Source organism: Panthera onca, chromosome A3 (assembly GCF_046562875.1).
Source record: "Panthera onca isolate mPanOnc1 chromosome A3, mPanOnc1 haplotype 2, whole genome shotgun sequence".
Taxonomy (NCBI): domain Eukaryota; kingdom Metazoa; phylum Chordata; class Mammalia; order Carnivora; family Felidae; genus Panthera; species Panthera onca.
The window spans coordinates 89,610,995-89,683,083 of NC_138341.1; the positions used below are offsets into that span (position 1 = coordinate 89,610,995).

Genomic DNA, 72,089 nt, shown 5'->3' on the forward strand with positions numbered 1-72,089 from the left:
CAAAGAACTTATCAAACTCAACACCCAAAAAAAACCAAAGAATCCAGTGAAGAAATGGGCAAAATACATGAATAGACACTTCTCCAAAGAAGACATCCAGATGGCCAACCGACACATGAAAAAATGCTCAACATCACTCATAATCAGGGAAATACAAATCAAAACCACAGTGAGATACCACGTTAAACCTGTCAGAATGGCTAACATTAACAACTCAGGCAACAACAGATGTTGGCGAGGATGTGGAGAAAGAGGTTCTCTTTTGCATTGTTGGTGGGAATGCAAGCTGGTGCAGCCACTCTGGAAAACAGTATGAAGGTTCCTCAAAAAACTAAAAATGGAACTACCCTATGACCCAGCAATTGCACTACTAGGCATTTATCCAAGGGATACAGGTGTGCTGCTTCAAAGGGACACATGCACCCCCATGTTTATAGCAACACTATCAACAATAGCCAAAGTATGGAAAGAGCCCAGATGTCCATTGAAGGATGAATGGATAAAGAAGATGTGGTATATATATATATATGTATTAATTACGCGACAATCAAAAAGAATGAAATCTTGACATTTGCAACTACGTGGATGGAACTGGAGGGTATTATGCTAAGTGAAATTAGTCAGAGAAAGACAAAAATCATATGACTTCACTCATATGAGGACTTTAAGAGACAAAACAGATGAACATAAGGGAAGGGAAACAAAAATAATATATAAACAGGGAGGGGGAAAAACAGAAGAGACTCATAAATATGGAGAACAAACTGAGGGTTGCTGGAGGGGTTGTGGGAGGGGGGATGGGCTAAATGGGTAAGTGGCATTAAGGAATTTATTTCTGAAATCATTGCTTCACTATATGCTAACTAATTTGGATGTAAATTTTAAAAAATAAAAAATAAAGTTAAAAAAATTTCTTTTGAAATAATTATGGAACTTACAGAAGAATTGCAATAGCAGCATAATGAATTGCTGCTGATCCCTTCACTTGGATTCCTCAGGGGTTATGGTGTTACCACATTCCACTCCCCCTGCCACCAACCTTGTGATGGTCTCTTCCACAGTCTGGTCACCAGCCTCTTTGTGGAGAGGCAGGCAGAACCACAAACACCTTCTCTTTGATCCAATCACTGAAGGCTCTACTTCATCAGGGCAAATTCTATTCTCCTCCCACACAACTTTACCCCCATGAACACACATACACAGTGTGCCCTGCCTCCACAATAACTGACCCTCAAATCCATCCCATTCCACCTGTCAGTCTCCACTGGGTCTTTCAGCTCAAACTTGTATATATTCTTTATTGAAAATGTGTCTAAAAAATGTGCTCAAAACAGATTCAGCTTTATAGAATAAAGTAGTATCTATGTCTTTATATCCATGTAAACATTCATATTTTATACACAGGTCAATACCAGCCAAATACTACTTAGAACAGACATAACAGTTAAATACAAACTGGATTTATTACTCCATTCAGCAAGAGAGAAATGCACCATGGAACCATGGACTGTCTCCAAAAGAAGGTGTTAGAAGAGCCTTATTCTATATAGACTTTGCACTTTTGTTAGTTGATTTTAGGGATGGGTTAAAAGAAGCAGTGTTTTGTTCAGGATGATGTGTGTCAGTAGTCAGGAATACTTTTATGATTGGGACCTTAATTAATTTCATCTTTAGGTAGGTAATACCAGAGCAAAACTACAGCTGTAAGCAATAAAGAAACAGCAGTTGTCATATTGGCCTGGAGATGGGAGATAGCCAATATTTTGTGACTTGGATGATGTCTTTGTGTGCAGATCTGATTACAGAGTGGACTTGTTTTTGCTTTTATCCAGGTCATCCCATGGTCTTACTTGATGCTGATATTCTATGAAGACATTTATGTTCACCAGGAGCTGAGGGAACCAAGCCAGTTCCTGGATGACATGGGCTGCTTTTCTCCTTCTCTTACATTCTTTTTTTTAAAATAAATGTTTATTTATTTTGAGAGAGGGAGAGAGCTCATGTGTGCATGCCTGTGCATGCAAGTGGGGGAGGGACAGAAAGAGAGGGAGAGAGAATCCCAAGCAGGCTCCTCTCTGTCCGTGCCAAGCCTAATGTGCCAAGCCTTTATCCCACAATCGTGAGATCATGACCTGAGTGGAAATCAAGAGTCAGATGCTTAACCAACTGAGCCACCCAGGCGCCCCTCCTTCTCTTGCATACTAACGAGAAGTCGGGGAAGAAAGTAAGCTGGAGAATCGTAGTCCTTCTATTGGATGTTCATGGTGTCTGTTCTGGACTTCAAATCTTGGGCAAAAACAAAAGGAAGATAAAACCCTGGCAGAAAATAATAGAGCCACAATGGCCTGACTGGGGAGAAGGGAGCCTGGGCTGGTAACTTCAAGGGCTATCAAAAAAGGGAAAAGCCAGCATGGAGGCACCAAGAAGCCATTCTCCTTAGATCCACTCCCTCCCCAGTCTCTCTCAATGCCTAAAGTTGACACTTTCCTGCATCAGGACTACAGGTCACTTTCCTCCCTCTTCTGCAGTGCTCCTCTACCTAGTGCTACCTCTGCACACTGCCACATCAACCAGCCCAAACCCTGAAACTACTCAGATGTCAGCCCTACAAGGATCAAGGTTGGGAAATGCTATGCCTCTCTCCAGGCCAGATGTTAGCTTGCAGAGGGTTAAGAAATAGGAGAGGCTGAGCAGGAATCCCATGCCCATGTGCCACAGCAGCTATACTATGTCACATTTGAGAATATTCCCAATAATAAGTGAAGCTGATATGAGCCAGAAATTTCTACCATCAAAACCGTTTTGTGTGAAATATTCATGACACTGAAAAAGTAGTTGAAATAAAAACAAAGTAAGTTCGACTTTTATGTTGAAAATAAATGTGTAAACCAGGGCTGATATGACAGAACGGAATGATACTTTCACATCAGATCCAACAGGGAAGGGCATGTGTGCTCAGAGCTTGTTCAATTAATACATTTTGGGTGCGAGGTTAACCCTGTGCGTCACTCACCTATGCCCAGTGGGCTGTCCCTCTGAGACTGAGGGAAAAATTGTCTCAAGGACTTGCAGTTTAACTTTGTGAAACAACTTTTTCTTCTGCTTTTTAGAGGACCTGAGGGCATTTTGCCCCTTAAGGAGGGCACACCTTGGTTGTTTCCCAGACTTTCTTCTCTAGCTCGTAATTTGGCAAAAGAGAATAATAACAAGGAAGACATGAGTAATTAAGATTACATCAGTCATTTTATTTCAAATACTTTAATTACAAGAAGTTTTAAAAACTGGAGAAATCCCTAAGTATATTCATTCATTAAATGCAATGGAAAGAGATATCGATTAAATGTGTTTTTTTCTCAGAGCGCCCAGATGGCTCAGTATGTTAAGTGTCTGACTTCAGCTCAAGTCATGATCTCACAATTTGTGAATTTGAGCCCCACATCAGGCTCTATGCTGTCAGCATGGAGTCTGCTTGGGATCCTCTGCCCCCCCCCCCGCCCCTCCCCCATTTGCATTCCCTCTCCCTCTCCCTCTCTCTCTCTCTAGCTCTCAAAAATAAATAAACATTAAAAAAATGTTTCTTTTTAGGGCGCCTAGGTGGTTCAGTCGTTTAAGCATCTGACTCTTGATTTTGGCTCAGGTCATGATCCCAGTGTCATAAGATTTATTCCTGGGGTGCAGGGCTAATTCAATATCCACAAATCAATCAATGTGATCCATTACATAAATAAAAGAAAAGAAGCTCATTATCCTCTCAATAGATGCAGAAAAAACATTTGACAAAATACAGCATCCTTTCTTGATAAAAACCCTCAAGAAAGTAGAGCTAGAAGGAACGTACTTCAACATGATAAAGGCTCTATACAAAAAACCCACAGCTAATATCATTCTCATTTGGGGAAAAACTTAGAGCTTTCCCCCTAAGGTCCTAAGGTCAGGAACACGACAGGGATGTCCACTCTCAGTACTGTTGTTCAACATAATGTGTGAAGTCCTAGCCTCAGCAAAAAGACAACAAAAAGAAATTTAAAAACATCCAAATTGGTTAGGAGGAAATCAAACTTTCACTCATCACAGATGACATCATACTCTATGTAGCAAACCCAAGAGACTTCACCAAAAAACTACTAGAACTGATACATGAATTCAGCAAAGTCACAGGATATAAAATCAATGTACAGAAATCATTTGCATTTATATACACCAGTAATGAAGCAGCAGAAAGAGTAATCAAGCATCAATCCCATATACAATTGCACCAAAACCCATAAGATGCTAGGAATAAACCTAACCAAAGGGGTGAAAAATCTATACCCTGAAAACTCTAGGAAGATTTGAAAGCGATTGAAGAAGATAGAAAAAGAATGAAAAATATTTCATGCTCCTGGATTGGAAGAACAAATATTGTTAAAATGTCAAATTGCCCAAAGCAATCTACACATTCAATTCAATCCCTATCAAAATAACACAAGCATTCTTCACAGAGCTAGAGCAAACAATTCTGAAATTTGTATGAACTGCAAAAGGCCCCAAATAGCCAAGGTCAAGTTAAAAAAGAAACCAAAGTTGGAGGCATCATAATTCTGGACTTCAAGCTGTATTACAAAGCTGTAATCATCAAGACAGCTTGATATTGGCACAAGAACAGACACACAAATCAATGGAATAGAATAGAGAACTCAGAAATGGACCCATAAATGTATGACCAACTAATCTTTGACAAAGCAGGAAAGAATATCCAATGTGAAAAGGACAGTCTGTTCAGCAAATAGTGTTGGGAAAACAGGACAGCGACATGCAGAAGTATGAAACTGGACCACTTTCTTACACCATGCACAAAAATAAACTCAAAGTGGATGAAAGACCTAAATGTAAGACAGGAAGACATCAAAATCCTAAAGAAGAAAAAACAGGTAGGAACCTCTTTGACCTCATCACAGCTACTTCTTACTTGACAGGTCTCTGGACGAGAGGAAAACAAAAGCAAAAATGAACTATTGGGACCTCATCAAGATAAAAAACTTCTGCACAGCGAAGGAAACAATTGATAAAACTAAAAGGCACCCAATGGAATGGGAGAAGATATTTACAAATGGCATATCAGATCAAGGGTTAGTACTCAAAATCTATAAAAAAACTCATCAAACTCAACACCCAAAAAACAAATAATCCAGTGGAGAAATGGGAAGAAGACACGAATAGACACTTTTCCAAAGAAGATATCCACATGGCTAACAGACTCATTATGCTCAACATAACTTGTCATCAGGACATTACAAATCAAAACCATAGCGAGATAACACCTCACACCTGTCGGAATGGCTAAAATGAACAATTCAGGCGACAACAGATGTTGGAGAGGATGTGGAGAAAGAGGAACTCTTTGCACTGCTGGTGGGAGTGCAAACTGGTGCATCCATTCTGGAAAACAGTATGGAAGATCCTCAAAAAATCAAAAATAGAACTGCCCTATAATCCAGCAATTGCAGTGCTAGATATTTATCCAAAGGATACAAAAATGTGGATGCCAAAGAGCATATATACCCCAATGTTTATAGCAGCAGTAGTGAAAAGAGCCAAATTATGGAAAGATATCGAATGTCCATCAACTGATGGACATTCCATACAATGGAATACTACTTGGAGAACAAAAATAATGAAATCTTGCCATTTGCAACAATGTGGATGGAACTAGAGTGTATTATGCTAAGTGAAATAAGTCAGTGAGAGAAAGACAAATGTATGATTTCACTCATGTGGAATTTAAGAAACAAAACAAATGAACATAGGGAAAGGGAAGCAAAAATAAGATAAAAAGAGGGAAGTAGACAAACTATAAGAGTTTGGGTTTTTTTAATATAATTTATTGTCAAGTTGGCTAACATTAGCGTATATAGGGCGCCCTTGGTTTTGGGGGTAGATTCCCATCACTCGTCACTTACATACAACACCCAGTGCTCATCCCAACAAGTTCCCTTCTCAATGCCCATCACCCATTTTCCCCTCTACCCTGCCCTCCCCATCAACCCTCAGTTTGTTTTCTGTATTTAAGAGTCTCATGGTTTGCCCCCCTCCCTCTCTGTTAACTATTTTTTCCTCTTCCCTTTCCCCATGGTCTTCTGTTAAGTTTCTCAAATTCCACATATGAGTGAAAACATATGATATCTTTCTCTGACTGACTTATTTCACTTAGCATAGTACCCTCCAGTCCCATCTGCATTGCTGCAAATGGCAGGATTTCATTCTTTTTCATTGCCAAGTAGTATTCCATTGTATATATAAACCACATCTTCTTTATCCATTTGTCAGTTGATGGGCATTTAGGCACTTCATAAGAGATTCTTAAACACAAAGAACAAACTCAGGGTTGCTGGTGGGGTAGTAGGTGGGGGGATGGGCTAAATGAGACATGGGCATTAAAGGGGGACCCTTGTTGAGAAGAGCACTGGGTGTTATATGTAAGTGATGAATCACTAAATTCTACTCCTGAAATCGTTACTACAGTATATGTTAACTAACTTGGATTTTAATTTTTTTAATGTTTATTTGTTTTTGAGAGAGAGAGAGAGAGCAGGGAAGGGGCAGAGAGAGAGGGAGACACATAATCTGAAGCAGGCTCTAGGCTCTGAGTTGTCAGCACAGAGCCTGACATGGGGCTCAAACTCATGAACTGTGAGATCATGAGTTGGATGCCTGATCCACCAGGTGCCCCAACTAACTTGGATTTAAATAAGAAAAAATAAAGTAAGGACATAGAATAATGCAAAAAAAAAAATTTAAATTAAAAACTGAGGGTTGATGGGGGGGTGGGAGGGAGGGGAAAGTAGGTGATGGGCATTGAGGAGGGCACATGCTGGGATGAGCACTGGGTGTTGTATGGAAACCAATTTGACAATAAATTTCATATTTAAAAAAAAACTTAGAAAAACAAACTTTAAAAGAAAAAAATAAAAATTTAAAAAAGCTAATAAGAGATATGGAAAATTAATTACATGTAATAATGGCAGTATATTAAGGTTTCATGCATAAAAGTGCAATATAGGATGAATAGTATTTTAAAACTATTTTCCAATCATTCTTCCAAACCAAGGTCTTTAAAGATAATAAATTCTGTGGCAAGTAGCAGTATGCCTAGAGAAGTGTCTTTAATTCAGTGTGACCATGGTTTAGAAAAGTCCAAGTTACAGTATAAAAGCAGAAGCAAACATTCATTAAATAAAATATTTAAATTGTAGTGCAATTTTTATAGAACACTAAGATATTTTTATTTTTAATATTTTTCTATTTTTCATACAAAAACATAGTTTGCCTGTCTGTAACCTGAAGTTTCCTAAATATTCTATCTGTTAGAATGTATATAAAATGGGAAGTCTATCCAATTTATCAGGTACCAAGTGTGCAATGTCTCCTTTGTAATGTTCTTTTTCTTAATCAAGTGTGAGCCAGTGAGCAGTGTGTGAGGAGACATTCATGTGCATGAACAGTTTTCACTCTGAGTTAATCACACTAGAACATGTTTTAGAGGCAGTTCTATATGTCATTCAACACCTTTACGTATTTAAACTTTAGAAAGTTCCATGTCTCATGCAAGTCTTATAAAGGACATTTTCAAAGGGTTTTAGGTCTTCCTTTTTCAGTAGGGAGATTTTGTTGATATATAATTGCAGTGTGAGGTATTGAAACACACCAGGGTACTGGTTTTAATGAGTCATCTGAGAACACAGAGCTAGGTAACAGGGGTGATCATAAATGTACAGTATTTTTTAAAAATTATACACATGTGAATGGGGGATGTCTATTGATTGGGGAGAAGGAGCACATGAGAAACCATGCAAGAACTGCACTGTTCTTCTTAACAGCCAAAGTCAGAGGCTTCAGCACTGCAGCTCTGATGTACAGCAAAGCTAAAAAATCATGGTTCATGCCCATCCCCACAAGACTTGAAAGTACCCCTTTCTGATATAGGAAGTTTAAACCAGTGAGCTCATCTTTATGCTTCCTTGTTAATGGAAGAAAGAAATGCACAGAGAAGTTCAGTAATTTCCCCAGGCCCCAGTGTTAACTATGCAAGAAAACCAGGCTTACAGCCAGCTCTTATTATACTGTTCTACTTATCATAGAATATCATAAATGTTTTGTTTCTGTGTGTCCAAATAGTCTCCACAGGGAAAAATAATAAATGGAACAGTATCTTTTTAAACTACGATAAAAAGGAGCACCTGGGTGCCTCAGTCAGTTGAGTGTCCAGCTCTTGATTTCAGCTCAGGTCATGCTCTCACAGTTTGTGATATTGAGCTCTGCACAGGATTCTATGCTGACAGGGTGGAGCCTACTTGGGATTCTCTCGCGCGCGGGCATGCCTGCTCTCTCTCTCTGCTCATGAATGTGAATGCACTCACTCTCAAAATAAACAAACAAAAAAAACCCTTTATACTCTAAAGGAATTTAACTAAAGGCTATTATTAGCAAGACGAGAGATAACAAATGGTGAAGATGTGGAGAAAAGGGAACCCAGGTGAATTGTTGGTGGGAATATAAATTTGTGTAGGCACTGTGAAAAGCAGTATGGAAAATACTGTGGAAAACACTAAGTGTCCATCAATGGATAAATGAATAAAGAACATGTTTTTATATATAAATATAAATACACACACAAAGGTGGTGGATTTGTTAAGTAACCTTACTGTGGTTATCATTTCACAGTATATACATATATCAAATCATCATATTACATACCTTAAACTTAAAAAATGTTATTTGTAAGTCGAATCTCAGTAAAGCTGGAAAAAATTACCACAAGTAAGCTTCCTTGCTCCAAAAGGTTTTAGGATGCTGATCTAGAGGACAAGAAAACAGAGACATGAAATCACATACATTTTAAACTTTATATTAATCTGCATCCTGTTTTTGCAAATGGTGATTCTGATGACAACAATAAGTGAGGTGTTAGTTATGTTAACTTGATTCTAGAGAGATTTAGGTTTTTACCTGTTGAGTTGTCTGCTCTAGAATGCCATTTATGTCATTAACTACTGAACACAGTTCATTGTCTAAAGGCAATATGCCAAAAATAAATTTGTCCAGGTTCAGTTTCCCAAATACAGAAAACCTTTACACTTATCCATATCACTGACTTACAAAAGACTTAGCTTTGTCAAAAATAAATTCTGAATAAATTTTAATCCAATACATATTTGGTTGGGATAGTTTCTAAAACCATTAAAGATACCCTTCCCTCGTTGACCAGTTTCCATTTTATCTAATAGAACCATTAAACAAATAGTTATTTGTTGTCAGAGTGGTTTGGTACTTTCATGAATGTAATATTTATCTATAAATGTATACTCCTCATCAGCATCCCACATTTAATCACACACTATAATTTTAAAAAGTAGAAAATGAGATAAATATTAATTATAGAAAGAACCACAAACAACAAAAAATCAGGCAAATAGTTCTGACAGTTGAAAAAAATAGAATTAGGAAATCTGCTCAGAAAATCCCTTGGCATACTGGGAGGAAAGAGTTCCCATTCTAGATAAATTTCTATGAAAAAATCAAGAACAATTCCAAAGAATACACAACCAAGGCAAGTTAGGATTTCAAAAAATACAAGGCACATGGCAACATAGACTCATAGGTCTTAAAGGGAAACCACAGACAGCTGATAAGAGATGTGGGAACTTCTATTTCACTGAGTTAAATTATTCATTGATGTATATTTTATTTTTTACCAGAAATGTTTAAATACTCCAGTCTTTTCGATCATAAGAGCCAGGTTAGGAGACGTGCATGTGCCTCTTCCAACTTCAGTCCTACCCCTTCTAAGTAACCTCTCCACAACTGTTCCATCTCTGAGGAAAGTCTTTTCATCCTTCCAGGATGACAGAAGTAAAGAAAACATGAGGAAGTGATCCATACACAAAGTTAGAAATAAGTCCATCAATCAATTCCTGTAAGAAATTTCATCCACTCTACTTGGCCTTGGACCTAGAAGAGCAGCCCAGTGCAGGGAGTCTCCGCAGGGGCCGAGGTGGCCTGGAGGGGCCCCGGTCCCAGGAGGTCTGGGACTGGTATTCAGGGGAAGCCATGGCAGCAGCCCAGAAGTGGGACCAGGCTCGGCCCTAGCTAGTCCAAGATATGTCTGGCTTCCTGGCCTTGGTGCAGCAGCCTTTGGGGCTGTGCAGCCAGTCCTCAGCCTGCTTGCCACCCCACTCTGGGTCTTAGGCCCCTGTGGCAGCTGCCCCAGCACCCTGGCCACATGCATGCTAGGTGGGTTTCAACAGGCATGGAGGGGCCCTAACCCTGCACCTCCTGCTGCACCAGGGCTGGGAGGGTTCTGGTCTCTTCCTCTGACTACAAGGGCCTGAGTTGGGACTTGTGGCTGCCTGCCTCGAAGGTGCCACTCACCTCTTCACTGCCCTCCACCACAGAGGAGCCCAGGACAAGCAATTCCTGGACTGGCAGGTACTCTCCCAAGGGTGAAGGGTGCGGAGCCTACTGAGGTCGCAGCCCCAGACTTTTCAGGGTGCCCTCTGGCCCAGGATATGAGCTGGGTAGTGAAACTACTCTTCTGGGGCTGGCTCCATGGGAGGCCACCTGGGGGTGAATGGGTGGAGGCAGGGCAGGCAGAGTTTCACTAATTTTTTTTCACTTCATTGCCAGTGATTTTATTAAATTATGATTATTGGTTTCAGGAGTAGAATTTAGTGATTTATCACTTATGTATAACACTGAATGCTCATCCCAACAAGTGCCCTCCTTAATGCCCATGACCCATTTAACCCACCCCCACACTTCCCCTCTAGCATTCCTCAGTTTGTTTTCTGTATTTAAGAGTCTCTTATGGTTTGCCTTCCTCTATATTTTTATCTTATTTTTCCTTCCTTTCCCATATGTTCATCTGTTTTGTTTCTTAAATTCCACATATTAGTGAAATCATATGATACTGGTCGTTCCCTGACTGACGTATTTCGCTTAGCATAATAACCTCTAATTTCATCCACATTGTTGCAAAAGGCAAGATTTCATTCTTTTGGTTACCTGAGTAATATTCCATTGGATATATATATATATATATATATATCTTCTTTATCCATTCATCAGTTGATGGACATTTGAGATCTTTCCATCATTTGGCTATTTTTGATAGTGCTTCTATAAACATTAATGTGTATGTGCCCCTTGGAGTCTGTATTTTTATATCCTTTGAGTAAATACCTACTAGTGCAATTGCTGGGTCAAAGGGTAGATTTATTTTTAACTTTTTGAGGAATCTCCACAGTATCTTCCAGAGTGGTTGTACCAGTTTGCATTTACACCAACAGTATAAGAGGGTTCCCCTTTGTCTGCATCCTTGTCAACATCTGAATTGTTTCCTGCGTGGTCAATTTTAGCCATTCTGACAGTTATAAGGTGGTATCTCATTGTGGTTTTGATTTGCATTTCCCTGATGATGAGTGATGTTGAGCATTTTTCATGTGTCTGTTCGCCATGTGGATGTCTTCTTTGGAACAGTGTCTATTCATGTCTTTTGCCCATTTCCTCACTGGATTATTTGTTTTTTGGGTGTTGAGTTTGATAAGTTCTTTTGAGATTTTGGATACTAACACTGTATCTGATTTACCATTTGCAAATATCTTCTCCCATTTCATCAGTTGCCTTTTAGCTTTGTCGATTGTTTCCTTCACTGTGCAGGAGACTTTTATCTTGATGAGGTCCCAATAGTCCATTTTTACTTTTGTTTCCCTTGCCTCCTGAGACATGTTTAATAAGAAGTTGCTGCAGCCCAAGTCAAAGAAGTTGTTGCCTATTTTCTCCAGTAGGATTTTAGGATTGTGATGTTTTCTGTCTCAAATTTAGATCTTTCATCCATTTTTAATTCATACTTGTGTATGATGTAAGAAAGTTGTCCAGTTTTATTCTTCTGCATGTCGCTGTCCATTTTTCCCGGCACCATTTGCTGAGGAGACTGTTTTTGTTTGTTTGTTTGTTTTTTGTTTTTTTTTTTTCCATTTTATACCCTTTCGTGTTCTGTTAAAGATTAATTGGTCTTATGTTTGTGGTTCCATTTTTGGGTTCTCTATTCCGTTCCATTGATCTGTGTGTCTGTTTTTGTGCCAGTAGCATACTGTCTTGATAACTACAGCTTTGTAAACAGCTTAAAGTCTAGAATTGTGATGCCCCCAACTTTTCTTTATCAACATTACTTTGGCTATTCATGGTACTTTCTCATTCCATACAAATTTTACGACAGTATTCTGTGAAGAATACTGGTGTTATTTTGATAGGAATTGCATTGAATATGTAGATTGCTTTGGGTAGTATAGACATTTTAACAATATTTTTCTTCCAATCCATGAGCATGGAGTGTTTTTCCATTCCTTTGTGTCTTCTTCCGTTTCTTTCATCAGCTTTCTATAGTTTTCAATGTACAGATAGTTTTGCCTCTTTTGTAAGGTTTATTCATAGGTATCTTCTGGTTTTTGGTGCAATTGTAAATGGGAACAATTCCTTCATTTCTCTTTCTGCTGCTTCATTATTGGTGTATAGAAATGCAACCCATTTGTGTACATTGATGTTCTATCCTGTGACTTTGCTGAATTCATGTATCAGTTCTAGCAGGGTTTTTTTTTTTTTAAGTCTTTTGGACTTTCCAGGTAGGGACTCATGTCATCTGTGAAGAGTGAAAATTTTGACTTCTTCCTTACCAACCCATATGCCTTTTACTTCTTTTTATTGTCTGATGGCTGAGGATAGGGCTTCCAGTACTATGTTGAACAACATTGGTGAAAGTGGACATCCCTGTTGTGTTCCTGACCTGAGGGGGAAAGCTCTCAGTTTTTCACCATTGAGGATATTAGCTGTGGGCCTTTCATATATGGCCTTGATGTTGAAGTATGTTCCTTTTATCCCTACTTTATTGAGAATTTGTATCAAGAAAGGATGCTGTATTTTGTCAAATGCTTTTTCTGCATCTATTGAGAGTAACATATGGCTCTTATCTTCTCATTTATTAATGTGGTGTAACACATTGATTGATTTGAGAATATTGATAAGCCCTAAAGCCCAAGAATAAATCCAACTTGATCATGGTGAATAATTCTTTTGATGTACTGTCGAATTTGATTTGTTAGTATCTTGTTGAGAATTTTGCATCCAGGTTTATCAGGGATATTGGCCTGTAATTATCCTTTTTAGTGGATTCATTGGTATTGGAATCAAGGTAATTCTGGTCTCATAGAATGAGTTTGGAAACTTTCATTCCTTTTTTTTTTTTTTTTTTTTTTGGAATAGTTTGAGGAGAATAAGTATTAACTCTTCTTTAAATGTCTGGTAGAATTCCCCTGGGAAGCCATCTGGTCCAGGACTCTTATTTGTTGGGAGATTTTTGATAACTGATTAAATTTATTTGCTGGTATTGGCACTCTCCAATTTTTCTTTTCCTTTCTGTTTCAGTTTTGGTAGTGCATGAATTTCTAGTAATTTATCCATTTCTTCTGATTGTCCACTTTGTTGGAATATAATTTTTCATAGTATTCTTTTATCATAGTTTGTATTTCTGTAGTGTTGGTTGTGATCTCTCCTCTTTCATTTGTGATTTTATCTATTTGGGTACTCTCTTCTTTTTGATAAGTCTGGTTGTGGGTTTATCACTTTTGTTTATTCTTACAAAAAAACAGCTTTTAATTTAACTGATGTGTTCTACTGTGATGTTTTGCTTGTTTGTTCCTTTTTCATTTATTTCTAATATTTATTATTTCCCTTCTTCTGGTGGCTTTGGGATTTATTTGCTGCTCCTTTGCTAGCTCCTTTAGATGTAAGGTTAGGTTGTATACTGGGGACCTTTCTTGATTCTTGAGATAGGCCTGAAGTGCATTGTACTTTCATCTTATGACTGCCTTTGCTGTATCTCAAAGGGTTTAGACTGCCATGTTTTCATTTTCATTTGCTTCCATGTATTTTTTTTTTATTTTTCTTTTAATTTCCTGGTTGACCCATTCATTTTTAGTAGGATGTTCTTTAACCTTCATATATTTGAGGGCTTTCCAAACTTTGTTCTTGTTGATTTCAAGTTTCATGATGTTTTGCTCTGAAAATATGCATGGTATGATCTCAATCTTTTTGTTCCTATTGAGGGCTGATTTGTGATCCAATATGTCATGTATTCTGGAGAATGTTCCATATGCACTTGAGAAGAATGAGAATTCTGCTGCTCTGGATGAAATGTTCTGAATATATCTGTGAAATCCATCAGGTCCAGTGTGTCATTCAAAGCCATTATTTCCTTGTTGATTTTGTCCGTAAATGATCTGTCCATTGCTATAAATGGGGAATTAAAGTCTCCTACCATTATGGTCTTATTATCAATGAGTTTCTTTATGTTTGTGATTAATTGATGTATGTATTGTCCTCCACATTGGAGGTATAAATATTTACAATTGTTAGAACTTCTTGATGGCTAGACCCCTTAATTATGATATAATGCCCTTCTTTGTCTCTTATTACAGTCTTTGTTTCAATATCTAGTTTGTCCGACATAAATATGACTACTTCATCTTTCTTTTGTATCCATTTCTTCTATTTCCATCCATTCTGATACCCTATGTCTTTGACTAGAGCATTTAGTCCATTTACATTCAGAGTGTTTATTGAAAGATACGAATTTAGTGCCATTTTGTTATTTGTAGATTTGATGTTTCTGGTGATGTTCTCTGGTCCTTTGTAATCTTTGATGGTTTTTCCCCCCTCCACTTAGAGATTCCCCCTTATAATTTCTTGTAGGGCTGGTGTGGTCATGAATTCCTTTAGTTTTTGTTTGGGAAGGTCTTTATCTCTCCTATTCTGAATGACAACCTTGCTGGATAAAGGATTCTTGGCTACATATTTTTCCTATGCAACAGAAGGAATATTTCCTGCCTCTCCTTTCTGGCCTGCCAAGTTTCAGTGGGCAGGTCTGCTACTAACCTCATGTGTCCACTCTTGGAGTTTAAGGACTGTTTGTCCCTAGCTGCTTTCAGAATTCTCTATCTTTGTATTATTCCAGTTTCACTATGATATGTCATGGTGTTGAACTGTTTTTGTTTATTTTGAAGGGGTTTCTCTGTGCCTTTTGGACATAGAAGCTTGTTTCCTTCCCCAGATTAGGAAAGCTTTTTAGCTATAATTTGTTCAAATAAACCTAATGTCCCTTTTCTATCTCTTCTTCTGGGATTCTTATGATACAGATATTGTTTCATTTCATTGAATCACTTAGTTCTCTACATCTTCCCTCATGATCTAGTAACTTCCTTTCCCTCTTTCTCAGCTTAATTATTTTTTATTGTTTTATCTTCTATTTCACCTGTTCTCTCTTCTCCTCCTCCATTCTCACTGTCACTGTGGCTAGTTTATTTTGAATCTCAGTTATAGCATTTTAAAAATCATTCTGACTGGTTCTTAGGTCTTTGATCTCTGCAGCAATTGTTTCTCTGTTGTCTTCTATGCTTTTTGCAAGCTCAGCCAGTAGTCTTAATGACCGTTGTTCTAAATTCTTTTTCCGATATATGTTTATACCTGTTTTGACCAAGTCACTGACTGTGATTTCTTCTTGACCTTTCTTTCTGGGAGAATTCCTCCATTTGTCATTTGGGCTGTTTCTGACTTTTGTGTATTTTAAAAACTTGTTATGTGTCTTGCGCCTGAGAGTACTATTAGATTAAAAAGGGGTCATACACTGTCTTGGGCCTGGTACTCCAGAAAGTGTTTCTGTTGTATGCTGTGTGCACCTTGCTATTGTGTTTGGCTGCTCTTTCCACTGGTACTCTTCAGAGCTCCTCTTTGCTTGCAGTGGTGAAGTGTTGGACCTTTAACTAGTTGTGTTTTGATTTGCTTCTTGATATGATTCTGGACAAAAGGGGGGAGGAGCATTAGTCCATAAAAAGAGAATCAAAAAAGTATAAGGCCGAGTCCAAGGAAAAAGAAAGGTTAAAAAAATAAAGAAAAAATAACAGAAGAAAATAGAAAAGAAAATAATAAAAAGCCTGATCAAAAAAAAGAGAAGATAAAAGGATATGACAAAAAACAAATCAGAAACTATGAGCCTGATTGTAAAAGAAAAAAGACAAAAGAAATAAAAAGGAAAAAACAATAGTTTTCTGTTGATGCCTTGGGGAGGGGGTGGCTGTGTGGGTCTGAAGGAGAAGTTGGTTGTGTTGTCCCAGTGTCAATCTTTCCCCAGTAAATAAGCAGTTTCTAGGCAAAGAGGGGCAGGGTTTGGTGTAAGTGGGTTTTGCCTCCACTGGGGGCTGCTGTGTTGCTCTCAGAAATCTCACAATATTGGTATTGAGGAGAAAGTGGTGTCACCCCAATCTCTAGTCTTTGGACTGAGGAATCCCAATCCCTACTGTTCAGGCAGGCCTTTCAGATTAGCGAGGGAAGCCAGCTCGCCTTATACCAAAATTCACGTATTTTCTCTGTCACATGGTTGGGATTCAAAATCCAAAGTCTTAAAGGAATAGTATGGTGTGGTTCTTCTCCCCTCCTCCAGAGCAGAGTCTCTCCACCCTGCTGATGAAGGCCTTTGGCTGTCACCTGCAGGGTCTTTTGTCCTTGGGGAGGCAGTAAACCCTCTTCCAAAAGTATTCCAGTGTGCTCCAGAGGTTGCTACAACATGCTATGCACTCTACAGCCAGTTCACTCCTTTGCAGGAGTGCATACCACGGCTCCACTCCAGAGAAAGTTGCATACTTCCACAACCTCAGGGTTTGAGCCCCAAAGCTGTTTGCAGAAAAGAACTGGGACACTCAGTGCTTCTTGCTCCCCAGTCCATGGTCCAGAGGAGTTTTCCTCTTGTGCTAATTCAATCCCCACTTTCTCAACTCCTCTCTCTTTCTCTCCCTTTTGTCTCTCCACAGAAATGGTTCCCTCCCCTCTGCAGCTCTGCTGTTTTCTCTCCCCCAATTTACATCTATCACCTCGTATCAGCCAAGCTGTCTCCCTCCAACTTTAGAGATCCTTCTGCTGCTCTGTAGATTTATTTCCTAGGTGTTCCAAGTAATCTGACCTCAATACAGCTATTTTTGAGGGGTGAGGTAAACCCAGGATGCCCTTATATCTCCACCATTTAACTATTAGGTATTTCTAATCAATTATTCATAATAGGCAAGGTTCTTGGCAACCATGTATTTAATATTTTAGATCAGTTTTGACAAACACATGTAATGAAATTAATATCTCTCTTCAAACTGCACTTAATTTAAATGTAGAAAGAAACAAATGAACTCAGGGGGGTCAAATTCCCAGCTCAAGTACCCCATAATTGAGCTGAAATTTCTATATGTTTCTTTAAGTAAATCCTGTATTTCCAGAGCTTAGCTTTTTGAAAACTTCATGCAGAGTCTCATCTATGCCCCTGAATAAAATACAACACACATTGAATTCCCATCACATATCAGTGAATGAAATTACATTGCCTTAGATGGGATGGGGATCAGAAAATCAGTATGGGGACATGAGGACAGCTTTTGATTGAGCTGGTATATTCAGCTCCACAATTGTGCAGAGTCTGCTCTGTCAGTAGAGGAATCCCTCCAACCCCTGTCTGAGGAGGTTAACTCTGATTTCCTGAGGATCCTGTAATGGTCTCCCCTGAGATAGCTGCCTTGCAAGACACTGCTGATCTTGATCGGACAAGTACCCACCAGCCTTGTTGGCTTCTATACCAAAACTCACCTGAGGCAGACTCAACTACCAGCAAGTCCAAAACCATGAGATAATCAGTGTAACCCATGAAGAATTGTGCTACACGCCAAAATAACTGCATTCTTTTTCCAGTTCATAAAGAGAAGTCTAGAAAAACTCTGAAGAAATGGACATTAAGGGTTTGGGATGATTGTGGAAGTAACATGCAGCTGAATTAGGTGGATATTGAGTTGGACCTATTTAACAGAAATTCTCTACTCAGTGATGCATCTCCAGAGGGTACAAAGAGACCCTTGGATCAGTTGGACTAGTTGCATCAGTTGGTTGTCTCTAAGGTGGACCAAAAGGTGGAGTACACAAAATGAAATTGAACTGCTCTGGTACTCTTTAAAAGGAGCAAAATAATCATTCAGAAGCAGCTCACAAAACTACAAATGAACACAGGTTAACAATTTAAGAAAACGAGGAAGAAAGTGAAAAAATAAAATGAAAAGTTCAACAATGAGCAAACAAAAAAACATAATTGAAACTTTTGGAGTAGAAGAATGCCAAAACAGAACAAAACAGTTTGAGTGATATGTGACCCTTGCTGCAAACATGGGTCTTTTCTGGGTGACTCTCACTGTAATTTTGCCCAGGGGATGCCCAAACATGCAATAAAGTGTTCCTTCTCTGCCATATAAGAAGTTAAGGATTTGTTAAATGTTACTACACATTTGATCAGGTCTCAGGAGCCTCACAGTCCTGCAGGAGTATGCCTTGAGACACCAGTGCCTTCCTCTTGGCCTTCTAGTAGCCCTGAGATCTGGCACTTCTCTTTCTCTTTGAAGGAGACATACTGGCTTACTAACTTTCCTTCATCAGTCACTTTTGTGAATGATTTTGCTATATCAGGAAGGACCTGTGCTGCTAAGAACCAGGATTTATACTCAGTTGCTGGCTATTCTGAAAAAGTCTCCTTCACAAAATCTAGCCTTCTGTGAGTCTTGATGACACTTGCAGCCATTACAAAGGAAAGGATAAATCATAAATTCCAAACAATTTATCTGTCACTTGCTCTCGCAGTGTGTTTCTCGGAGGATGATGTTCAAAATGCCAGCTGGTAATTCTTTAGCTTCTAATCATGGGTTGAGTACTGAGGGTGAGCTCAGAGCAGTGTTGTTTACCATCCACAATGAAGAACAATTGGCAAGGTTGTGCCCATGCATGACTACAGACTATCAGTTTGATGGCATTTTCCTGCTGGACCCCTCCACACCACCTGACTTCACCTCATGTCTCAGAGCTACCAACAAGAAAGTTTGATACTCCATGACATAGCCAAAACATAAAAATGGAAAAGAACACAGATACCCAAGGGCACCAAGCTTTGTGGGCTCAAGCCTCATTGCCCGTTTAGGATAAGCCATTAATGACATGACTGAGTGTGTAACTGGTGACTGTCTTAGACCATGGAACTCCAAACCACATGTCCCCAGAGACTCCTTGGACAGCAAATGAGAGTACGGGTCCTCACCAGCCAAGATGGTGATCTATTATCCTCACAAACCAGATCTCACTTGATTAGTCAGGACTATCCAGGGAGGTGGAGACATACTTGATTGAGAGGCTGGGGGCCTTCTAGGGAATTTTTGCACTAAAAAATTTTATATGGAAGTAAAGGAAATCCTAGTTCACAAAAAGCAGTAATGCTCAAGAGAAGATGTATAGCTGTAGCTTTAAAAGCTGCACAAATCTTTTCCCCCTGGAGATGAAAGCAGGAAAAGGAAATCAGAGGTTGTGAACAAGGATCCCAGGATGATTCAAGTTGATCACAGAGCCTCTAAAGGAGCCCTGAGGATGGAAAGTCCTGCATGCCCTCATTCCATTTGTAAATTCTTCTCTTGGGCTTGTCCTTTCCATATGCACATTTTGAGCTTTCAAAAAAAAAAAAAAAAGATTTTTTAGGGGTGCCTTGGTGGCTCAATTGGTTAAGCGTCCGACTTCGGCTCAGGTCATGATCTCATGGTTCATGGGTTCCAGCCCCACATCGGGCTCTGTGCTGACAGCTCAGAGCCTGGAGCCTGCTTTGGGTTCTGTCTTCCTCTCTCCGCCCCTCCCCCACTTGCACTCTGTCTCTCTCTCTCAAAAATAAACATAAAAAAATTAAAAAAAAGATTTTTAAAAAATGCTTATTTACCTTTGAGAGAGAGATAGAGCAAACAGAAGAGGGGCAGAGAGAGAGGGAGACACAGAATCCAAAGCAGGCTCCAGGCTCTGTGATATCAGTGCAGAGCCTAATGCAGGGCTTGAACTCACTAACCATAAAATCATGACCTGAGCCAAAGTGGGAAACTTAACTGACTGAACCACTAAGCCACTCCCATTTTAAGCCTTTTACATTACCCTTAGAGCTAATGAATTTCCAGAGATTGAACTAGGAAAGTACAAGTTCCTAATATTTGGTCAAAAGAAATGTCAAGACAAGCTAAAAGTGTTCCTCTTTCTCCCCACAAAGGTATAAAGACAGGTATAAAATTCTCCTGGCCTAAGACATGGTCCTGCCAAGTGTTAAAGACAGTCAAATATCAATGGCCGTTGCTATACCTGTGAAAGTATCTTGAATCTCTCAATCCCATCAGTTCCAAGAAGCTGTCTATGCTCCTTTCTGATATTGAAATAAATATAATTTCTGAATAAGGGGTGCTTGGGGATCTCCTTCAGTTTCCAGGGAGGGGGGCTAGCCATTCTCTATTCTCCCCCATACAATAAGCTGATGACTCTGAAAGGGCTCTTAATTCAGGGAGGAATGTGAGAATCTGTCTGTCATTTAAAAGAGCACAGGAAATGAAAGAACCAAACCACAACCCCCAAGTTGTAACAGGAACAGGATTTTGATATAATATTCAAACCTATTTACTATTTGTAACAACAAAAAAATATTCCCCCTCCCAATAGGTTAATAGGCACTGGGGAAGAGGGCTGAGAGGGACTGGTGGTGGGAGAGGGTGTCAGCCCCTTCCTAGTGGCCTTCAGGGGAACCAAAACAAGACTCACAAAGTCCTTCTTATCAGAATGGAAGTAAGAGTCCCAAGGAACCCTGAATGTCCCAGGTGTACCCCGTTGCTGAGGAAAAGGCCTTACTTGGTCTCAGTAGGGCGGCTGGTTACTGGTACTGGGCTTTGTGTTCAGGACCTGGTGGCTGCCATAAGATCACCATCCCCCTTTTTAAGCCCCCTTCACTCTGTGCTCCATGTCCTGTTCTGAGTGCTCAGTCAGCCAACAGCACTTCATTTGTTTCTGCCTTGGGAGTGCTGAGCCACTTCATATCCCTGAACCAGACCCTGGATTGTTCCTCTGGCTCAAAGTTGTAAGGATTTGCAGCTACCTGGAGCAGCAAGATCTCCATCATTATTTTGTATTCCTGGGATGCCAGAGGGAAGGACAGGATGCAGAGAGGGCCTGGGCAGGGGATGCTGCAGGAGACTTCTGGGAGGTGAGGACTAGGGCAAGGAACCAGTCTTGGGTCTTTGCATACACTAGAACCCTCATTTCCTTGAATCACATGCAGGTCTTGCCTGTCCTCATAGATGCATTATAAAGAGTCCCTCCTCCAGGAAGTTTTCCTTGATGCCATTGCCCTACCCCCACCCACAAAGTGGATGGGTTTCCCACTTCTCTGTCCTCAAATTCTCCAAGTAAATGTAAGAGGAAGGGGGTGGAGGCAGAGAGTGTGCTGCCCAAGGTCATTTCTTATTTCCACTCCCTTAACCACTCCCACAGTGAGTACAATTGCTCACCTCTGTTCCTTTTCTGAAGGTTGATCTCATTCCCCTGGGAGACGGACAGCCAGAGTCCACCAGAAAGACACTCTCCATCCTTGCCCCCAGCAAATACTACCCCCTTGTGCCCACTGGTCAACATAGTGCACTAAGGTCAGGTCCCATAAAGGGGTCAAACACACAGAAAACAGAAGTTGTCCCTAAGCCGGGCTCTGGGCTCAAAAGAAGTCAAAACACTGGGGCAGGCTCAGGCACCTAGTAGCCCAGCCCTTTCTGATGACAGAGAGGAAGGCTGAGGCCTCATGCTCCACTACTGAGGACTGCTCCACTACTTGTGGGCATCTAGAGGAGGAGAGGCCTGACTTCACTCTCCCCAGATGGGCACCATCTGAGTGGAGAGGCTAACCCCTGCTCAGTCAAAACCTCCTACAGCTTTGCAGTCAGGCAATTCTGCTGCTTCAGCATCCTGAGGAACGAGGACCAGTGTTTCACAGGGACTTTCCCTCCCTCATCCCTAAGATGGTCATGAAATTCCAGCTCATAAAGGTGGCCTTTCATGAGGGGAAGTTTGCCAAGTACTGAGGGCTCAGGGATCAGTATAGGGGCTCTTGGTTCCCAAACTTCAAAATCCTGGTCCTCTTTGATCAGCTCATAGGCTCACCCATTTCCAGAGTGTCCTCCATTGTCCAGCCTCCTCCTCTGTTTATTTGGAGGCCTTCAGCTGGTAAGGAGAACCCCCTAGTCTGTGACCCTGGAGCCCCTCCTTACAAGCACATTCACCTGCTGCTGCTGCCTCTCCGGGCTCTCTGGGGGTTTACCACCTGGGCAGCAAATGTGAAGAGCCCTTCCTGCCAGGGTTAAAGACAAGTTCATTGAAGCCACCATTACCCCATTTCCCCCCTACACCCCCGACCTTAAACCCTGGACATCTGATCCAAGTCAGCTGGTCCCAGTGCTACTCAGTCCTCCAGTATGGTCTGAGTCTCAATCAATCCCAGTTCCAACATTCACTTTGTTAACTTTGGGTCAGCAGATTGGCTTCCCTGACATGCTTCCTTATCTGGAGGGTCTGAGAAGAACTACACCTATATCACAGAGTTCCCTGAGGACTCAGTGTCAGGTTTCTGTCATTAGTGTTCTGGTCTTTACACCTCCAGTTGGAGCAGGGCAGAAATCTCCACATATTGCTTCCTTGAACCTTACACTCCATGAGGCCTTTGCCATAGAATCATCATCCCTCAATTTCCCAGATGAGACAGAGGCCCAGTGTAGGGCAGTGACTTGCTCAGGGGCCTACGGAGGAAAAGCCACTTGCCTTTCCCAGCTAGAGGCCATGAGCCAGCAACCTTTATCCCACCCCCAACCCCACCACTGACTTGCATCCTGTCCTAAGCCAAGCCACTGATTGAGGTGATGGGGTATCTTAGGAACCTGTTTGTTTAGCACCTCCCTGTCCCAGCTCCACTGGAGTCTCTGACACCCAGGCTGGAACCAAGGTATGCTAAAGGCTTCACCTCCATAAGGAGCCCCTCAAAACATCCCCATGCACAGAATTTTTTCTTCACTCAATCAGAGGTGCCATCTCTGATTAACAGGGTAGGAGGTGAGAGGACACTTGCTTCCTCATTTACATAATGCTTCTGATGTCCATTCAGGAAGGGTCCACTAAGAAAGAACCTATCAGTTCCCCAGACAGTTTTCATAAGACATTTGGAGGATATGTCTTTGCCAACTAGGCGCTCAGGTGAGAAACCTGACTGTGGTAGATGAGAAATGATGGTTATAGAGGCACAGTGAGGAGTTGCAGAATGCACTCACATCTGTCCCTAGTCCAGGCATTCTGGCACACTGTTTGTCCACCTGGCACATGGTATTCCCCTGAAGTGCCCAATCCTAGGGCAAGCATGGTGCCCTCCACTGGAGATGTGGTGAAGCCAGAAGGATGAGCAGGGACCTGACTTCCTATGGACAGATTGGGCTGGTTTAAGGAAGAAAGGTAACCCCAGATACCCCAACCACCTAGTGGTTTAGAGGAAGGTAAGTGCCAGCAGGATATAGCTGCGTGGAAGCCACACACTTACTAATTCTGCCATCTCAGCATCCCCCCACCCTGAACAGCCCATCCACCACCATTATATTCCATGACCAGTGTTTTCTGCCCACAGACTGACCCCACCTGCCCATAGGCCAAACATCCATCTTCCTATTAACCCAGAAAGCCTAATTTTTCAAAGAAATATTAAGTGAGAAATGAACAAACTACATCCTGCCCAGTCCCCCTTCCCTCTCAGCCCTCCTCTCTCTCCAGATCTCCATCCTCCAGTCTACCTTGATCATCAGTTCCCTGCTCAGTGAATAGCCTTGGATATACAGCTCCTGAAGTTTTTGGCAATTCTCCCTGAGAGAGGAGGAGAAAGAAAGAAGGACAAATTTAATAATAATATGGGGAATTTAAATTTATTTCTTTCCCACTGGCTTCTTCTGAGAATGGAAGTCTCCATGGGCCTGGGGATGGAGCTGTCATGGTGGCCACCTGGGGCCTGTATTCGAATTTCTATTGAGAATCTCAGTTTTGACCAGTTTGTGTTCCAACTGGGCATGGAGTTCTGTTGCTGTAAACACTTGAAAATCTCCAGTTGGCCTAACCCAAGGTGACATTTAATGAAACTGATTTCTGAAGCAGAAGTGGTGAGCTAAGGACCCATGGAGATGTAGAGACCCTGCCTACTAGCCCAGGTACTTTCCCAAGAGTTTGTTGTCTCCCAGGAGGTCCCAGCTGACTGAGGTGCCAATAGCAGAGATATGGAAGATCCCTAATTAACACTGGTCTTCCTTGGGGAAAGGCCTCCACACCTGAAAACTTACACCCATGAGTTACACCACTCTGCAGAGAAGAGAGAATGGCATGCAGTAAAGAGTTATGCAGGATTTGACACTCCTCAGGAGGGAAGAGAATGGGCTTCCAGATGGGGTGCTGAAGCCCTAGTTGCTCTAACTTCAGTCCTGTCAGTTTAAATCTCTGCTCCTGAATGAGCCAAATGGTCAGGAAGCCTAGAAGTGCACATTTAGGGCCCAAAGAGTAACACTTCTAGGGAGGAGAATTTTAGTTCGACCTAAGAAAGGAGCTAGGTAGGAAGTGAGCATCCCACCACTAGGACATGTGAGTCAAGGTCAGTGTGCCCTGGTAGGAAGTGATGAGGTACTGTAGGAGCTCAAACCATAGACTTCAATCCTGAGAACTGAAGTGTGAAGGGGAAGTTCCCACAACTCTATGGAGGGACTCCACTAAGCCTTACATTATTTTCCTGGGCCACCTGGATCCAATGATCCACTGGCCTGGACTGTCATCTTAGGTCCTCAAAGCTGGTGGTGATGACGCAGTTGGTCATACTTTAGAAATGGCTGTGAGTGGGCCAGACAGTGGGTGTCAGGTACTCATGGACAAGCTTGTTCCTCTGGGGAAAAAGACTGGGCATGACCTTTTTAAAAAGCTCCTAGAGCAAGGACAATGTCATCTGGTGCAGCCATAGCATAGCTCAGCAGCTGTGGTCATCAACTGTCCCTGACACAGGTCTCTGGTCATAATTGGAACTTTGGATCCTCAGGGAGTTGAGGACATTGCCTAAGTCCTGTGGAAGTCCTAGTTTTTTTTCTCTGTCCACTGAGGGCACACAGCATGGGATGACCCAGGACCCAATACTGGTGGGGAAAGAAGAAGGCATTTGCACTCACCCCATCTTCACTAACTCCAAGACCTAAGAAGGTGGCTTATGTTGACTCTTCCCAAGGGGGCATCTTTCACCCAATCTGATCACCCTCTGCACTCTTTATTGGTCTGCACATTCCCCTGTGACAGCTAGAACCATGGCCTGTACTTCCTTGTGATTATGTGTATATCACGTATCTAAGAAGTAGTAAGGCTGCTGAGCCTACTGGGCAGATGGGTGGCCACCAGTTGGGACAGGTCCTGCCTGGATTTCTATGTGTTCTACCTCATTTAATCTTCACAGCCACTCTGTGCAACAGGTGCTATTAGTTTCCATCTCTACTGATAGAAGTAGACAGCAAAGGCTTGGAGGTTAAGAAAGTTACGTTTGTCATATAAAGGGCCAAGTGGTGGAGCTGGGATTTGAACCCAGTTCATAAGAATGCAGATTAAAGCCAGGCATATCTGGGATAGCTGATGGCAGAGGGAAGGCCTTCTCCGCCTCTCCCTGAGAACCTAGCTGTTCACCGCATCCTTAACTGCTCTGCCACCAGCTGGGGAGGGAAGGCCATGAAGTCAGGCTTCTCCTTAATTGGTCGGTTCTTTCTGGACACAAACCAGGGACAGGAGGCCTCTGGGGTTAGAGCTGATTCTATTTTTAGGAGGCAGAGATGGAATTTTGACTATAGCTGATAGTCTAGATGACTTCAGCTCAGTACCAGGCATTCATCCTGGAGATATTTGTTTTTGCACCAGCACTGGAATGGTTGATGGTGTAAATTCTGGCTCAAGCACTAGGGCTGGTAGTAGAAATAGAGCTGGAGCAAGCTCTAAATTCAGAGTCAGCCCTTGTTCTAGCTCTGCAGCTTGCTGTAACTCTGGATCTGGCACTGGAGCAGGACAAAGAGGAAGGTTCTAACATATAACTGACTTTCCATGTGTCTTTCCAACAACAGGGAAAAAAATCTCACTTTCTTTTAAACAAGACCCAGCACATGAACTGCACAATACATAGTTTTACCAGACTGCAGTTCCCCCTACCCTGTTGGTTTGTCTCAATGGGCACTAGGTGGTCCAATTGTACCATGAAGAGGGAGTCATGGTACTTCAGATCTAAGCAAGTCAGATTGACTTGTGAATATGCCACCTTTAGTTTTAACCAAGGACAGTGGCAGGAGTCACCAGTCATCCTGGAAGTGTTGATGTGACCAGGTACCCAAGAAGGGAGAGATGGTGTTAGGGGGAGTCATGTGTAGAGTCTGAGGCTTGTATTTTCATTTCACACCATACTTCCACAGCCCTCTACTTTGTGTCTGGGGACCAAAAGATGTCCCCAACCCCACTCCCAACCACTTTGTGGGAGTCCTTGCCATGAAAGTCCTAGTCATGGAGCGGGTCTAATGTTGATCCTATTTGAGTCTTGTCTTCCCACTGACAGTCATCTCCTGAAGGCCCTGGGCATAACGTACCACATCCTCTATGCAAGTGAGCATCAGGATTGAAGTTTGAGGCCTATTTGTGAGATGGCTGCTCACCACACCTACTATTCTGGGTCACAGTTGTGGTAGTGAGGAGAAGTGGATATGGAGAGGAGCAGGCAGAGCAAGATGGGGCTATGGAAAGGACAGGTCTGTCAGGGTCTGTCAGGGCCTGGCTCAACTAAGCCTCCCCTCTGCTTCCCAGGGGCCAAGGACGCCATTAACAGCTGACTTACTTGCTCATGCAGCAGCATCCCTAAGATCTCAGCCACCATGGTAATCAAACATGTTAGATCAGAGTACTGTCAGTTACTCCCCAAGCACAGACCACATACCATTCCACTGTGTCTTGTGGAGACATTAGGTCATCTTTCTAAGTTGAAAGAGCAGTCCCTTTTTAGTTGGTCCTATGTTTCGTCATCCCAGTTTGAAGATGGGAAGATGCACTCATATCTAGAGAGGGCCGTGGAGGCATCACATCTAATACACGATGGTCATGACTGCCTATGATGTATATTGTGGCTGACTTTCAGACTAGAATTGGACTGACTTTCAGACTAGAAATGGAGTCTGCTCCATTTATTGAATTGTTTGAATGTCTGTGGAAGTGCCTGCATGTAGTAGCTGTTTTATATATATTATGTAAAAAATGAGCCCAAACCACAACATTCCTAGATATCTCAGTGGGCTGGCATTCCTTTTCCTATTCCCAGAGATGCCTAATCTGACCACACAAGGTCAAGATCCAGTACTAGCTGGATGGAATCTAAAAACTTCTTTGCAAATGGGAAAACAGGTGTCTCTCCATGTACTTTTCTGATTTCAGAAAAGCCACAGGACACCAAGGGGTGAAACAGAGCTTCTTCATTGGGGAGAAATAAATAATAAACATGAAGAAGACCCTTCCGCATATCCAGGAGCCAGGTAAGGACCCCTTATGACTTATCCCATGATTTCCTACACTAACCCTATGATGTTCATTCTCTTCCCACCTCACTTTTCAAAAGAAGGAAGTGAAACTCAGAGAGGTGCAGTGACATTTCCCAGAACCACAGTAAGCAGAAGACTCACTGTAATTCTATCTCAGAACCACACACTCACCTGTTAAATAGATGGTCCAGGATATGTTAGATGGTGTTGGAGTAATGACAGGGGTCCAGGAATGTGGTGATGTAGGAGATGTTTCTGCATGGTTAAACTGGAACCAGGTATTCAAACACCACTGTGCCTGCCTGTAATGTCCACATCATGCCTCATTTAGGCACAGGGTTGACTCCTTTTCACAACAGGTAGACATGAGGAAAATATGGTCAGTGGTTTCACCAAGAGCCACTGGAAAGATCTTTGGAGCTCAGACCATAAACTCCCATCACCTCATGAACTTGTGCAAGAGGAGGGATCTGAGTGCCTATGCCAGGAAAGGTTCTAGGCTCTGAAACTACATTTTTATTTTGGGGGAATGATAAAAAATTGGTACCTTCAAGGCATTTTTTGCTGAAAACCATAGCACCTCCCTGTATTAAGTGAAGTATTCCAGTGAGTTATCAACAAACTTCACCTTAGAAATTGAGAAACAGAGGCGTAGGGATTTCAAATGGCTGCTCAAGATAATGCAGGTCAGAACTGAGACATTTCCAAAGAATAAGCTGCATGATATTCCTACTAAGTGACTGCATCTTTATCAACTCCTGAAATGGATTGGAATGATACACAGAATCCACATTCCTCGAAGGCCCTACAATTTCTTAGTTTTGAGTTTTCATTCTGGGTCCATCTCAGTAATCTTGGGGCCCTGGGTGTGGGGACCACTCTGTGTTGAGTTACCCATACCACTGTTGGCCATTGTTGGTGTCCTGATGCAAGTGCCTCTTGTCTAGGGAGATGGAGTAGTTAAACACATTGTCTAGCTCCTTGACAGTGTCCTGAGTGGAGCTCTGCAAAAAACATAGCCTAGAATCTAGCCAGCAGGCATCAGAGGCCTTCCACTCAATCTGTGGTTTTAAGTTAGCAAACTAATACAGTCTGTTAGGACACTGTGAAGATGGACCCTGCAGCACTGCTGAAATGGCAGCAGAACTGAATTGTGTCAAGGTCCAAGAACACTGAAATGCTGAATCACTGGCAAATGAACTCCCTTGAAGGATATTATGAAAATGAGTAAGACCATAGCTCCTGACCTGGTGGGCCTACAATGATTTGATTTGTTCTGTGAGATGATGAGTTGTAGAGAAATGTATAAAATACAATTATCCTAATCTTCTATTTTATATAAAATATCATATCATGTGTGAGAATTTGTAAGACTTGGACAAAGCCTGCAAGGACATTTGATGGCCTGGATACTTTGGTGGGCAATTAAAACAATGGAAACAGTAACAAAACACAAAGATAACATATTTTTTTCCTACTTTTGCAATAAATATGTGAAGAATGTATTTCTACTCTACCACACAGCTGGTGGTTTACTTGGGGAGGTCCAGATTGCTTTGGCAGTGGGCGTGTGAGATGCTCAGTGGGAAAGCCCTGGGAGAGTCCCAGGAAAGTCTCCAGATTTGAATCTGAGCTCTGATCCTGCCCCAATCATCTTGGAATCCTGTGTGTCAAAGCCATTCTGCTTTTTTTTCACCACAGACCAGCTCTGATAGTGTTGTTGACCTATCTCTAAGGAGATATACTAGTGGAACCTACCAGGTAGCACCTCAGTGCTCTCCTAGTGAAGTCTGCAAAGACGGTGCATGGTAGCTGGGCCAGGAATCAAAGACATGTCTGGACTATACCACTGTGGGGATACCCCCAAGAGAAAATCTGTTCCCCAGTTCAGGCACAATCATGCATCCACAAAAATCTCTAGTCAGGGAGGGAACAAGATGAAACCTCTAGGGTTCACGATTAATGTATGGGTAGAGGAACTCACCTTCTCATGCACCAGCTATGACTATGAATGACAAATGCAGCAGGTTTCCAATACCTAACCGCTTCCTCCTGTCCAGGAAGTTCCCTCCTCTCATCGCCTGCCTTCTCTCTCCTCAACAGACATATGTGATGTGGGGAAAGGGGTGTGGGGAAGCTCAGATGAGATCACAATTCTGTTCTGGCCTGAGATCACAATTCTGTCTTGGGCTAATATTCTGTGTTACCTTTTGGCGCTTCCTTCCAAATGCCTAGAGGCATCAGCGATGATGGCTGAACCAAGGTCTACAGTGAAAAAAAGATTCTCCCTCAGGGCTTCCCTGAGCCCAGATCCTCTGAAACTAGGGATAAGACATTGCAGTGTCTTGCTTTTCTCAGTGTTTCCACTCAAGTAAGGTGGATAGGGGGTTGTCTGTAGATTGTGGGTGTTTGGTTACCACAATTCTAACTTCTGTTCAGGTCTATGGAAGGTAGTAGGGTCACTTTTTAAAGATGCCATTACCAATGCCCCTTCCTTCAATCACCTTCCTTCAAATTCACCTGTGGGCTGTTGATGACTCACCCTCCTCCCTCATGTTAACACCTTGACCATTCAAAATTATCCTAATCATCCCTTTCACAGCTTTCTGAAAATGTAATCAGGATCCTAGCTTTGAGGAGACAGAGCTGCATTCAGACCTTTTTCTTACCAGTTCTGTTTCCTGGGAAAATCTCTGTGTTTCTTAGGTCCTTTCTAAGTGTCCAAGCTTGCACAGTGGCGATCAGGCTAGAGTTTACTTTCTAGGGACCTCATCAGGTGTATCTGAAGTAATATCTAGAACACCTATGGGATGGTGCCACGTGTCTTAAGGCACAAACTGAGCCATTGAAGAATTACAAGAAGGGTTTGTACTATTACTCAAAACAGTCCTTGGTTATAGCAATGTGACATTGGAATAAATTCCCACCTGGCTCATTTTTCAAATGAGCACCATGAGGGGTTTTAAATAATGCAAATTCAGATATTGTCATCCTCTGGCATAAACCTGTTGAATTGTTTCCTGTTATACTTAGGATGAGACCCACGCATATCATCTTAGCCTATGAGGTGAGCTGCCTCCACAATGGCTTTCAGTGATCCCCACCCATGGTATACACATCCCTTGAGTGTTTAGAAATAGGCTTCTGATTAACAAAATACAGCCAGAGTGATGGGAGGTCATTCTAAATTTTAATTACAAAAAATTATCTCACTTCCTTCTTACTCCCTCCCATGTGTTCTTCCTCTTCATCTCTATCTATGTTTTTATCACTATCTCTCTGTCATTTCCCTCAAGTTGGGGAATCAAACCCAATGTTTGGAGCTGCTCTGTGTAGAGACCCACATAGGAGGGAACCAACAGAGTGCCAAGGCCAACAGACAGAAAGGAACTTGGACTGTCTGTCCAAACTGCATCCTATATCCTTTGAGTGATACGGAGAACAAATCCTCCACCAGTGGAGCCTCAGCTGAGGCTGAAGCACCAGCCTGTGAGCTACATCGAGGCAGAGACACTGAGCTAAGCCATACCGAGATCACTGGTCCACACAAATTGTGAGTTATTAAAATATATGTAGTCTTAAAATGCAATGTTTTGGGGCAATGTAGTCAGAAAGGAGACTATAACAGCCTACCAGGCCCAGAATGAGGTCCTGCCATGCTTTCCTTTCCCTCCTCTCTCCTGCCAGGTTCTCTCCAGCCTCTCTGGCCAACTTTCTACACTCCTTTGGTCAAACCAACTTCTGGCTCTGAGTTTCAGCACCCATTGTGGCTTCTCTCTGACACACTGCTCCTAGACTTCTTCAGGGTGGCTCCCTCTTGTCATTCTGGTTCTAGCAAGATTCTCCTAGTGACACTTTAAGACTGCCCTCCCCAACCCTCCTTCATTGCACCCTGCAGTGTTTGCACTACACCACTTTCTCTTTTCCTTCACATATCTTTGCTTTTGTGCTCTTATCTATCTCCACTTCAGACTGTGACCTCCTGGCAAGCAGGGACAACTGGGTTACTTTCAACCCCTCACTTAGGCCCACTAGGATTCCTGGCACAGGGTGAGGGTTTGGCACAGAGTTGTTGAATGAACATATGGGAAGATCTTGTGCCCCTCTTTCTACTTTTAACAAACTCAAATAGTGGAGGTGAACACTGCTGATAAAGGGAGATGCAAGTTGTTTCTGAGGCAGGGGGTGGGGAGAGACAGCCAAAAAGACCTCTGCCTAAAGGCACAGTGGGCTCTAGAAGTTTAAGGTGTATAACATAATGACTTGGCATATACATATTGTGTAATGGCTACCACAATAACTTTAGTTAACATTCACCACCAAAAATAAATATATACATTTTCCTTTGTTATATTTTAGGGTTTACTACCTTAGCACCTTTGAAATATATCACATAGCATTAATAACTTATAGAATGTTGTATGTTATATATCTCCACAAAACTGAACAAAAAAAAAAACCCAGAAAACAATAAAGGAAAAAACTGCCCCAAAACTCAGTGGACATAAAAGACATGAGCCTGCCTTTCTCCTGGAGGTCAGCACCAGCACTGCATCCCAGGCAGAAACACAACCAAAAACAGGCCTCTTTATTTGAGTGTCTGCATAACAGAGACTCTTCAGACCCCTAGGGTAAAGGAGCAGGACCTGAAAACTTCCAAGGCTGTGAGAGGGACATCAAGAACCTCCCTTGCTCTCTGATTCCTATCCACCCCCACAATGCCCTCTTTACTTGTGAGACATCCTAACTTACTTCCAGATGAGAACTCTCAGGGTACAACAAGCACTGATCTTGTCCTTAGACAGTGGTATGAGTGCACAGTACTCTGGCATATTCTTCTTTATCCCAAGCTCTTATCCACACAATCCCTGAAGCCTCTGTCAGTTCTAAAGGATCTCCAGGGAGTGTAAATCATTTTCTCAGGTTCTCAGTGCACAGTGGGTCATCACTGGAGATCCAAGGCCATTAGGAACTTTATGAGCATATGAAATTCTTACAGTCACCAACAGGAAGGAAGTTACTTTATATAGGAGGACACTGAACTTTTTATCATATACCCAGTCTACCCAAGGCAAGATGGTCTTATCTTAGCTCCAGGTATCCACAGATGTGGAAGACAAGACCCCAGTCCTGACTTCTTCAGGCTGGGCCAGGGATAGCCCTGAACTAGGTAGAAATCTAGAAGTGTAGGGATCCCCTCCCCATTTTTGAGCTCCCAAGCATGAAGCCAGGAGAATGGATACCCCTGTTCCATGGAAGAGCTGCTTTCATGCTCTTTATCCTCTGCCTCATGTCACTTACCTGGTTTCTACTCTTCCTTGATTGTACCTTCATGGTCCTCACTTGAGAAGTCAATATGAGCTCTTGTGCCTGTGTACATGTGAGGATGCAAGGATGAAAATAACCCCATATGGGGAGGAAGTGGGCAGGGTTCCTAGGATCTTAGGGTCTCTCATTTCTAAAATAAACCTGAAGGGAAGGGTTGAGACTTGACCAAGGAAGCTGGAGCTTGGCCTAATCTTCAGATAACCTCCTGTGGGATGAGTCAGTACCTACTTCTTTCTGGGCCACAATTTCCCAATTGTACATCAGGATTTAAGATGTGGAACAGCATAAGCAAGTGATCAGCCAGGGTAAGTTTTCATGCTCAATTAGTACTGAATGGGGTGTCAGTGTGGGACGCTGCTCAGGTAAGCATAGGTACAGAATGCTTATTATCACAGGGGTGCATTAGGGGACAAGCCACTAGTCAACAAGGCCTCATTTCAAGACTGGTAGACAACAAAAGCCAGATGCCCTACTGAGGAGAGATTAGGCATGTTGTGCATGCATAGACAGCATATCCATCCCTTTGGTCATGAAGTAAGTCTCAGTGCCCTTGCCCCCTCCTCGTCCAATGACATTCCTTCTCTTTCTATTAGAAAATAACATAGATGTTGGCCATGTAAAAGCATCAGATATGAGAATTATCCAATCTGCCTTCACTCTTATCTCTGCCACTATGCACAGGGGAATATGTCCCAGAGAAGTGACCTCTCTTGTCCAAGGTCACACAGGAGAGAGATACTCCTTTTTCATTAGGAAACAACAACAACAACAAAATCCTAAAGGAAGGTTATGCAACTTAATCTTGAAATTCCCACTATGGCAGTTCTTACATTATCTGTCTTTTTGCTCCAACATCTTAGCATGTGGTCCCTATCATCAGGGCTGTCCATGGACCAGGATGGCAGTTGGAGCTTCAGGCTAGACCAACCACCCTGTCTTCATTTCAGACATCAGGCAGGAGAGCAGAAGGAGAGAAAAGCAGGCCCTCCCAGCTGTGTCATTTCTGTTTGAGCAGCCTCCCCAAAGTCCCACAGCATGCTTCTGACCACAAAAAATTGACCTGAATTTCATCTTGTCACTCCTGGCTTCAGTAGACATTGGGAACATTGCCTTGTAATTTTCTGAATGGCTGCCTGAAAAGAAATCTTTCTCTGTATAGATTAAGAGATAATGGAAAGGTGGAAACTACCAGAAGTTGAAGAGGAGAAGAGGATGCTATTGTCACACAAACTGGGCTTTTGTTCACTTTCCATAGCCTCTCTTTTCTATTTCTTTATTCAGCCACAGAAATAACAAAAGTCTTGCTTTGAAAGCAGAAATTTGAGTGGAATCCCTGATTTCTGTTCCCACCTGAATGACCAGAGGCACTAGATGGCTTCCATCTGACTGTTACTTGTAAGTAGTTCTAAGCAAATCCTTTCTATTTCATACAAGGAGTGGGATGATTCTAAGGTTGTAGCGCCTGTTAGGTAGACACCGTGTTCCTAAAGAGCTGAATCAAATTAGGTTTCTATAATTCAAAATAATACAATGTTTTGACACTTTTTATTTTCCAATAATATATACTTAGAACCTACCTGGTGCATATTATTAGTTATGATAATCTTCACAAAACAGAATAATCAAATGGTAAATAGTCAAATGTTATAATTAACTAAACATTGATGGAATTAAAAATGTATCTGGATGTGTTTTAATAGGAATTATAAAAGTCAGAGAGGTTGACTTGGTAGAAATAACAACACCTAAACAAAACTTAAAATAGGAGAATCTGTAGACCTGTAGTCAGTACATGATCATGTGTATTAAAAAATCAATCCAGTGGTGCCTGGATGGCTCAGTTGAGCATACAACTTTAGCTCAGGTCATGATCTCATGGTTCATGAGTTAGAGCCCTGCATTGGGCTTGTTGCTGTCAGTGAGGAAACCACTTTAGAACCTCTGTACCCCCCGTCCAACTCTCTCTGCCCTTATCCCACTCATGTTCTCTCACTCAAAAATAAATTAAAAAAAAAATCAATCCATTTGCGTAACCTATATTAACAGGGCGGTAAAAGATTCAATCAATTAAAAATAATGAGTAAACTAAGATTGTTTTAGTGTGATATTCACTATACATTGTGGTATAATGAGCATACAGGTTTCAGGTTCAACAAGTCTGTATAATTATATACTTGGTGATCACCACGATAAGTGTAGTCACCATCTGTCACCAAACAACGTTACAACTATCTTATTGACTATCTTGCCTGTGCTATACTTTTCATGTCTGTGATTTAATTATTTTGTAACTGGAAATCTGGACCTCTTGATCCCTTTATCAACTTCACCCATCCTCCCACCAACCTCCCCTCTGTTGTTTTTTGTATTTAAAAATCTGTTTTTTGTGGGTTTCTTTCTGCTTTGCTTGTTTTGTTTATTTTTTAATATAATTTATTGTCAAATTGGTTTCCATACAACACCCAGTGCTCATCCCAAGAAGTGCTCTCTTCAATGCCATCACCCACTTTCCCCTACCCCCCACCCACCATCAACCCTCAGTTTGTTCTCAGTATTTAAGAGTTTCTTATGGTTTTCCTCCCTCCCTCTCTGTAACGTTTTCCCCTTTCCCCTCCCCCATGGTTTTCTAAGTTTCTCAATACCCACATATGAGTGAAATTATATGGTATCCGTCTTTGACTGACTTATTTCACTTAGTATAATACCCTCCAGTTCCATCTATGTTGCTGCAAGTGGCCAGATTTCATTCTTTTTCATTGCCAAGTAGTATTCCACTGTATACAAAAACTACATCTTCTTTATCCATTCATCAGTTGATGGGCATTTAGGCTCTTCCCATAATTTAGTTATTGTTGAAATTTCTGTTATAAACATTGAGGCACATGTGTCCCTATGCACCAGCACTCCTGTATCCCTTGGGTAAATTCCTAGCAGTGCTATTGCTGGGTCATAGGGTAAGTCTATTTTTAATTTTTTGAGGAACCTCCACGCTGTTTTCCAGGGCAGCTGCACCAGTTGGCATTCCAATCAACAGTGCAAGAGGGTTCCCGTTTCTCTACATCCTCACCAGCATCTATAGCCTCCTGATTTGGTCATTTTAGCCACTCTGACCAGCATGAGGTGGTATCTCAGTGTGGTTTTTATTTGTATTTCCCTGATGAGGAGTGATGTCGAGCATCATTTCATGTGTCTATTGGACATTGGGATGCTTTCTTTGGAAAAATGTCTATCCATGTCTTCTGTTCATTTCTTCACTGGATTATTTGTTTTTCAGGTGTGGAGTTTGGTGAGTTGTTTATAGATTTTGGACACTAGCCCTTTATCCGATATGTCATTTGCAAATATCTTCTGCCACTCCATCAGTTGCCCTTTAGTTTTGTTGATTGTTTCCTTTGTAATGCAGAAGCTTTTTATCTTCATGAAGTCCCAATAGTTCATTTTTGCTTTTAGTTCCTTTGCTTCTGGAGATGTGCCTAGTAAGAAATTGCTGCGGCTGAGGTCAGAGAGGTTTTTTCCTGCTTTCTCCTCTAGGGTTTTGATGGTTTCCTGTCTCACATTCAGGTCCTTTATCTATTTTGAGTTTATTTTTGTGAATGGTGTAAGAAAGTGGTCTAGTTTCATCCTTCTGCATGTTGCTGTCCAGTTCTCCCAGCACCATTTGTTAAAGAGACTGTCTTTTTTCAATTGGATATTCTTTCTTGCTTTGTCAAAGATTAGTTGGCCATACTTTTGTGGGTCCAGTTCTGGAGTCTCCATTCTATTCCATTGGTCTATGTGTCTGTTTTTGTGCCAATACCATGCTGTCTTGATGATTACAGCTTTGTAGTAGAGGCTAAAGTCTGGGATTGTGATGCCTCCCATTTTGGTTTTCTTCTTCAATATTACTTTGGCTATTTGGAGTCTTTGGTGGTTCCATACAAATTTTGGGATTGTTTGTTCTAGCTTCGAGAAGAATGCTGGTGCAATTCTGATTGGGATTGCATTGAATGTGTAGATCGCTTTGGGTAGTATTGACATTTTAACAATATTTATTCTTCCAGTTCATGAGCACGGGATGTTTTTCTGTTTGTGTCTTCTTTACTTTCCTTCATAAGCTTTCTATAGTTTTCAGCATACATCTGAAAACATCTTTTACATCTTTGGTTAGGTTTATTCCTAGGTATTTTATGCTTCCTGGTGCAGTTGTGAATGGGATCAGTTTATTTGTCTTTCTGTTGCTTCATTATTAGTGTATAAGAATGCAACTGATTTCTGTACATTAATTTTGTATCCTGCGACTTTGCTGAATTCATATATCAATTTTGCAGACTTTTGGTGGAGTCTATCAGGTTTTCCATGTAAAATATCATGTCATCTGCAAAAAGTGAAAGTTTGACTTCATCTTTGCCAATTTTGATGCCTTTGATTTCCTTTTGTTGTCTGAATGCTGATGCTAGGACTTCCAACACTATGTTAAACAACAGTGGTGAGAGTGAATATCCCTGGCGTGTTCCTGGTCTCAGGGGGAATACTCTATTTCCCCATTGAAGATGATATTAGCCGTGGGCTTTTTATAAATGGCTTTTATGATGTCGAAGTATGTTCCTCCTATCCCGACTTTCTTGAGGGTTTTAATCAAGAAAGGATGCTGTATTTTGTCAAATGCTTTTTCTTCATCTATTGACAGGATCATATGGTTCTTATCTTTTCTTGTATTAATGTGATGTATCACATTGATTGATTTGCGAATATTGAACCAGCCCTGCATCCCAGGAATGAATCCCACTTGATCATGTTGAATAATTCTTTTTATGTGATATTGAATTCGATTTGCTAGTATCTTATTGAGAATAAAGAAGGAGGTGTGGAAAAAGAAACAAAGATAAAGTTACCCAGACAGAGAAACTAAAGGGCTTGATTATTCCAGAGAGAGAAAGGAAAGAAGTAGGTGTAGAACATATATCAAGAGAATGGATTAAATATGTCTGCTTAAACAAACCAACAAACAGAGTAACCAGACTAGAGGAGGGAAGAGATTTGAAGGAGAAAAGGAAGGAAGAATATAAATAGCAAGAATTGTCTGAGAATTAATCCAGGCAATGCAGCAGTGCTGGTCTGGAGAAGGGGGCTGTCTGGTTCCTCAGTGTCTATCCCACTCCAGTAGATACAGTTACCTGGCACAGAGGAGTGTGGTTTGGTGTAGATGGGTCCCACTTCCACTGTGGACTCTGTGAACTGATCTCTGAGGCCCGACGTTGCTGGTGGTGGGAAGAAAAATGACGACCACCCCGCAGTCTCTTCTCCACAGACTTGGTGTCCCAAATCACTCTGTTCAAGCTGTTCTCACTGTGCTATGGGTGCAGAGGACGCAGTCTGCCTCACTCCACCAACTCCCGTGCCCCAGTGCTTGGCTAGGATTCAAACCCCCCTCTCTGTGCACCCTGATACTGGGGAAGTGTCTCTCCATGCCACCCAATATGTGGTCCCAGCTGGTTTTGTCTTATCCTGCAGCCCTTCAGGAAGGGGACCGCTTTCTCCTACTGCAGACAGCGTCCTGACCTAGCCACTAAGCCTGGGGTTGGCTCCCCTCCTCCCCAGGTGTGTGAACAGGGCAGCCAGCTCCAGTCTGGAGAAAGTCCCACAGTTAGAGATGGGATCCCTCTCTGTCCCAATCGGAGGTTTATCTCTTGTCCACATACAGCCTTAAGCTTCCCCAGACTCTCTTTCTCTTCCCCTTGTCTCTCCACAGAAGGGGATCCCTTCCCTCTGTGCCAGCGTGGCCCATTGTATCTCTCCCAGTCCACAATCACCCACCTATGGCCCCTCAGGTTGTCCCGGTGTCTCCCTGGTAGCAGCTTAGTCTCTTTTCCTCCCAGACTCAAAGTCATTTGGCTTCAAATTTCAAAAACTTTTCTGTGTCTTGACTGTTGAAAATAATGCCTTCTGAACATGGAGATGCAGAGATTTCTTGGACATATTGTTTTGTTTGCTATGGATATGTTCCCAGAAGTGGAATTGCTAGATTATGTTCTATTTTTAATTTCTTGAGAAATCTCCATACTATTTTCCATAGTGAGTGTACCAACTTTCTATTCCCCCAATAGTGGACAAAGGTTCCCTTTTCCCCACATCTTCACTAGCATTTATCTCTTGTCTTTTTTATGATAGCTATTCAAATTGATGTGATGTGATATATCAATGTGACCTTGGTTTGCATCTTTCTGATGGTTAGCTACATCAGGCACCTTTTTATGCACCTGTTTGTCTTTGTTTATATTCTCTGGGAAAATGCCAGAGCACTGTACGCTGCATCTGGGGTCCATGGACAAGACCAGTCTGCACTGAACCTTCAGGGTCCTAATTGGATATACAATGGTGGGTGCAGAATCACTCTTCTGGCTGAGGTGAGGGTGTTGTATTAGTAAAGAGGACACCATGGGAGTGGACAGAAAAAAGAGTAGAAGGAGGCATCTGAAATCCTTTGCTTTGGAAGCTGAAGGTCCTGTTCTTTTGCCCACGTGACTCTGGAAAGCCACTGCCTTGAGGATACCCAAATAAAGATATCCCTTTTTTTGGTGGTATGCCTGCTTGGGGCTATAATGCTAGAGCTGGAGAACAGAATTCAAGAAGTCTTCTTCCATGATACCTAGGGTGTTCTGCTGGAGGAACTGGAGCATGAAAAGTCATGTACAGGCCATTGTGGTTGTCCTCCTGCCCAGAAACAACTTGAAACTGTTAGCAGTATTTCTCTCTTCAGTGTAGGTGGTTAAAAGGGGAGATGGGCTCCAAGACCTTGTCATTTATTTATTAACTATGCACTAAGCTTTTAACCTGATGCCAGGTACCTTGTTGGGCCCATGTGTGGAGCTGAAAATACCAAGAGCTACCTGCCTTCCAGGAACTCAAGTCTAGAGATAGGCAATAGCACAAAAGCAAAGGCATGTGAAAGAAAAAAGCAAATGATGTGTGCTATGAATGAAGGCTGGAGAGTCATTGGGTAGGAAGGTATGAAAGGCCTCACTGGGGATGACATTGCTGAGAACAGAATGACAAAAGGGAGTTAGACTTGAACAAGTCATCGTGCAGTGTGTCAGGAAGAAGCTACCACTGCTTCAGACACTCACTAACAGAAGCCAGTTTGTCCAGAGGAGGTGAAAAAGGCAGCCAGTGTGGCTGGAGGGAAACTAGGAGGAGAGCAAAGGGGAGGGAGGAGGGGCAGGGAGAAGTGCTGAGGCCTGGTAGAAAGTTATCTGTTGCTCTTCTGTTACTGCATTGTCCCAATACCTTGCACTGTAAAACACATATATTTAATACCTCACAATTTTTTGTGGATGAGGAAACCAGGCACATATTAACTTGGTTCCCCAGCCTCAGGGTATGTCAGAAGCTGCAGCTGTGGCCTCAACTGAGGCTAGATTGGAAGAATATTTTCTCCCAAGTTGACTCATATGATTCAGGATGCCATTTGGACTCAGAGCCTGGGTTCCTATGTGTCTTTCAGCCTGGACACTGCCTCAGTTCTCTGCCATGTGAGCCTCTATATAATGGCAGCTCAAAACACTACTTGATTTTTGGTTAAAGAAAGATAAAGAAAAAAAGGGATAAAGAAAAAGGGAAAGGGAAAGAGGAGAGAAATGGTACATGAGAGGAAGTAACTAGGAAGTGAAAGACTATTTGAAATTGAAACTTAGACATGACTTTCCATCACATTGGCTGTATCCTATTGGTCAGAAACCAGTCGCTAGCCACTTAGGAGTTACAAAACAATATACCACAAGTCAGCATGGGGAGCCATTGTGAAGGCTGCCCCCTCATAGATTGAAATGAGACAACTGAGTCTCATTCTAAATACAACAGGAAACAACTGGTTTTACTACCATTCTACCCCATCATGGGACCCGTATTAAAATAAGGCCAAGAGGAAGAGTGACTGTTCCATTACTACACTGATGTCTCTTTTGAATAGTACTCCATGCCACATCCCGCCCCTTTTTTTAATTCTTCCATACTTGATTTTGGGCCTCAGATACACTGGATAACAGCCCACACATATTAAATTTTTTTTAAAGTTTATTTATTTTTGAGACAGAGAGAGACAGAGCATGAACGGGGGAGGGTCAGAGAGAGAGGGAGACACAGAATCGGAAGCAGGCTCCAGGCTCTGAGCCATCAGCCCAGAGCCCGACGCGGGGCTCGAACCCACAGACCGCGAGACTGTGACCTGAGCCGAAGTCGGACGCTTAACTGACTGAGCCACCCAGGTGCCCCAGCCCACACATATTATAAATATTATCCATTTACACCCGATGAGGCTCCTAGGAAGTATATTCTAGCCTGATCCCAACATGCACATTAGGAAACTATGGAATACTTGAGAGACATATTGAGTTAGGACATATAACTGGTAAAACAAAGAAAAAAAGCTGAATTCAGTTCTGTATCCTCAAAATTAGAACCCTACTTGCATTTCCAGGGAGTTGTGGCTATGGCATTTTTGACTCCTTGTTTACAGTTAAGGAGATGACACTGGAGGAGAAAGATAAGCAGTCAACTATCAATAAGGGGTTCTAGATAGGTCTCATTTAAAGAAGGGCCCCAGGTACTGGAATCTTGAAAAAGTGACTTCACTTCCTTGGTGATAGGCTTCAACAGAACTTAGAACTCTGGTAACCAGGTGCCCACATTCTAGAGATGGTCTGCTTTCCAGCTCACTTGCCCAGAGTCACTCTAGAGAACAAAATGTTCTGTTGCTGTATCCCCATTTTCAGGATATGTGGGCTTAAGAAAGCCCAGAGTGAGAAACCTTTATGTCACTGTAGACATCAGCTCAGCCCTCATCTCCGAAGCTGTTGGTCATTTGGCAGGAGGCGCTCACAGGTAACACAAGGTAGCTCAGGGCAGCCCACTGGAGAGCACGCCACAACTCTGATCCTGCCCAGAGCAGGCCTACACCTCTTGCCCCTCATTGTGTGTGTGTGTGTGTGTGTGTGTGAGAGAGAGAGAGAGAGAGATCAGGGGAGGGGACAGAGGACGAGGGCTATGCCCTTCATGAGCAGAAGCAAGATGTCAGGTGTTGAAAGCCTAGCACATCTCTCATGTTCATACCCCAGGTCTTGGCAGGCAGAAGATAATTGCTGGGGACCAAGTTCAACTACCTATATGTTAATTACGAGCCCTAGAGTTTCTTCTGGTTTCCTCCTTGCTGGATGTCTTTACAGCTTCCCCTCTTAGCCTGTACTGTAGAGAACACAATTTCTAATGGGGATGTCCCCTTGTGGCAATGTCCAGGGAGGACCCTAAGGTCTCTTGGCCCGACTACGGGGCACTGTACTTGCAGAGCTTCACCCAAGATATCTTTGAGGAGCTGGTCCATGGCTTCAACTACTGCAGCGCCCTAGATAAGTGTCAGGTGCAGAAGGATACCAAGAATCAGCGCTGCTCTGAGGTAAGAATGGGAAGAGGGTTTTTCACACCCTGCACATAAATATGCACAGGCCTGCACATAAATATGGGGCCAAACCTGAGGCCCTCACATTGTATTTCCACATGAGCGTCCCACAGGCCCAACCACAAAATAATCTGAATATCCAAACCTCTGCCACCAGCTATGTGGTAAGGTAGGAGGATACTCTTTACATATGTTGGAATGGTAGAGAATGCATGCATTGTGTATGTATTTTATTTTTTATATTTTGATAGAGAACATATTTAATGTTTTTAATTAATCATTTTTATTTATTTATTTATTTTTTACTTTTCATGAGGCCATGAGTATCTTTGCATTTTACTGCTGTTTTATTATTTTACCTACTTGCCCCAGATATCCTGGGTAGCATTCAGCTCCACTGTCCTTGCAGAACTTCTCCAAGCCCTTACATATCATCACACAAAACAGGGTGATTTAACACAAAATTAAGGGTGGGATGAAGCCATTCTATATGTTTCTGTAATGTCTTGTCTCTCAGAACACATTAAATTATTGTAGGCCCACCAAGTCATGAGCTGTGTTCTTATATGTCTTCATAATATTCCATAAAGGAGGTTGTGTGCCACTGTTTCAGCCTTTCAAGTCTGTTGGAACTTGACAGGATTCAATTCTGTTTTCATGTCAACAGTGATGCAGGGAAAATCTTAAGTGTCCTAAAAGAATGTTTTAGGTTGCTAGATCTGCCATAACATGGAAGCACTAATTGGGTGGAAGGACTTTGATGCCTCCTGGCTGAGATACCTGCCTCTGTCTTTTAAGAGTTTCACCCAGGAAATCTTTGATGAGCTGCTCTAAGGATTAAATTCCATCTTCCTTGACAAGCAGCAGGTGCATCAGTCCAGCAACAACATCAAGTGCTGGTATAGGGTGAGAACAGGTCCAGATTCATGTCCTTTCTCGGGACCCAGAGATGATCAGGGTAAGCCTGGAACCCAGACTACAATTGACTGGCTCCCTGGGGCCTGCTGAAGAAGGTGGTTTCCCCCAGAAACTTTCTCCCTATCAGGAACAGACCAAGCCTCATTAGCTTAGAGGAAATGCAGCCCATGCTTTTGACAATTCTCAGGACTAACCTATATGATCTTGAGCAGCATTCGAAATTCTAACCCTCTGTTTTCTCATATCTACAGTAGGGATGTTTACTGATGACTCACTGGCATAATGCTCTTAATATAGGCTATTAAAAGAAGTGCTATTGTTGCTCAGCTAAGAGAATGCTTGGAAGTTACCAATGGTTTATCATTTCCCCCATAAAACCAATTGCAATTTTAAGCCTAGAACCTTATTCTGTGTGGGCACCCGAGTCCCTTCTCTTTCACAAGTTCCCAAAGGGATGGGGGTCTTTGGTCTGAGAACCAGACCCTGATCTTCCTGGTAGTTCATGGCATTGAAGCTGACTACATGCCCCTCCTTGTCTACCCGGTGTTAAAAGGAATCAACCCTGTCCCTGGATGAGGCCTGTACAATGCTGAAGCTCAAGGAAGGCACAATGGAAAATTTTTTACAGTCCCTGCTACAATCACCTTTCCAGGATAGAAACATCTCAAACATCACAACCATTTTCTGCATATACCAGGTGTTCCCCATGGCCCAATTAGTGCTGGGACAGCAGTTCAAAAGGTGAGTGCTTGCCTCATACACAGCACAGGGGGGAGCCTCCCATTTACTACTTGTGTATCTTGGGAATGTCACTGCACCTCTATGAGCTTCACTTTCCTCTTCTGGAAGTGCGGTGGTAAGAGGATGAACCTCACAGTGTCAACTGTAGTAAACTATGGGAGAAAACATGGCATGGGCTTATCTGGTGCCTGACTCTGTAGAAAGGGCTGCTGGACATGCTGAGTTATCTTTAGGTTTAATAGTTCTCTCTCTCTCCAGTGAAGAAGCTCTCAACCTCAACCCTCGCAGGCCTGTGGCACTTCTGAATTTAGAAAAGGACATGGAAAGCAGAAGTTGTCCTGTTTGCAAAGGACTTCTGAGATTCTATCTAGCTGGGCTTGGTATTTTTCCTTTATATGGCCAGACTAGGGCTTGCTGGGGGACAGGCAGAGGCACCCATGGCCCACACAGTTATCTGAAAAGTACTGGTTGGGTTAATTCAATCAACAATATATGTTAATCACCTAGTAATGCAGGCACTTTTCTAGTCACTAAGATAATTCAGTGAATAAAGTAGACACAATGCCTTGGTGTCAATTCTAGTCAGAGAGTAGGCAATCACTCTACACTCATGTCCTTGGTTCATTATATGTGACATTTTCATGGCGTCCTCTGGGTATGAAAGGATTGTCCCTTATTTGACCATTATGACAGACTACAAGACCAAGTAAACATGAGTGGGTCTTCAGGTTCAGTAGGAGGGCCTCCTGCATCCACAGAGCAGCATAAGAGACTATAGGGGTTGTGGCTGGAGGAGGACTTTCAGAACCATGGAACTCACAGATCTCTTGATTTCCATAGGAGGGCTTATGTTTGGGGGCTTCCTGTGAAGAAGCAAATGAGTCAAAGAGAGCTGTGGATGGGGCCCCAAAACTTCTGGGAAGCAGAGCACAGTCTGGGTTCAGTTGGTGCCTAAGAGACCCATCCCTTCTACTGTTCTATCTGGCTCTGCCTGCTTCTCTCCATATCTACCTCTGCTTACCACAGCAACTAGGGCCAAGAACAGAAGGTGTAGTGAGAAGACTGCTCATAAATCGGCCTCAAACGTAAGCCCTATTACTGGTCTTTACTGAGGATGGCATTGACTATGCCCAAGGCCGTGGTGAGAAGAGTATCAGTGAAAAAACCAGACTCACACAGGTTTTCTGGATGACTAGGCCTTCCACTGCAAAGGCGGGGTTGGAAGTGGGCTGGGCCATCCTCTGGGATCCATAGAGAAATAATGATGCTGTGGGAGTACAGTGTGGAATAAAAGGCCAGGCCTCTGATGCTTCTCCACACATGACTCTACCCAGCACCCTCTCTCCCATCTTGAGTACATGGCCTGACCAGAAATTTCAGGATACCTGGCAGTCTCTGAATTTTACCAGTTTCAAAGTAAAGACAGCCTATGTGGATATGAAGCTGCATGACTGGGACCTGAAGAACCACACCGCCCTTATCCTGGTGCATCAGGAAACTCTGGAGCCCACTGAGGCAGAGTCAGATGGTAAAGGGGATTAAAATCTGGGAAGACTAACTGGGGTGGGGTTCATGGGCTGAATATTGTTTTGAAAGCAATGGTACCTGTCCTGTTTTTGGGAAGGCACCTGGAAAGTCAGTTATGTGGATGAACCTTTCTCTTTATCCTGATCCAGTGCCAGCCCCAGGGCTCTTTCCAGTTGCAGAGCCAGAAAAGGGGTCTACTATGGAACTAGAGACAGCGCCAGTTATGTTTCAACCATCACCTCAAGCGTCAGAGCCAGCATCACCTCCATCATCTTCTTCAGCATATGTGCCAGGTCCACAGCTACAATCAGCTCAATCATCAGCTTTACTTAGAATTTTAACTCCAGCTCTAAAAATAGAGACAGAGCCAACTCCAGCGCCAGAGCCTTCCTGCCACGGGCATGTGACCCCAAAGAACCAGCTGAATGAGGAGAAACCCAGCCTCATGGACTTCCCTCCCAAGCTGGTGGCAGAGCAGCTAACGTACATAGATGCGGTAAGAAGCTGGGCTCTCAGGGCAGGACAGGGCAGGGCACTTTCTACATTTTTGCCGTCAGCTAACCCAGACCTGCCTTTCCCTGATGTGGACTACTATAGTCCGGGTCCAAATTTCAGCTCGACCACTTATCAACCATGTTACCCTGCCAAGGTCCTTAAATCAAGCTTTCACTGTCCAGCTGCAAACTGTAGAGATAGGCACTGATAAGAATTGATGCAGAGTTACTGTGTAGATTAAGTGAGCTAGAACAGCTAGAAAAATGGGTAGGCCCTGGTCCTTCAGGTGGAGGAAGACAGCTCACTGGGTGCAGTCAAGTCCATGGGTCACCCACCCATCTTCCTTAGAGTCTTAACACCCTGTGCACTTATTAGGCATCTGACATGTACATAACTTCAAGGGGAAACAGAGAAACCTATGGTTGTAACTGTCATGGGGGAATGTGCATCGAAAGGAGAGTAGGACCAAAGGGAAAAACAGGTCGAGTGGAAAATGCCCCCTTGTGAGGAGTCACATTGAACTGTCATCTAGAGGCTGGGGTTAGCAAGGATGACCAGGGTACAAATTCTCTCCTTCCTTCCCTGCCAGTATTCACTCCTAGGTCTTCCTGTACTTGACTCCCTCAGTGAAAATAGAATGGAATGAAATCCAGGGATTCCAATCAGGCTCAGGCCACATTCTCAGCTTCAGGAACTAAAGCTCTGACCTGGTAACCTCCTACCTAGGACATTAATCCTGAATGTGAAATGGCTGGCTGAACACCCCTACCCTCCCCACCCCATTCTCTAGGAGCTGTTCAAGAAGGTGCTGCCTCATCAGTGCCTGGGCTCCATCTGGTCCAAGCGGAATAAGCCTGGTAATGAGCACCTGGCACCCACAGTCTGTGCTACCGTCACCCAATTTAACAGTGTGGTCAACTGTGTCATCACCACCTGCCTTGGAAACCCAAGAATGATAGCCCAGGACAGGGCCATGGTGGTGGAGCACTGGATAAAGGTGGCCAAGGTATTTTATGGGAGGCCAAGATGAGTCACTCTTCTGAGCCTTGGAAACTGATATTTCCTTTATCAATTCTCAGGGTCGGAGTCCCTAGTCTAAGCCCTAGGGTCTGCACAGTCCCTAGGCTCTTCCCTCCAGGGACATGCTGACCTTTACTTGCATGTCCCAATGGTGGAACGCTCAGTTCCTACCTGGCTCCTTCCTTGGAATGAGCTAAAATCTTCCCTCTCCCCAGCAGTGTTACTCTTTGGGTCTTATATGTGCCCTTCTGCAGGCACCTGGATATCTGTCATCTTGGAGGGAAAATTTAAACTGAGGGAGACTGATACTTTAGAGCAAATAGGACTCCTGCTACCCACATGACCACTCATTCTCTTCCCTCCCCAGGCCTGTCAAATCATGCGGAACTACTCTTCACTGCATGCCATCCTCTCTGCTCTGCAGAGTGCCTCAATTTACCGTCTGAAGAAGACATGGGAGAAAGTTTCCAGGTGAGTATGCCTCTCTCCATAGAAGGATCAGGGTGGATGAAGGATTTCCCATATGCACATCTTTTCCCCCTCAGTAACTGGGACCCTCCTGGGAGGCAGCAAACCCTGGCAATAGAACCTGGGCTGGTGTACAGGTCTATAACCCACCCTGGAGAATAGTCCACCCTGACTCCAGCTACAGAAATATTTTTTCTTAAATATCACGCACTGAGTTGACCCAAATTAAATATTATCAAGTGCTTACTTTACAGCAACAAAACTCTCTGCCCAATTGAAACCACAACTGACTGAAACAGAGTTGCTCAATTAATATGGAAATGGTGGCACTGGATGACTCACATGAGAGCTCCCTCCATGTCCTACAAACACCTTAGTTCTCAGAGGAATCCAGAGAAAACCCTAATACTGGCAGTTTGACTTTTTGGAGTACTCAAATAAGAGGAACTTACATTCAAGCCACATTATTCCTATAATTTTTTCTGCCATTTTTTCCTCTATTCAGGAAGAGCTTTCAAAAATTTAAAAAGCTGTGCACTGAAGATAACCCACAGAGAAGGGAACTGTTCCTGAAGGTATCATGGGAGGAGGAGGTTTGGGAAGAGAGAGGGTGGGGCCTGAGGGAACAGGGTCCTGAGTGGATGAAGAAAGACTGCTGTGTAGGGGAATGACCTGAAGCATTCCTTGGGGAGGTGAAGCCTTTGGTATGAATATGGTTACAGTTTGGGGTGAAGATTCCATTGGGGGTGGAGCAAGAAGGTGCTGTTCAACCAGATGCTATAGACACCCTGTCTCTCCATATTAACAGCTAGTCCAGATGGGGACCTGTATACAGCTTGAGAGCCCAGAGGACAGCCCTCTGCTCAGTAGTGGGGTTGGGATGGGTGGAGGGAAACAATAATGATAGTAATAGGACACTGAGTCCTCAGAAAACCATGTGATGTAGGTGGTGTTCTCACTTTTCTCAATGAGAAAAGAAGCTCAGGAAGGCCAGGCTGCAAGTTCAAGGTCACACATGGAGTGAATGTTGGAGCTGAGATTGTGCTAGAATCACTCACAGCATGCTTAAGGATAATGTAGCATTGGTACCAGCTGACTTGGGTCAGATGTCCAGGGTCTCAAGTCAAAGATGGTGGGGGGGGGGGGGGGAGTGGAATGAGGATATTATGGTCTCAATGAACTTGTCCTTGACCCTGCAGGAGCGGCCATCTAAATGGGCCACCCTGATGATGAGCCTCCAGAGAGCCCAGAAAAGGCTGCAGAAGAAGGTGAGTGTTCCTGGGGAATAGAGCCTCCAGAGTGAGAGGAGAAGGGCTCCTCTCTGACAGCTGGAGGCCTCCAGATCAAGACAGGTGGACCTTTCTACTCCAGCTCCTCCTCTTGTTGCCACAGCTTCCAAAACTCTTATTTTAAAGTGACTGGGAGGAGGGTCTATCCAGCTGGATGCAGAATGGATTTGTGGGTGGAGAGGGGCCTAGGACTACATACAATTTGATTTTCTAAAAGCAGGCCCTGGTGGTGATTAGAAGTCTGATGTCCTTGGAGGGTGAGGGTAAGGGGGAATTGAGAGGCGGCTGCTAGGGATCCTAGGCTGCTCCATGTGAGAACCTGGGGTGGACCAGGAGGCTGAAGCATTTTCAAGGGAGGGTCCCTGTGTGCACCTGAGAGCAGGGACTCATCCCACCCCTACTCTAATGACACAGGGTGTTGTCCCCTTCCTTGGCACTTTCCTCACTGACATGGTGATGCTGGACACTGCAATGGAGGACTATCTGAAGGTGAGTGAACCTCTAGATTGTGTAGGAGGGCCCAGAATCCTGAGGTTTGGGAGTGGAGAACCCCTGTAATGAGTCCTGAGACCTCAGTACTTGGCAAACCTCCCCTCATGAGAGCTTCACAGCTACCCCTGTGAGCTAGAGTTCCTCATCTCAGTGATGAGTGAAGGGAGTTTGCACTTATGACACTGGTCCTGGTGCCCAAGACTGTCTGAATGCAAAGCTGCATGAAGTTTGTCTGAGTTGACCTCAGCCTCTCCCTCTCAGGCTGCTTATGGGGGGAGAGCAAAGTCAGGCACCTCCACATCGGCAAGCACTTACATAGCCTAACAGCCCCCTCCCCCCAGAGGTTTCAGCCTCCCCTTCTGTCATCAGAGAGGGTTGTGCTATAAGGTGCTTGACTGTCCACCCCATGTCCTCCTTTCTCTGGACCCCAGAGCCTGGCTTATATCCCAGTCCTGTTATCTGTGTATGGACAGTCTTCTAGTGTGTCCTGGCACGAGAACAGCATGAGAAAGGATGTGTATAAGGAACAAGCAATAACAAGGGGCTCTTTCTGATGGACTTTGGCTATTTGCTTTCTAGGGCGATGAGATCAACCATAAGAAAAAAACTAAGGTGAGCATTTGTGGCACTTCCTATTAGGGAAGTGTAGGGGAGTGGATACCAGAGATGCCCCTGGGAAGAATATTTCTTGGCTGCATCCCCTCCATCACACATTTACTGGAATAGTTTGATAATGAAAAAGTGTAAGACCCATCCATCTGGTAAGTGAAGTCAGGGGAGTGGCATCAGGGATAACTTCCTGCAGGAGGAGGGGCTATTTATACTCACCTCTGCGAACAGGTTGAGACTGGATGAATTTTCAGGGAAGGAAGGCTGCCACATGTGCAAAGACCTAGGACTGGTCCCCTATCCCACTGCTCAACCCACCCAGGCTCTGTGTGCATCCTGTTCTTCTCTTGGCCTAGGAATACAAAGTAATGAAAGAGATCATGCTCCTCCAGGTGGCTGCAGATAACTACACTCTAGAACCGAAGGAGCAGTTTAGAGCCTGGTTCCAGGCTGTGGAGCGACTCAGTGAGGATGAGAGGTGAGGCCCATCAGGAGCTGGGCAAAGGCGTGGACTCTTTCTGGTGGCCACTCTAGGGATCCTGCATCCATGGCTCCCTGGGCAGCCTCAAGCCTTGTTTCCTGGTGATCACTGGAACACCAGATTCCAGCTACTGGGAAAACACTGGGAGAGACACCTGAATTGTAGCTCCTGGTCGACTCACAGGTGTCATTCTCTCTTTAGCTACATCCTGTCCTGCCAGCTGGAGCCCCAATCCTAACTGACCAGTGGAACTAAGAAGAATTGGCCACAATCAAGCTCAGGACTGAGTGAATGTCCAGTGATAGTGCAACCTTTCCTCAGCAGCTTGGACACTTGCTGTGATGAATCCCATCTCCTTGACACTTTTTCCTCCCATCTATTTACCTACTTGGAGTGGCAATATTTATCTTAAATAGTAAAAGCTAGATTTGAATATTATTATATTAAAGCCTTCTTTCTTTTATAGCCCAGGAGTTTGGTTTGGTTCTATTACTTCCTACAGCAACTTAAATGGTGTACAGACTCTCATATTCTTTCTTGAACTAAGAAATCTTACAGAGTCATCAGCTATTGTATGTGGGAGGAAGGAGAAGAGCCAGCCCTCCTCCCAAATTCCTCTTAGAGAACAGGTTAATTTCAGTATAATGAATTTGGGTAAAAAAGAAGAGACAGCCCCTCAGAATTACTGAGATTTAGAGGTTGAAGTTACTTTCACAGGAATGGCAGCAACCATTGAAATTAGATGTCCTTAAGTGTAACAATTTCCAGGATTACTACCTGCCCCAGGACAGTGGCTGCTTTCTACACTTTAAAGGAAAAGGTTTGTTTCCTGCTTCTTTTATTGAGGTGTTGTTTTTTCTTTTGGAGTTTTTTTTTTTTTACCAAATATTTGAAACTTTAAGTTTTCTAGTTCAAACTCTGGAATTGCATTAGCCAAAAACATGTAAAGAGGTCAAACCCTACATGTGGAAAGGATAAGGACAGGAGAAGGTAATTTGCAAATTGACTAAGGGCAGGCAGGACTTTCCATTTTCATTCTTCCTCCAGGAGCTCCATGTTAACACTTTACCTAGATTTAAATCCTCCAGGGATCCCTTTCAATGACCTCTGAATCCCCTCCTCTGCTTGTTTTGTATTTGGGGGAAAGATGTGTGATGTACTTTTATGGCCACAGCTGCTGAACATGGTCCCATAAACATCTATGCTAAGAGCTAGGATGTCTAGCATTCCTGCATTTCCTTATGCAGCTTTTTTTTTTTACATTAGTTAACATACAGTGTAGTCTTGGTTTCAGGAGTAAAACCCAGTGAATCATCTCTTACATTTGATACCCAGTGCTCATCCTGAAAAGTGCCTGCCTTAATGCCCATCACTGATTTAACTCACCTTCAAACCTACTGTCACCCTTAACCCTCAGTTTGTTCTTTGTATTTAAGAGTCTCTTATGGTTTGCCTACCTCTCTGTTTTTATCTTATTTTTCCTTCCCTTCCCCTATGTTCATCTGTTAAGTTTCTCAAATTCCACATATGAGTGAAATCATATAATATCTGTCTTTCTCTGACTGACTTATTTTGCTTAACATAATACCCTCCATTTCCATCTATATTGTTGCAAATGACAATACTTCATTCTTTTTTATTGCCAAGTAGAATTCTATTGTGTGTGTCTGTATGTGTGTGTGTCCCACATCTTTTTGTTTTAATGTTTATTTTTGAGAGACAGAGTGTGAGTGGGGGAAGGGCAGAGAGAGAGGGAGACACAGAACATGAAGCAGACCCCAGGCTCTGAATTGTCAGGACAGAGCCCGATGTGGAGCTCCAACTTACAAACCGTGAGATCATGATCTGAGCCAAAAGTGGGAGTTTAACCGACTGAGCCACCCAGGCGCCCATTTTACATTAGTACATCTTCTTAATCCATTCATCAGTTGATGAGTTCATGGACATTTGGATTTTTTCCATAATTTGAATATTGTTCATGGCTCTGCTATAAACATCAGGGTGCCTGTGCCCTTTCAAATCAGCACTCCTGTATCCTTTGGATAACTTCCTAATAGTGAAATTGCTGAGTTGTAGGGTAGTTCTATTTTTAATTTTTTAAAGAATCTTCATACTGTTTTACAGAGTGACTGCACCAGTTTTCATTACCACCAACAGTGCAATAGGGTTCCCCATTCTCCACATCTTTGCCAAATCTGTTGTTTCCTGAGTTGTCAATTTTTGCCATTATGACAAGTGTGAGGTTGTATCTCATTGTGGTTTTGATTTGTATTTCCCTGATGAGGAATGATGTTGAGCATCTATTCATGTGTCTGTTTGCCATCTGGATGCCTTTTGGAAAAGTGTCTATTCATGTTTTCTGCCCATTTCTTCACCGGATTATTTGTTTTTTGGGTGTTGTGTTTGGTAGGTGTTTTATAGATTTTGGATACTAATCATTTATCTTATATGTCATTTGAAAATATCTTCTCCCATCCCTCAATTGCCTTTTAGTTTTATTGATTATTTACTTTGCTGTGCAGAAGCTTTCTATCTTGCTTGATGAGGTCCCAATAGTTACTTTTTGTTTTGTTTCTCTTGCCTTTGGAGACATGTCAAGTAAGAAGTTGCTGCAACTGAAGTCAAAGAGGTTGCTGCCTGTTTTCTCCTGTACAATTGTGATGGTTTAATGTCTCACATGCACTTTGAATTTATTTTTGTGTAAATTGGAAGTGGTTCGGGTTCATTCTTCTGCATTTTGATGTCCAGTTCTCCCAGCACCACTTTATAAAGATATCGTCTTTTTTCCATTGGATGCTCTTTCCTGCTTTGTTGCAAATTAGTTGGCCATATAATGTGGGTCCATTTATGGGTTCTCTATTCTATTCTATTGATCTATGTGCCTGTTTTTGGGTCAGTATGATACTGTCTTATGATTACAGCTTTGTAATACAAGTTAAAGTCCAGGATTTTGATGCCTCCAGCTTTTGTTTTCTTTTTTAACATTACTTCAGCTATTCAGGGGGCATTTGTGGTTCCACACAAATTTTAGGATTTTTCTAGCTTGTGAGGATTGCTGATGCTATTTTGATAGGGATTGTGTTGAATGTGTAAATTGTTTTGGGTAGTTGTGACATTTTAACAATATTTGTTCTTACAATCCATGAGCATGGAATTTTTTTTTTCATTTCTTCTGTCTTCAATTTCTTACATAAGCCTTCTATAGTTTTCAGCATACAGATCTTTTACCTCTTCCATTATGTTGATTCCTAGATATCTTGTGGTTTTTTTGAAATTGTAAATGGGATTGATTCCTTAATATACCTTTGGGCTATTGTTTCATTATTGGTATATACAAATGTAACCCATTTCTGTACATTGATTTCATACACTGTGTCTTTGCTGAATTCATGTACCAGCTCTAACAGGTTTTGTGTGTGTGTGTGTGTGTGTGTGTGTGTGTGTGTGTGGCATATTTTGGGTCATCCATGTACAGTATCATATCATCCATGAAGAGCGAAAGTTTGACTTATTCTTTGTCAGTTGGATGCCTTTTATTTCATTATGTTGCCTGATTGCTTAGGCTAGAACTTCCAACACTATGTTGAACAACAGTAATGAGAGTGGACATCTCTGTCATGTTCCTGATCTCAGGGGGAAAGCTCTCAGTTTTTCCCCATTGACGATATTAGTTGTGGGCCTTTCATATATGGCCTTTACTATCTTGAGGTATATTCCTTCTATCCCTACTTTGCAGATTTTTATGAATGAAGAATGCCATATTTTGTCAAGTGCTTTTTCTGCATCTATTGTCAGGATCATATGACTTATCCTTCCTTCTATTAGTGTGGTGTATCACGTTGATTGATTTGCAAATATTGAACCAGCCCTGCAGCCCAATGAATCCTACTTGATCATGGTGAATAATTCATTTAATATACTGTTGAAATCAACTTTCTAGTATCTTGTTGATAATTTTTGCATCCAGGTTCATCATGGATATTGGGCTATAATTTCCCCTTTTTAGTGGGGTCTTTGTTTTTGGAATCAAGGTAATGCTAGCTTTATAGAATGCATTTGGAAGCTTTCATTCCATTTCTATTTTTTGGAACAGTTTGAAAACAATAGGATTAATTTTTTAAATGCCTGGGAGAATTCCCCTGGGAATCCATTTGGCCCAGGATTCTTATTTGTTTGGAGATTTTTGATAACTGATTCAACATCTTCATTGGTTATGGGTCTGTTCAAATGTTCTTTTCTTCCCATTTGGGTTTTTGTAGTATGTGGTTGTCTAGGAATTTTTCCATTTCCTCCAAATTGTCAGTTTGCTGGCATATAATTTTTCATGGTATTGTCTAATAATTGTTTGCATTTCTGTGGTGTTAGTTGTGATCTCTCCTCTTTCATTCATGATTTTATCTATTGGGGGTTTTTTTGTTTTTTTTTTTTTTATCCTGGCTAGGGATTTATCAATTTTGTTTCTTCTTTAAAAAAACCACAACAGATCTTAGTTTCATTGATCTGTTCTACTGTTTTTTTTTTATTCTATACTGTTTATTTCTGCTCTAATCTTTACTATTTCCCCTTATCTGCTGGTGTTGGGTTCTATTTGCTGCTGTTTTTCTAGCTCCTTTATGTGTAAGGTTAGGTTGTATATTTGGGACCTTTCTTCCTTCTTGAGATAGGCCTGAATTGCAATGTATTTTCCTTTTAGGACTACCTTTGCTGCATCCCAAAGGATTTGGACTGTCCTGTTTTCGTTTTCATTTGCTTACATTTTTAAAAATATCTTCTTTAATTTCCTGGTTGATCCATTCATTCTTTAGTAGGATGTTCTTTAACTTCCATGTATTTTCGGTTTTCCAAATTTTTTCTTGTGTTTGGTTTCAAGTTTCATAGTGTTGTGATCTGAAAATATGCATGGTATTATCTCAATCTTTTTGTACCTGTTGAGGGCTGTTTTGTGACTCAGTATGTGATCTATTTTGGAGAATGTTCCACGTACAATCAAGAATAATGTGTGTTCTGCTACTTTAGGATGTAAAGTTCTGAGTATATCTTTTAAGTCCATCTTGTCCAACGTGTCATTTTTTCCTTATTGATTTTCTGCCTAGATGATCTGTCCATTGTTGTAACTGGAGTACTGAAGTCACAATAACAGTCTTATTATCAATAAGTTTGCTTATGTCTGTGATTGACTGAATTATATATTTGGGTGCTCCACTTTGGAGGCATAAATATTTACAACTGTTAGCTCTTTGTGATGGATAGACCCCTTAATTATAATATGATGCCTTCATTAATGTCTTGTTACAAGCTTTGTCTTAAAATCTAGTTTGTCTGATATAAGTATGGGTACTCCAGCTTTCTTTTGATGCCTGTTACCATGATATATGTTCTCTATCCTCTCACTTTCAATCTGCACCTGTCCTCTGATCTGAAATAAGTCTTTGGGCCAACATGGCAGAGAAGTAGGGGGATCCATACTTCCCACCTCTCTCAAACAAAGAGGTGCTGAAGCCAAAGGACTTTGAACTCCAGAGTCTGGTATGAAGAGACTGAATCTACCAAGAAGAAAATGGGAAAACCGGAGAAAAGATAGGTGGGTGATTGCAAACTGTGGGAAATAAAAAAAGTCCATGTGAGTATGGAAGGTAGGGACCCCCTTCTGCGGAGAGACAAAGGGAAGAGAAAGAGCAGCTAGGGAAGTGTAGGACCATATCTGGGCAGGAGAAAGACCTCAGACTTAGACTGAGAGGGATCCTATCTCTAACTGCAGGGCTTTCTTCAGACTGGGGCCGGCTCCCTGTTCTTGCACCTGGGGAGTAGGGGAGCCAGCCCTGGGTGTGGTGGTAGGTCAGGGTGCATGCAGTCCACAGTGGGAGAAAGTGGTCATCTCCCTAGAGGGCTGTGTGATAGTACAAAGCCTGTGTCTGCCACCCCTGGGCTCAGTGGCTTGGCCTAAGGTGCAGTACACAGTGGGACAAAGCATCCCCCTCCCTGGAGTGCTGTGGGAAAAGACAAAGCCCGCCTGCTGCCTGCATCTGCCACCCCCAGGTCTCAGCAGCGAGGTTGGCAGTGCAGTCTGCAGTAGGAGAAGGCAGTCCTCCCTGAAGTGTGCCAGCACAGACAAAGACAGCCGGGACCACATATCGGGCCACACTAAGAGGCGCTTCCCCAGTGCCAGAGTGTACAGAGTGGGACTTTGAATCCTAGCCAAGCACAGAGTCAGGGGAGTTGGCAGAGTGAGAAGGACCATCCCGTCTGCACCCACGGCACAGAGAGAATGACACAGTCCACTGGGTCTAACTCCGTGAAGAAGACACTGGGGGATCGCCATTCCTCCTCCACCACCACCACCAAGGTGGGGCCTCAGGGATCAGTCCCAGGGCCCATAGTGCAGGTGGGTCCAGACTACAAGGGATGACACCCCTTCACACTGGGTAACTGAGTATCTAATGGAGCTGGACAGACACTGTGGACAGCTCCCCCAGACCAGTGCTGCAGCACTGCCTGGATTAACTCTAGGTCACCTCTGGATATATAGATATATTCTACCCCCATCTCTCCTCCTTATCTCTTCCCTCCTCTAGGCTGATTAGTCTTGTTTATGGTATGTCTAAATGGATATATTTAATACATGCTCTTGATACATGTTCTACACCTCCTTCTTTACATTCCTTCCTCTCTCTCTGGAATAATCAAGCCATATAGTTTCTCTGTCTAGGTAACTTTATTTTGGTTTTTCTTCCCTGCATCCTTCTTTATTTTCCTTTCTCTCCCTCTAGATTAAGCCTTTTAGTTTCTCTGACTAGTCAATGTTTATGTTTTCTTCATCCCTGCTCCTGTCATTTCTCTTTGTCTGTGCTCTCCCATCAGGACTGCCTCCACCATGTTCTTTACTTGCAGTTGGTGTTTGTGGGATTTTTGTTTTAGTTTTCAGTTTTTTAGCTTTCTTTGTTTCTCTTATTTGTTTGCTTGCGTGTTTTTGTCTCCTGTTTGTCTATCTGTTTTCCTTTACAGGGCTACTCCAAGTAACAAATCAAAGCGCACCGGGTGGAGGGTGAAAATACCACTAGAGTAGGGAAATAAAATAACCAACATCACAACAGAGAGCAAGTAAAAATCTCCAAAAAAAAAAAAAAAAAAAAAAAAACCACCTCCTGAAGGGCCAGGCACTGGACAGTGTGTGACCTTCCATTCAATATTGCAGTGCTCACAGGTGCAGAGAAGACACAAGCTTTTAAAATGCATAAGGAACAACAACAACAACAAAAAACTAGCCAAAATGACAAAACGAAAGAATTATCCTCAAAAGAAACTCCAGGAAGTAGCGACAGCTAACGAATTGATCAAAACCAATTTAAGCAATATAACTGAATATGAATTTAGAATAATACTCATAAAATTAATAGCTGGGCTTGAAGAAAGAATACAGGGCAGCAGAGAATCTATTGCTACAGAGATCAAGAGAATAAGAAACAGGCATGAGGAGTTAAAAATTGCTGTAAATAAGGTGCAAAATAAAACGGAGGTGACCACAGCTCAGATTGAAGAGACAGAGGAGAGAATAGGTGAATTAGAAGATAAAATTATGAAAAAAGAGGAAGCTGAGAAAAAGAGATAAAAAAAATCCAGGAGTACGAGGGGAGAATTAGAAAACTAAGTGATGCAATCAAAGAGAACAATATCGGTATCATAGGAATTCCACAAGAAGAGAGAGAGAAAGGGGCTGAAGGTGTACTTGAACAAATCATAGCTGAGAGCTTCCCTGATCAGGGGAAGGAAAAAGGCAGTGAAATCCAAGAGGAACAGAGACCTCCCTTCAGACGTAACATGAATCGATCTTCTACAAGACATATCATAATGAAACTGGCAAAATACAAAGATAAAGAGAATTCTGAAAGCAGCTAGGGATAAATGGGTCCTAACATACAAAGATAGACACATAACTGTAGTAGCAGACCTATCTACTGACACTTGGCAGGCCAGAAAGGAATGGCAGGAAATCTTCAATGTGATGAACAGAAAAATTATGCAGCCAAGAATCCTTTATCCAGCAATCCTTTATCCTAGTCTGGCATTCAGAATAGAAGGAGAGATGAAGGTTTTCCCAAACAAACAAAAACTGCATGAATTCATCACCACTAAACCAGCCCTACAAAAGATCCTAAGGGAGATTCTGTGAGTGAAATGTTGCAAGGACCACAAAGTACCAGAGACATCACTACAAGCATGAAACCCTACAGATATCACAATGATTCTAAACCCATATCTTTCTCTTTTTTAAAAATAATTATCATTGATGTGTATTTTTTTAATATGAAATTTATTGTCAAATTGGTTTCCATACAACACCTAGTGGTTATCCCAACAGGTGCCCTCCTCAATACCCATCCATATCTTTCAATAATAACACTGAATGTAAATGGACTAAATGCTCGAATCAAAAGATATAGGGTATGAGAATAGATGAAAAACTAGACCCATCTATATGCTGTCTACAAGAGACTCATTTTAGACCTGAGGACAGCTTCAGATTGAAATTGAAGGGATGGAGAACTATCTATCATGCTACTGGAAGTCAAAAGATAGCTGGAGTAGCCATACTTATAGCAGACAAACTAGACTTTAAATTAAAGGCTGTAAAGAAGAGATGAAGAAGGATATTTCATAAAAATTATAGGTTCTATCCATCAGGAAGTGCTAACAATTATAAATGTCTATGCACTGAATTTGGTAGCATGCAAATGTATAAAACAATCACAAACATAAGCAATCTTATTGATAAGAATGTGGTAATTGCAGGGGACTTTAATAATCCACTTAACGTAATGGATATATCATCTAGACAGAGAATCAGTCAAGAAACAATGGCCCTGAATGATACATTGGACCAGATGGACTTGACAGATATATTTAGATCTCAGCATCCCAAAGCAACACAATATACTTTCTTCTTGAGTGCACATGGAATATTCTCCAAGATAGATCATATACTGGGTCACAAAACAGCCCTTAATAAATATAAAAGAATTGAGAACATATCAAACACACTTTCAGATAACAATGCTATAAAAGTTGAAATCAACCACAGGAAAAAGTCTGGAAAACCTCCAAAAGCATGGAGTTGAAAGAACATCTTACTAAAGAATGAATGGTAAACCAAGTAATTACAGAAGGAATTTAAAAATATATGGAAACAAAAGAAAATGAAAATACAACAATCCAAATGCTTTGGGATGCAGCAAAGGCAGTCCTGAGGAAAACACATTGCAATCCAAGCCTATCTCAAGAAACAAGAAAAATCCCAACAAGAAAAATATAAAATCTAACAGCACACCTAAAGGAAATAGAAGCAGAACATCAAATATATCACAAAACCCAACAGAAGAAGAGAAATAATAAAGATCAGGGCAGAAATAAACAATACACAATAAAAAAAAAAAACACAGTAGAGCAGATCAAGGAAAGAGTTGGTTTTTTGAAAAAAAAATTAAACAAAATTAAAAAACCTCTAGCCAGGCTTCTCAAAAAGAAAAGAGAGATGAACCAAATAGATAAAATCATGAATGAAAATGGAATGATTACAACCAGTCCCTCAGAAATACAAGCAATTGTCAAGGAATACTATGAAAAATTATATGTCAACAAACTGGACAACTTGGAAGTAATGGACAAATTCCTAAACACCCACACACTACCAAAACTCAAACAGGCAGAAATAGAAAACTTGAACAGACCCATAACCAGTGAAGAAATTGAATCAGTTATCAAAAATCTCCCAACAAATGAGTCCAGGACCAGATGGCTTCTTTGGGGAATCCTACCAGACATTTGAAGGCAGAGATAATACCTAGCCTTCTCAAGCTGTTCCAAAAAATAGAAAGGGAAGGAAAACTTCCAGACTCATTCTATGAAGCCAGCATTACTTTGATTCCCAAACCAGACGGAGACCCAGCAAAAAAAGAGAGCAGCAGGCCAATATCCCTGATGAATATGGATGCAAGAATTCTCAATAAGATAATAGCAAATCGAACGCAAGAGCACATAAAAAGAATCATTCACCACGATCAAGTGGGATTCATTCCTGGACTGCAGGGCTAGTTCAACATTCACAAATCAATCAATGTGATACATCACATTAATACAAGAAAAGATAAGAACCATATGATCCTGTCAATAGATGCAGAAAAAGCATTTGACAAAATACAGCATCCTTTCTTGATTAAAACCCTCAAGAAAGTCGGGATAGGAGGAACATACTTCCACATCATAAAAACCATTTATAAAAAGCCCACAGCTAATATCCTCAATGGGGAAACACTGAGAGTATTCCCTCTGAGATCAGGAACATGCCAGGGATATTCACTCTCACCACTGTTGTTTAACATAGTGTTGGAAATCCTAGCATCAGCAATCAGACAACAAAAGGAAATCAAAGGCATCAAAATTGGCAAATTTGAAGTCAAACTTTCACTTTTTGCAGACTTTCACTTTTCATAAGTGGCTTTTATGATGTTTAGGTATGTTTCTTCGATACCGACTTTCTCGATGGTTTTTATTAAGAAAGGATGCTGAATTTTGTCAAATGCTTTTCCTGCATCTATTGACAGGATCATATGGTTCTTATCTTTTCTTGTATTAATGTGATGTATCACATTGATTGATTTGTGAATGTTGAACTAGCCCTGCAGCCCAGGAATGAATCCCACTTGGTCGTGGTGAATAATTCTTTTTATGTGCTCTTGCGTTCGATTAGCTAGTATCTTATTGAGAATTCTTGCATCCATATTCGTCAAGGATATTGGCCTGCTGTTCTCTTTTTTTGCTGGGTCTCCATCTGGTTTGGGAATCAAAGTAATGCTGGCTTCATAGAATGAGTCTGGAAGTTTTCCTTCCCTTTCTATTTTTTGGAACAGCTTGAAAAGGATAGGTATTATCTCTGTTTTAAATGTCTTGGTAGAATTCCCCAGGGAAGCCATCTGGTCCTGGACTCTTATTTGTTGGGAGATTTTTGATAACTGATTCAATTTCTTCACTGGTTATGGGTCTGTTCAAAATTTCTATCTCTTCCTGTTTGAGTTTTGGAAGCGTGTGGGTGTTTAGGAATTTGTCCATTTCTTCCAGGTTGTCCAGTTTGTTGGCATATAATTTTTCATAGTATTCCCTGACAATTGCTTGTATTTCTGAGGGACTGGTTGTAATCATTCCATTTTCATTCATGATTTTATCTATTTCAGTCATCTCCCTTTTCTTTTTGAGAAGCCTGGCTAGAGGTTCATCAATTTTGTTTATTTTTTCAAAAAACCAACGCTTGGTTTCATTGATCTGTTCTACTGTTTTTTGGATTCTGTATTATTTCTGCCCTGATCTTTATTATTTCTCTTCTTCTGCTAGGTTTGATGTGTCTTTGCTCCTCTGCTTGTATTTCCTTTAGGTATGCTATTAGATTGTGTATTCCAGATTTTTCTTGTTTCTTGAGATAGGCCTGGATTGCAATGTATTTTCCTCTCAGGACTGCCTTTGCTGCATCCCAAAGCATTTGGATTGTTGTATTTTTATTTTCATTGGTTCCCATATATTTTTTAATTTCTTCTCTAATTGCCTGGTTGACCCATTCATTCTTTAGTAGGGTGTTCCTTAACCTCCATGCTTTTGGAGGTTTTCCAGACTTTTTCCTGTGGTTGATTTCAAGCTTCATAGCATTATGGTCTGAAAGTATGCATGGTATGATCTCAATTCTTTTATACTTATGAAGGGCTATTTTGTGACCCAGTATGTGATCTATCTTGGAGAATGTTCCATGTGCACTCAAGAAAAAAGTATATTCTGTTGCTTTGGGATGCAGAGTTCTAAATATATCTGTCAAGTCCATCTGATCCAATGTATCATTCAGGGCCCTTGTTTCTTTATTGATCCTGTGTCTAGATGATCTATCCATTGTTGTAAGTGGAGTATTAAAGTCCCCTGCAATTACCACATTCTTATCAATAAGGTTGCTTATGTTTGTGATTGTTTTATAGATTTGTGGGCTCCCATATTCGACACATAGACATTTATAATTGCTAGCTCTTCCTGATGGATAGACCCTGTAATTATTATAAAATATCCTTCTTCATCTCTTGTTACAGCCTTTAATTTAAAGTCTAGTTTGTCTGATATAAGTATGGCTACTCCAGCTTTCTTTTGGCTTCCAGTAGCATGATAGATGGTTCTCCATCCCCTCACTTTCTATCTGAAGGTGTCCTCAGATCTAAAATGAGTCTCTTGTAGACAGCAAATAGATGGGTCTTTTTTTTTTTAATCTATTCTGATACCCTATGTCTTTTGGTTGGCGCATTTAGTCCATTTACATTCAGTGTTATTATAGAAAGATATGGGTTTAGAGTCATTGTGATGTCTGTAGGTTTCATGCTTGTAGTGAGGTCTCTGGTACTTTGTGGTCCTTGCAACATTTCACTCACAGAATCTCCCTTAGGATCTCTTGTAGGGCTGGTTTAGTGGTGATGAATTCCTGCAGTTTTTGTTTGGGAAAACCTTTATTTCTCCTTGTATTCTGAATGACAGACTTGCTGGATAAAGGATTGTTGGCTGCATAATTTTTTCTGTTCATCACATTGAGGATTTCCTGCCATTCCTTTCTGGCCTGCCAAGTTTCAGTAGAAAAGTCTGCTACTATTCTTATGTGTCTACCTTTGTAAGTTAAAGCCTGTTTATCCCTAGCTGCTTTCAGAATTTTCTCTTTGTCCTTGTAATTTGCCAGTTTCACTATGATATGCCATGCAGAAGATCAATTCAAGTTACTTCTGAAGGGAGTTCTCTGTTCCTCTTGGATTTCACTGCCTTTTTCCTTCCCCTGATCAGGGAAGCTCTCAGCTATGATTTGTTCAAGTACACCTTCAGCCCCTTTCTCTCTCTCTTCTTGTGGAATTCCTATGATACCGATATTGTTCTCTTTGATTGCATCACTTAGTTTTCTAATTCTCCCCTCGTACTCCTGGATTTTTTTATCTCTTTTTCTCAGCTTCCTCTTTTTTCATAATTTTATCTTCTAATTCACCTATTCTCTCCTCTGTCTCTTCAATCTGAGCTGTGGTCACCTCCGTTTTATTTTGCACCTTATTTACAGCAATTTTTAACTCCTCATGCCTGTTTCTTATTCTCTTGATCTCTGTAGCAATAGATTCTCTGCTGCCCTGTATTCTTTCTTCAAGCCCAGCTATTAATTTTATGACCATTATTTTAAATTCTTTTTCCATTATATTGCTTAAATCGGTTTTGATTAATTCGTTAGCTGTTGCTACTTCCTGGAGTTTCTTTCGAGGAGGATTCTTCCATTTCATCATTTTGGATAGTCCCTGGAGTGCCACAGAACTGCAGGGTACTTCCCCTGTGCTGTCTGGAGTAACTTGTGTTGGTGGGTGGGGCGCAGTCAGACCTGATGTTTGCCCCTAGCCCACCGCTGGGGCCACAGTCAGACTGGTGTGTACCTTATCTTCCCCTCTCCCAGGATAGGACTCACTGTGGCGTGGTGTGGCCCCTGTCTGGGCTACTTGCACACTGCCAGGCTTGTGGTGTAGCCTGGATGCGATCTGGTGTATTACCTGGGGTGGATCTGCAAGGTGCACAGGGGCGGGAGGGGCAGGCTCAGCTCGCTTTGCTGATGGTGGTCCCCTGCAGGAGGGGCCCTGTAGCACTGGGAGGGAGGCAGGCCCATCGGAGGGATGGATCCACAGAAGCACAACATTGGGTGTTTGTGCGGTGGAAGCAATTTTGGTGATGGGAACTGGTTCCCTTTGGGATTTTGACTGGGCGATGGGAGAGGGAGATGCTGCTGGCCAGCGCCTTTGTTCTCCCTCCAAGCTGACCTCTGTCTTCTGGGGCTCAACACCTCTCCCTCCCAATGTCCACTCTCCCTCCCACTCTCCGAGCAGAGCTGTTGACTTATAACATTCCAGATAAGTCCTGCTGGCTGTCAGAACTCATGCAGTCCTGCCCCTCTGCTTTTGCAAGTCAGTCTTGGGGGCTCTGCCTTGCCGGGCCAGCTGCCCCTCCATCACCCCACCTCCTTCCCACCAATCCATGTAATGCACGCCACCTCTCCACCCTTCCTACCCTCTTCCGTAGACCTCTTGTCTATGCTTGGCTCCAGAGAGTCCATTCTGCTAGCCTTCTGGAAGTTTTCTGGGTTATTTATTTAGGCAGATGTGGGTGGAATCTAAGTGATCAACAGGACGTGGTGAGCCCAGCACCCTCCTACGCTGCCATCTTAAAGCCCACACAGAAATCTTGACAATTAGGTGTATATACATAGTTGGAATACATGCATATACTTGCTTGCACAGTCTATTAAACACATTTAGTTCACACATGTAAGATTTTAATACCATTCTCTAATACAAGGAGCCAGGGTTCTTTGAAGAACTTGTTGACACTAGGACTGAGACAGTAAATAAAAAGCCAGGATGATCTTGAAGTATCAGAAAATAAGGCAGAACCAAGGGGAAAAAAATCCACAGAGGTGCAAATATGTCAAAGGAAAATAAGAGTCAATGGATAATGTTTTCAATAGTCAAAGCAGGAAAGAACTGAGCAACCAAATACAGGAGTGTTGGACTATAACCAAAAGATTGAAATAACTATCCAGATATTTACACTGGTAAAAAGTAAATTATTAATTTTTTTATGAATGGGGTTAAATACCCCTCTCCTATGCAGAAGAATTCCAAATAATTGATGTCAACACTCAGCTACCCATCAAGGAAATGGAGCTAACTCCCCTCTCCTAAAGTGTTGGTCTGCATATGTCTTCATCCTAAAGATACACTGTATGTACATGGGGAAAAAGTAACTTTACTGTGGGGAAACCTGACAAACACTATGATAACCAGGAGACCAAAGTTAACACTAGCAGTGGTAAGGGGTCTCCAGAACATGTTCCCTTGATAAAAAGAGATGAGAGAGCACATTACTTCCATGATTTGCTTCCTCAAACCCCCAAATCCCAATATAAATGAGGAAAACACCAAGAAAAGCCCAACTCAGGACTTTCTACAAATCTGACCAGTCCTCCTGAAAACTACCAAGGTCATTGAAAGGAGGCAAGTCTGACAAACTGTCAAAGCCAAAGCCTAAAGGGACATGACTAAATGTAACATGATGCCCTGCATGGGATACTGGATTTGGAAAAGGTAGAATGAAGTAAACCTGAATAAAATATGGACTTAGTTAAAAATAATGTATCAGGGTGCCTGGGTGATTCAGTAAGTTAAGTGTCCTCCTCCTGATTTCAGCTCAGATCATAATCTCACGGTTTGGAAGTCCCAGCCCCATGTCTGGCTCTGTGCTGACAGTGCAGAGCCTGCTAAGAATTCTCTCTCTCCTTCTCTGCCTCTCCCCCACTCACGCTTGTGCATGCTCGTTCTCTCTCTCTCTCCAAATAAACTTTAAAAAATAATGTATCAATATTTGTTCATTAACTGTGACAATTCTGAAGAAAAACAGAGAAGAGAAATTCCAAGTCAAGTAAGAGAAACCCACTGCATCACACTGGAAACCTAAAGGAGTTGGGTGATTTCCTAGTAAAAATACACCTTAACTAAACAGCTCCTAAAATAAGGAAAATATAAAGAGGTTAACTAGCTGCCCAGGGATCTCTTTCCCTGATGCTTCTCCTCTCATTGCGCTGGTGTGTCCCTCTCCAGGGACAGGGAATAGACACGGACAGTGTTGTTCCTCAGCTCCACCAAGACTTTACCATACCTACTGTCTCCCCCAGCTATGTCCCACCCAGTGAGGACACCATGCAAGAAAGTCTCAGGGATTATGGATTCTGTGTCATAAATAAATAAATAAATAAATTCTTAAATGATTTTGAAATGGTAGATGTAAATTAATGCTTCCAAGTGGCAAGTTTAAGAGTGGGTTTGGATCTGACAAGTCCAGGGGCTCACAGTCTCACAATGTGACCTGGATTCTCTCCACCCTCCATCTTGCTAAGTGCTTTTGAGGTGGCCCCATTCTTAGGCATAGTATCTCTCACTGCATCTGGGGCCTCCAACAACTCCAGGCTGAAACCCACTCAATGCAATTCTACTGGGGGTTCTCCTTCACCTAAGTTCCATGAAAAGTCATGGCTTTATATTTCTTTGGCCTGGCTTGGGTCACATTCTCATCCTTGGAACCATTAGAGCATCCTAAGGATGGAGTTGGCAAGACTTGGCTAGATCATACACTCATCTTAAAGGTAGGTAGAATGTGGGGTCTGTCCCCTGGAACTGTTGGGATGGGATGCAAATGAGATATATTTCCCAAAGGAAAGCTGAGGTGCTGGACTTGGGCATGAGAATAGATATCAGGTTGGGAAAGCAGCAGATTCCACATCACTGATGGCTGACGACACAGCTGTGGAATCTGAAACCCAAGGAAGGAAGGGGTTCACATCAGGTCAGGGGATGCAGCCCTCCATCCAGTACTCTTGGTGGCATGGCATCCCTCCATCCAGTACTCTTGCCGTGATGCCAAGAAGCTATTTTTAATTTCTGAAACAGTAACTTTGCTGTTGGTGGTCAAGGCTTCTCCTGTCTTTGGCATCAGGTTCTCGAATCTTAGAGGCTGGGAGGCAAAGAAATCTCATTTATTTCCCTGGGAAAAGGAGCCCAGGAGAAACACCTGGCCTCTGGACACCCATTACTAAAGAACAAATTAATTCATGTTTCAGTCTCTTCTTTCTCCTTTACAAGAAGAGAGATGAAAAGCTAATAATGAAAATATTACTCAACGAAACAGTATGAGGCTCAAGGATTATTCCATACCATAGAATCCACAGTTATCTGGTTTCTTAGACCACTACGTCTGGGCTTATGGCTCTCCAAGACCATGAAGTCTCAGTGAGAAACTTCCTATTTGGAGATGTAGTCACTCTAAAAGACTGACTTTTTAAAAATGTTTATTTTTAAGAGACAATACAAGCAGGGGAGGAGCAGAGAAAGACAGGGAGACATAGAATCTGAAGCAGGCTCCAGGCTCTGAGTTGTCAGCACAGAGCTCAACACAGGGCTCAAACCCACAAACTGTGAGATCATGACCTGAGCTGAAGTCAGATGATTAACCAACCGAGCTACCCAGGCACCCCAAAGATGCAGTCACTCTGTATATTTGATTCTTGACAAGCATAAATGCCAAAGGTTTATTACAACTGGAAGGCCACAGGATTAGAGGGCCACAGTATTCTGTATGATTGCCATGGCCAGGGTCAGATTTAATGTTTAGAGGGTTATGACTTCTCTTGGCAGGCTATAAGGCTATGAGAAAAGAAGCACCTATCTCAATCACAGATGTTGGGAATTGAAACATCCCAAGGGACTGTCTATACTTCCCAGGTAGCTGTTAAATTGCCCAGTGGTATGGTCAGCTAAGTAACTGGTCATGGGGCTTGACAGTACCCATGTTAGTCTGAGCTGGAGGACTATGGATACCTGCCAGCATAGTCAGAGGCCAAGGGCTGTACTGTCTAAAACCCTACTGTCTACTGCTGCCCATTAGAATGGGACAAAGGATCCAGCCAGTCCAAGAGGACTCCATCAATCCTCCAGATGACTGAGTATGGAAGTTAACAGGTTTATGCAACCAGCCCTGTATAAATCCACATTTGTCTGACTCTGCTTATGTGTCAAGGCTGTGCTGAAACCTCCTCTGCTGAGGCATAGTAGGGCCAAAACTACTCTCCCCTGGTGGCAGGGTGAGAAGTCTTAGGCCTTTGAAGAGAAGAAAAATTTCTCTATTTATTAAGGTCTTCCAGCTGGACTAAGTATTAAACTGACATGAGACAGATTAGCAGGATAAAATATTCAAAGGTTTGTTATGTGCACCCAGATACAAAATAAAGAAATTTTCACTCAAAGAAATGGCCAAGCAAGGCAGTTTTTATACTTTTTGGCAGGGAAACAATAAATTGGTGAGGAATTTACAGAATAAGAAAACTTAACTTGTGAGCCTCAATTAATAAGGGACTCTAAACAGATTTTGGGATGCGGCAGTAAATTTGTAAAAAGTAACAAGGGTTGCTGGGAAGATAGTGGAGAAGGAAAATCCTGATTTCATCTCATCCTATGGACACACTGAGGTAACACCTACATCTGTGAAACTAACTCTGAAAACTACATGGAGACTGATGGAACATGCTTTCTACAGTTAATCACAGAAAGGAGGTCACATCACAAAGAGTAGGAAGGGTAATAACATGGTTGGGAGCCAAACCATTAGCAAAAATATCCACATATGTGGCAGGGGTGGGGAGCAAAACAAGCACAAAGAAGCAAAAGGAGACCCCACACCAGCCACCCCAGGAATGGAGAACTTGCACTGGGAAGATGAGTCTCCATAACATTTGACTTTGAAAATGAGTGGGGCTTACTTCTCAAATTTTTACAATCAATGTAGCTTAATTCCAAGTACTTTAAAAATCAGTGGGATTCACTCTTGGAGAACCAGAGGGCAACAGGAAACTGTGTCACCACCCTTAAAAAGCCAGCCTAACAAACAACCTGGCCTAGACAGACAAGTAGCAGTTTGAAAAGTCCCTGTGGTATATAAGATTTATTTACTAATCTCAGAACATGTACTGGAGGGGAAGAGATCTTAAGGAGACTTCTCCAAGAACAAAGGAGCTGGCTAGCACCATATCTCTTTCCCTCCTAGGCCTAGGTACTAGAACACTGGCAGGAATAAGCTGAAACCACTCTCCACATGTCTTGTTAGCACTGAGCACCCTGACCACATTCTCCTAAAGACTGGCCCCATCAAATCCCTTCCACTCATCAGGAATCCCTTTAATGTTTCTCCTTCCCCAACACACCCTTCACACAGCCCTGGCATGGAGCTGAGCCACTCCACAGTGACTATTGCCACCAAGAAGAAGGGAAGATAACCACACACACCAGAGGACACACAGTTCCAGCACTTGATCTTTAGAGCTGGCAGCAGAGAAATTATACCCTGCCAATTGATGCCAGCAGATGGACTGGGGTCCCTGCAACTACAGCACCAGGAGTCACACTACAGTCAGAGATGCAGTCTGACTGCTGACACCACCCATTGACAAGTCCAGGGCAGCTCGAGACAAGGCCTCTTAATAGTGAAAGAGAACATGTGTGGCTTGTTAACAAACCACATGTGTGGCTCTGGCCCAGCCTCCACACAAACACTTCTCGGCTGGACCCCTTCCAATGCACTAGGGCTCCGGATGTCCATATAGTCATGAAACCAAAATGTCGTGGCCCTTTTGACTCAACCTGTTCTGCAGTCACAAGGGCTGTTCCAGATTGGACATGTGCAAGCTGAAGATACTACCCTGAAATACTGAATTTTTATGTATCCCAAGAGGATCCTTGGATAAAAAAGATATATGGTGAAAATTGATACACAGAGGGCCAAAGTAATTCATTAAGGATGAAAATTGGGTAATATTGAGGATAAGCTGACTAGCATCATATATTAGCAAGCTCACTTGGTGGGGAACCAGAAGAACCTTTTGTCGGCTTTCACAACAGGAGTACTCCAAAGGATGCCACTTGAGAGCAAGAGACCGACATTCTACCTTAAAGGAATAGAGTGAAACTTTGGCTTTTGCAGTGCTGCTGCCCATTGTTTCAGTAACAGGGGCAGCAGTGACTGAGATATGAGGAATGTACTTCCAAGTGATGATCAAGAGATGGAAACGAGGAATTTGTGCACGATTTATTCAAAGGGCTTTTTGTGTGCTGCTCAGGTCGTGGAGCATACTGCATATGCACAGACTAGTTGTTCTTCAAAATGAGGGTATGTCCTACAATTAGGGGTGGGATTCCATGTGGCTACCCATTCTCTTGATTACTGCAGCCTTCTAAGCACTGAGGGCTCAAGGACAGGAGGTCTAGCTGTCTTCTGGAATAGCAGACTCTGAGAGCCCTCCATTGGCTCGGGAAATTCCTGGAGACTTACCTTCAATCCTTGGACTAGGTTGTGTACCAGACCCCATGGATTTGGCGTGTACCTGAAACCTTGTTAGAAACACAGCAATGGGAAAGGATTACAAGGTGAGTGAAAGTTCTGCATTCAAATGGGCACGGGTCCAGTCAAGGAAGGAGATATCTATCTTCCTTTCCTCTTCCGCACACAGGAGGTGAGATCCTACCAAAATTCTGGCTTATCCCACACACAAGCATTCTCCTTGTGTACATTCACACACCCTAAGTTTGGGGATGGCCACAGAATTCTGAAATCAAATTGAGAAGGGCTCAATGCAATACTTATAGCACCATCAAAAGGACACTACCAGACTCCCAAGGAAAAAGATGAGGATGGTACTCTATGACATTGGCGCTGAGCAGATTCCATGAAGATCCATTTTTTTAAAAAAATGTCTCATTGGTGGAAATGGAGACACACACTGACAGAGTTCTTCATCACACATGAGATTTGGAGAGTGTTGAGAATGAAGTAGTCAACACAATCTGTCTTTTGTCCTAAGTCCATTTTTCCCCAGACTTCAACTGTGGGCCCCTCTTAGGGCCAGGGCCCAAGGTACGGTTACGGTTAGGTCCCAGGAGGTGACAAGTTTGGAACTCTAGCAGCACAGTGGTCTCCTTGGACGGCTTCAATTTAGCCTGAAGGTCAGGCTTAGTGTTTGGGTTTAAGAGCTGGCCATGCTGTTGGCCAATGTTGGGTTTGGCTTCAGAATCCCCGTAGTACAGCTGTATCCCTGCTTTGGAAATGGCACAGTGACTTTCCAAGTTCCATGCTGAATAATCCTGCCCCAGTTAGGGGCTCCAAATCTGTTCTGTTCTCAGACCTGGGAATTGGGCTTCCACAGGGAAAGAGCCTTGGCTAGCGTGAGGGTTATGTCCCAGGAGATGTCAGCGGCTAAACCAACACCAGTACATTGACATCCCTGGAGGGCTGTGTTGAGGATGCCTGTTAGGGTGCAGAACAGATATAAGGTTTTGGTGCAGTGGATGCCTGATTGTGTGCTCCCAGTTTAGATTTTGGCTTCAGATCCCATTCTGAGGCTCCATGCAGGCCCTGAAAATATCATGGTTAGGTCCTGGGTCCCTGTTAGGTCCTAGGATGTGACAGGTCTGAACCCAGGCAGCATATGGGCTACTGGAAAGCAGAGTTGAGGGCGCAGTTTTGGATGTGGGTCAGGCTTAGTCTTTGGATTCAAGGGCCGGCCTATAGGGGGGGAGCCGAGCTTAGGTTTGGTCTCAGGATCTTCTTTGTGCAGCTCCATTCCTGCTTTAGAAATAGCATGGCCACTTTCCAAGTTCCATGGTGAAGAATCCTGCATCAGTTATGGGCTGCAAATCCGTTCTGTTCTCAGACCTAAGAACTGGCCGCCCAAAGGGAACGAGCCTTGGCTAGGGGTTAGGGTTAGGTTCCAAGATATTTCAGGGGCTGAATGAACATTATTCCGATGACCTCCTTGGAAGGGTGAGTTGAGGGCGACTTTTAGGATGCAAGACAGGCATAGTGTTTGGTTGCAGTGGACCCCCGATTTTGTATCCCAGGTTTAGATTTGACACTAGGTCTCCTTCTTAACTTCCATTCAGGCCCTGGAAATATTATGGTAAACTCCTGAGTTTCTTGCTCAACAGTTTGATGCCTTGCATTGATCCTTAGTCTTTTTTTAAATCTCAGACCTAGGAGGTGGGCCCTGTTTGAGCCAGAGCCATGGCTAGGGTTAGTTTTAGCAACCAGGAAGTGCCAAGGACAGAACCACC

At 42.4% G+C, this 72,089-nt stretch overlaps 1 protein-coding gene across 2 annotated transcripts; it reads left to right on the forward strand.

Annotated features, from left to right (window-relative positions):
- Window positions 1-41,563: 41,563 nt before the first annotated feature.
- Window positions 41,564-50,814, forward strand: LOC144612728 (ral guanine nucleotide dissociation stimulator-like). Of its 2 annotated transcripts, none has more exons than XM_078444316.1 (13): window positions 41,564-41,738; window positions 42,199-42,306; window positions 43,781-43,968; window positions 45,303-45,496; window positions 45,645-45,991; window positions 46,781-46,996; window positions 47,378-47,481; window positions 47,984-48,053; window positions 48,678-48,746; window positions 49,182-49,256; window positions 49,839-49,871; window positions 50,225-50,346; window positions 50,551-50,814. In XM_078444316.1, exons 1-13 carry the CDS (start codon window positions 41,601-41,603, stop codon window positions 50,585-50,587), a joined length of 1,701 nt encoding a protein of 566 aa, XP_078300442.1. In that variant the 5' UTR covers window positions 41,564-41,600; the 3' UTR covers window positions 50,588-50,814. The 2 variants fall into 2 exon arrangements, with proteins under 2 accessions (XP_078300442.1, XP_078300443.1); XM_078444317.1 differs by having other exon boundaries at window positions 41,658-41,748.
- The last annotated feature ends 21,275 nt before the right edge of the window (window positions 50,815-72,089 follow it).

Excerpts from the sequence above, each read along its gene's own strand:
- LOC144612728 (XM_078444316.1), top strand. The coding sequence starts at position 41,601 with ATGTTCTGTTGCTGTATCCCCATTTTCAGGATATGTGGGCTTAAGAAA. Across the intron at positions 41,739-42,198 it reads TTGGCAGGAGGCGCTCACAG|AGCTTCACCCAAGATATCTT; the intron begins GTAACACAAGGT and ends CTGTACTTGCAG. Across the intron at positions 50,347-50,550 it reads CGACTCAGTGAGGATGAGAG|CTACATCCTGTCCTGCCAGC; the intron begins GTGAGGCCCATC and ends TTCTCTCTTTAG.